At 34.9% G+C, this 72089-nt stretch overlaps 4 protein-coding genes, 1 long non-coding RNA gene and 1 pseudogene across 5 annotated transcripts; 1 reads left to right on the forward strand and 5 right to left on the reverse strand.

The window, feature by feature from the left end:
- The first annotated feature begins 11656 nt into the window (after positions 1–11656).
- LOC132303611 (uncharacterized) lies at positions 11657–14081 on the forward strand. Its single transcript, XR_009481299.1, has 3 exons — positions 11657–12246; positions 13811–13864; positions 13983–14081. It is a non-coding gene; the product is annotated as an uncharacterized LOC132303611 (long non-coding RNA).
- A 9880-nt stretch (positions 14082–23961) lies between these two features.
- Positions 23962–25206, reverse strand: LOC132305156 (disease resistance protein RPM1-like). Its single transcript, XM_059802835.1, has one exon. It carries the CDS (start codon positions 25204–25206, stop codon positions 23962–23964), a length of 1245 nt encoding a protein of 414 aa, XP_059658818.1.
- A 120-nt stretch (positions 25207–25326) lies between these two features.
- LOC132305157 (disease resistance protein RPM1-like) lies at positions 25327–26091 on the reverse strand. Its single transcript, XM_059802836.1, has one exon. It carries the CDS (start codon positions 26089–26091, stop codon positions 25327–25329), a length of 765 nt encoding a protein of 254 aa, XP_059658819.1.
- A 544-nt stretch (positions 26092–26635) lies between these two features.
- LOC132305158 (disease resistance protein RPM1-like) lies at positions 26636–32273 on the reverse strand (annotated as a pseudogene).
- Positions 32274–48010: 15737 nt separating this feature from the next.
- On the reverse strand, positions 48011–54550 carry LOC132305159 (uncharacterized). The gene is made up of 2 exons (XM_059802838.1): positions 53118–54550; positions 48011–48358 (listed from the first exon to the last, which is right to left on the reverse strand). The coding sequence occupies exon 1, from the start codon at positions 54548–54550 to the stop codon at positions 53249–53251; it is 1302 nt and encodes a 433-aa protein (XP_059658821.1). The 3' UTR covers positions 48011–48358; positions 53118–53248.
- An 8553-nt stretch (positions 54551–63103) lies between these two features.
- LOC132305160 (disease resistance protein RPM1-like) lies at positions 63104–68747 on the reverse strand. Its single transcript, XM_059802839.1, has 3 exons — positions 67734–68747; positions 66939–67595; positions 63104–63469 (listed from the first exon to the last, which is right to left on the reverse strand). Exons 1-3 carry the CDS (start codon positions 68745–68747, stop codon positions 63104–63106), a joined length of 2037 nt encoding a protein of 678 aa, XP_059658822.1.
- Positions 68748–72089: the final 3342 nt, after the last annotated feature.

Here is a 72089-nt window from a genome sequence, read left to right on the forward strand (position 1 = left end):
ACCACGTTTGTGCTTTGTATTGAATTGGTTTTCAAATGGAACCTTATCATTGTGTGCTAACTCACAAGGACCTTAAAAGAATGGGGTATCAAAGACCACCACTTGAGTATGCTTTGTAGATTCAAAGTCTATTTCACTCAACAACAATTGGATACGCAATTATGAATGGCTAAAACACATGAAGAGAAATTAAGTCATGAATTCCTTTCAACATCAAAAGGATGAAGGGTGCACTACATTAAGAAACCATGCCAAAGTGAATAGGATTATTTATTTCGGTAAATATCCCCTTCTTTATCGCAAATGTGCTTTTAGTTGATAAGCTTAAATGTGACTTAATTGTGCAATGTGATAAGGACTATATTATCATTTCTATATCTAGTCATGGCATAATTAATGTGGTTGGTGATCTTGACATGAATACTCCTTGTTGCAAAAATATCTATGATAAAGTAGCTTGTCTTGGATTAGATGACTTAGATATGCTAGCATGAACTTCTTGTCAATCGTTTCATAGATTTTAGTTAAGGGACTTCTAAGACTAAATTTGTGAAAGATTTTTGGAATTGCATGTCATTAAAGAAAGTCACTCAAAGATGTTAAAAACTACCTCATTTGAATTTATTTTAAGTAGCTATATCTAGAAAGTCATTTATGTGCCTTTGTGATTTTCAATGCTTCATTTACATTCTCTTGGCATCCCTAGCATATAAAATGAAATCATTTAAACTTGAAGATAATTGGATCAAACCTGGAGAGTCAAAGTTCTATCTCAATTAGGAAAATTTACTGGTTTTGCATTCCTGCATAAATTAGTCGACCGACATTTGATTCGGACGACCGAAATAGCTATTTCAGCAAACCAAAACTCCAATCCTGCCAACCGAAATAAGCAAATCAAAATTGCTTCAGGGATGTAAACCGGCCGATCGATGAAGTCATTCCGGTCCACCGATGTGTGTACAACACTAGTACTTATAAGGCTTTCAAATCTATATCATGATATGCATTGTGGATCATTATTGGTAATTAAGTTAGAATATATTCCCAAGAGAAAAATGCCTTCAACATATGTTATTGAGCACATATGACTTTGAATTAAAGTAATAAGAATGCTACATGCTCTTGCATGAAATGATTTTTATCCAATGCATGATTTATTGACTTCATACAAAAAAAAAAAAAAAAAAAAAAATTATTTAGGAAAAATCACCCGGATTTATAATGTATAAAATTTTGAACTATACGTTTAAAATTATCTATGGCCTTATGTAATTAAAATAAGCTCATAGAGCTCTCTTTGAAAGGCTTTAGTGATTTTATTATGAATGATGGTTTTTGACATAATTGATATATATGTGTTTTCAAAACCATTAATGGAAATATGTTGATTGCACTTGTACACAATTCTTGAATCAACATTTATAATTTGTGCAAAGAAGTTTACCACTAGTATACAAAATGAATTAAGATTAACATGATGAATAAACTTGAATTCTTCTAAGGAGTGAAACTCCTCAAGTGTCATGAAAATTAAATTTCATATATCTATTTGACACTTTAGTCTTGGAATTATATTATTCAAAGAACACTTTGTTCTAGCCTAGATGACTAATAAGATATCACAAGTGTTAATTTATTTGATATATCCATTTTTAGCATTCTAGAATTTCATATGATATTTCTTGATCAATTCTTAAAGAATGTGTCTAAAAGAGATAATTTACTTATCCACATGAAGAGTCATGTAGCCAATCTCTCACCACATCTCTTAAAGAAAATATTTTGGTATCAAGACCTTAATCTATACATTATTGCTTTTTGCAATCTAGAATTTCATGAGATACCTTGACATCACATCCTGAGAAAAATGTATAAGAGAAATATTGAGCTTATCCACATGTACAATCATGTAGTCAATTATTTCTAATCATACATGACCAAGAAAATATGTTTTTGCACTATTGGAAATTCATTGCATATAACCAAAATAGTAACACTACTTGCATATGTCTTATGCTTTACATGCCACATGTGATTTTTATCATTCAACAATATGCTCGTAAAAGAGGACATTTTGGTATAAAAGACTTAATTTATATATCATTGCTTTTATTGAGGTGTATCCATTAAATGATATATGATGCAAATAAAAGCATACTCATAGGGGGAGATTATCGGTAATCTCTTGAAGGATTATTGCATGACTTGTTATGCTTAATTGAATTATTTTGGAAATTATTAAGCATGCTACAAAATGACTTGTTGGTCATCGTATTCATACTAATGAGCTTTCATGATTTTGATAAATTTTTCCTTCCTTCTTGAAAATATCAAATGGGAAAAATATATTAGGATTGAAGCACACTTAAATTCCTAGATTTGCCTTACAAGGTTTTTGCCTTTTAGTTTATTCTAATTCATGCTTCATTTTTTTTTTTTTTTTTGGTTACACTTTACTATGTATACTTTTATATACTTTTGCCTATTTGAGTTTATGTTTTATCTTTGGTTTATGTCTTATGTATACTTTTGTATATCCCATGAACCTTAATGATCTATTGAACTCATGCTATCAATGAAGTTGGTATCTTATGATATAATTGCTTATATGTTGCACTCTAAAGCATATTATAGTCATTACCAATATATTATCATTTCATGATAACCATTGCTTTACAATGCTAAATGATAAATGCTTAATGAAGTTGTTAAGGCCTCTCACCTTTTTGAGATGACAAAGGGGGAGAAATGTGTGATGTGTGAAATGCTATGTTATTTCATATCAAGGGGGAAGATGCCTCAAGTTGTTGGATCAAATGTTTTATGTTATATACCATTATGTTATCAAACCTATTAATAGAAGCACGTTGACAGGGGGAGATTTATAGAAATCTCTTAGAGCTTCGAATGATCTTGTATGCATTTAAATGTCTAAAATTCATGAAGAATGTACAAGCATACTATTTTATAACATTATGTTCATTGAATGCACTTTGATAGGGGGAGCATTTTTCAAATGCTACTCCATTTGCTTATGAACACATCAATGTTTTGTCATCACAAAAAAAGGGAGAGATTGTTGACCTTAAGGACTTCATCCAAGGACAATCTAGAGGTTTTGATGATAACAAACCATTAATGGTGTTTAAGGACTAATGTTTACATTGAGTGTTATATAGATTATTTAGAAGAACCTCAATGAAGCTATAGAGATCATTCCAAGTATTCCATTATTCAAGATCACATCAAGGAAAGCAATGGATACAAAGAAGACATGAAGTTAATAAGAAGCAAATGCAAAGTCCATCCAAAGATAGCTTAGACTACAATGAGCAAGAAAGTAACTCAAAGGAAGGGAGAAAGCAAGACTACCTTAAAGTCTAAAGATTATGGACAAGCTTAAATAAAGGGGTAGATAGGATGGTGAGTGTTTAAGATTTAATGTCAAAGTATTTATGAATTCATTTGAAGCTCATCTCTATAGGATCATGCTCATCTCTATATCATTATTCATATATTCCTATATATTCATTAGCAGTAGACTATGCACTTCATTCATATACAACTGACATATGGAGTCTTTGCTAAAGAGTGAGTTAGTTCAAGCTTGCATAAGCTTTGAAAGAACTCTTCACTTGTGCTAGAAATGCGAAGACCATGCACATCAATCATATAATTCATATTGGTCATCAATTAAGGCATGAGAAACCTTCATTACCATGAATTGGTAACGGACATTAGGACCCCAGAATGCGCGTCATGAAAAACTGTATTTTTGGCTAAGTGTGAAAAATGGATTTTTGAAATAATGATTATTTCAAAATAATTTTTCCTGGTAATAACTCTTTATACATAAACTAGCCTAAACTGATTTTATCAGAATTTTTGACCAAGTCTATATTAGTCTACATAAGGATTCATTTTTACCAAAACTGTCGGAAATCCAAATTTGTACTAAAACTAAATTTCTACATTTTGATTTAGTTGGATTTCAATTTTCTAATATTTTTTATTGAATCCAAATGGAGGGTACTTCTTTATTTACATTGTAAACTTAAAGTAAATTGACATATAAATGCTGTAAAGACATCCTAAAGAAGCAGTTTCATTTCGGCAGACCGAAATGTATAGGCAAATCATTTCGAACGACCGAAATAAATAAGCAAATGAATCGGACGAACCGATTCTAACAGAATGTTTTGGAACAAAGGAGGAAGGTGTTTTGGATGACCGAAACAAAAGAAAGATTACTTCGGCCTACCGAAACAAAGAATGATGGCCAACCTTAAACTATTTCGGACGACCGAAACACAATGATGCTTCATTTCAGTTGATCAAACTAGCACAGATTCAAATCTGAAAGGCTATTTTGCCTTAAACCCTGTGCACAAGAGTTATATTTTTGAATTAGCTCATCAAAACTCTATAAATAGAGCTCGGGATTTCGGGATTAAGGGTTGCTACCATATAGAAACATCATATAGCATCCAAAGAGCTTTTGTTCTTATATTCAAACATCCCATATTATTCATAGAGTATTGAGCTTCAATATATTCATTTATACACTAGTTGTGAGTTAATATTTGCATAACAATCTTTGAGAAATATATTTGTATACAACAAATCTGATCTTTAATTTGTAAGGGCTGGTGTGGCCCAAGAAAGAAGAAGCAAGCTAGCTTCAATTTGTAAGGGTTGGTGTGACTCAAAAGAAAACTAAGAGATGTTGTCTCTTAGTAAGGAGAAGTAAGGAGTTATTTCTAATCAAGGTTTGATCTCCACCCGTAAAAAGGTGCCATAGTGGATTGGGAAGTCTCAAGAGGGGTCTTGAGCCGAGGAGTAGGAGTTTCCAAACCTCACTAAAATTGCCGTGTGAATGTTTGCAATCTCTCTTCCCTTATCTCATTTACTTTATGCTATTAATTGCTTTTGTCAATATCTTGATCATTGCATAATTGTTAGAAGGTGTTGAGTAGAATTTGTAAATCTGAAAATTGGCCATTGTTTGCCATAGACTCTATTCACCCCCCTTCTAGAGTCAAAACTTGGGCAACAGTCGGCTCCCTTCAATGATGATAAGCTTATTGCTCCTATAAATAGAGGAATCTTGAATACCATTTGGATTATCAAACGGAGAAAACAAGTGTCTTTGTTAGTTTGAGTGAGCAATAAAAGTGAAGAGAAAATATTATATAATTTTCTCTTTGTGAGCATTTTGTAACCCTTTTGGGTTTTGATATTAGTACATTAATCTTGAGCTCCCGTGGAAGTAGGCATATTTTCTCCTATTTGTAATTTTGTGAGTGCATTCTTTTTAGTGTGTGATCATAACCACCATTAGTTATTTGTTGGTCACGCTTCCACGCAACATAGATAAGGAGGAGACTTCTTGCCGAACCACGTAAATCCTCATCTTCCTTTTGTGTGTGTGTGTGTGTGTGTGTTTTCTCCTACGTATTATTTTGTGAGTGCATTTTTCTTTAGTGTGTGATCACAATCACCATTAATTATTTGTTGGACCCACGCTTTTGCACAACAGTGCCTTCAGATTATTGTTGTCCATGGTTCCCAATCTTTGAGGTGCCAGTTTCTTGACTTCATTAAAGAGTTGTTGAATTAAGCCTTTGAGAAGCTCTCTGAGATCAAAGGATTGTGAAACAGTGATCCAAGCATGGCTTTGAAAATGATTCTTCACCTCGATATTATCATAGACTTTCTTTATTTTTCCTATTCCCCTGTTACCACCACAGAAAACACTTTGAGTCTCGAAGTGTCGCCCAAAAGCCACACAATTAGCTGCTTTTTGGGCCCTTAATGCCCACAAGCTCTGCCTCTTCCGGTAGCAATGAATCACTGTGACTATTATACCATGTGTTATTAACAGTATTGGAGCTTGAGCTTTGCTCTAAGACGTTAAATTTGTATTGTATAACTGTTCCATTGATCAACTGTATTGTATAACAGTTCCAACACATGCAGATTTAGTTTTAACTTTGAATTAGCAACACAAATGTTTAACGTTGGTATGTTTAATTGATTTAGTTATTTTAATTTTTTATTTTTTTGGAGAACTAAAAATTAAAATTTGGTTGAAAGTTTTTCGATGCTCCCCCCGCCCCCCCCATATATCGATATGACATTCATTATTCATTAGTTAAGCTCAGGATATCTTGTCAATACAATAACTTGCGCAAAAATTTTGACAACTACAACTACAACTACCTTACATCGCTTGGGCCACAACTTTACATTGTTGATTCGTAACTGATATATGTATATATATTGTTTGTGTAACCAATGTATTATTTTGTGTAAGCATAAGATCCCAACATAATAGGTGATCCTGATTCATTTTTATAGAATTATCTTTTATAATTCTCTCAAAACTATTTTCCATTTTTTTAGGTCTTGAATTTTATTTATTTATTTTTATTTTTTAAGTACAACACAATTAAGTCTAGTCCTTTAGTGCATCATCAACTTTTGGGCCTTACACTGTCCTGATATATATTAAATACCAAAACAATTAAATCTAGTTCTTTTTATTTATTTATTTATTTTTAGAGCAATTTCAAGGCCAAAATGACAATTAGTAAGAAATTTGGTGGTTAGCCAGGGTAGAAAGTTGGATAGGATAAGTTATTTTGAGCAGTTTCAAGTTACATAATATATAGTAACTGCAATATAGAGATATATATATATATATATATACACACACACACACGTATACAAATTTGAGTTTTCAAGTCTACTTAATTTGTGGTCAGACTGACAGAGCCATTTAGTTGGGGATCACAATCCTTCCTCAGGGAACCTAATGAATCATACGAGCCAACATAATATAGAGTTTATAAAGCTTGAATAGTTGAAAATAATGTTGCACTCGGTAACCCCCTTGTTTTGTGACAAAGATGGTTGAAAATAATGTTGCATTTGGAAGCAATAATTCTTTTGTAATTGAAATTATAGAAAATTTAATTTAAATTTTGAATAAAACTTCTCTGATTTCAATTTTGAAACGCTTTACGCTTATGTAGTGCTCCCTAACATAGCTTAATTAAATTTTTTACCCTATCGTGACACAACTGGATTGGTACAAAATTATGCATGATGGTTTAACCATTGTTTGGCCAATCTGGATATACATTTCATCATTTTGTGTTAATTCATCTTGATAGACATTAAATACTTATGGAATATTTCTTTCTGGACAATACTTGTCCACTTTTTCTTTTTCTTTTTTCTTTTTTTTTTCTTTTTTTTATTTATAGATAATACTTATCTACTCACCCACATTTTGACAACTGATATTTTTTGGAAGAGTACTAAATCACTACGAAGGGAGTAAGGTGTTTGCGAAGCAATTGTTTTTTAGGTTAGCGACTCGTTTGCAAGATGGTGGGAGTGAGTGTAAGGTCTGGAGCAACTCGGCTTGGTTGTGTTTGAGTTTAGCAATGTGGTTTCAGCATAAGTCTATGTTAAGTTTGCTTCAATCCAGTAGACTGCTTTAATTTTGTCGTTTTTTCTCATTGAGATTTCATACATATAAATCTGGTATGTTTTGGAGCAATGCTACACGGCTCAAAAATTCGTGGTATGTATCTCGAATTTGAAAGACGGATATGTCTTTAATTTTAATAGATATTACACTATTTCTTTCTTGTTGAAATATTAACGTATTTAAGTTATAGTTAAATTAAGGAAGCAGATAAGTTTAAAGATGAATAATGTATTTACGCATTTGTATGAATTATTCGTTGAAGGAGAATTGTGAACGAACATTAAATTAAGTTTCTCTTTAATTTTCTTTTCTCTACTTTTATCACACACACATATATATGCACACCTTATGCACTCTCGACTTTATAATTATAATAAATATGAAGATTATTGATCAATTTATCAATTTATTCACACATGTAGATTGTTGAGGAAATTAGGATTCTTATTCAATAGAAAGAGGACTCAAAATATAGTTTTAAAAAACTTTAAGTGGATTATGTATTTATTTAAGTACTCACACATAAAAATTGATTGAGAAATTTAGGTTTTTATTGAAGAAAAAGAGTCAACTCCTAAAACGTTTATCAAAAGTGTTCTGTTAGGTTTATTATAAATAATTTTTTCCTATTTTTTCTCTCAAACCTACCATGTATTTGCTTGACAAAATCGCATTCAAAATACACAAAGTTAAGTTATCATATCATTCGCCAAAAAGGTGAACAAAATTGCATTCAAAATACAAAAAGTTAAGTTATCATATCATCCGCCAAAAAGTTGGCATATCCTCAGTCATGAGATTGAAACGACTTAATTTCGAGTTTGAAATCAACTATAATCTCGTAATTGAGGTTGGCAAAAAACTTGTCTCAAGCTTTTCATGGTATCTCATGGGTTGTGTGAACTCCAACCAAATTGAAAGTTATGATTGTTTGAATTTTGAATTAATTTTCAGTAAATTTTGAACTTGACTATTCAATCTCTCCATGTACTCCAACGTTACTTGTTCAGTATCAAAGTGCCAACTCCTTGAAGGGCTCCTCCAAACACTACCTTGCCTTAAATAGTAAACAACAAAGACAAAAACTGCAACCTTCTATAATTTATCGAGATTACACAAATGGACAACCTTATTTTTTTGTAAAGTGTTGTTGGAGTCCAAGTTCTTGAATTTGACCTTTTTTTTATACATGGTCTCTGTTAGAGCTGCAACTTGGGCGGGCAAACTCAACCCAACCCAACCCAAACCCAATCTAAAAATTTTCAAATTTGAACTTTAAATTCACAAATCGAGTTAAATTGGATTGGGTTTTGTCAAAACCCAGACATGTTCAGGTTTGGCTCGGACTCAACCCGAACCGAACCTAACCCAAAACCCAAAACCCAAAATAAAAAATAAATAAAAGAAACTTATGAAATTTTTTATTTTTTATTTTTTTCTCTCTCCTCTCTCTCCTCTCTCTTCTTTCTCTTTCTCTCTCTTCTTTCTCAATATTATGGTGGTCTTAATTCTTGATGGTAAGTTCATTTTTATGGTGGCAATTATTATTTTTAAATTCTCGTGATGGTGGACATGTTGTGTGTTCGTTAGATCTGAACAATAACAAGCTAACATATAGCGATGCCAAATAACATCATCTAGCTTCAGCCCCATCCAGGCATCCATCATCAGTTTCATCTCTCCTTTATGCTTTTCCAAGAAGTACGCATCACCTGCATGACTCTAGGCTGAATCATTATTTTTATTTTTGGCTTATAATTAGGGTTTAATTTTACATTTTGCACATTTTCCGGTCACTACGGGTATTTTAAACATTTTGCCAATGACACTCTAAACCTCTTAATCATGAAATTAGCGATATTGCCGATAGCTCAGGGCATTGCTGAAGACCCTGAAGCAGTGGAAGCGTGGTTCGAAAAGCTAGGCCCGATGCCCGATTTCAGATTGAGGTTGGAATAAGACTGGGTTAGGTTGAGCCAGCCCAACTTGCAGACCTAATCTCTATAAAAGGAAATGCATTACATAAAAATTATCAATGAATAAATATAAATTGAGGACAGTAAGTGAGTTTGGGCTTGTGAACAATGTAACACAATATACAATAACTTGATCACTTGAAAAGGGAAAAAGAACAACACCATCAGTTACCCATAAGAATAAAATAAAAACAAAACATTAGGACTCTTCTCCATTTCTCTCTCTGATATAATTTCCTTCCCAACTACCTTCCAGGAATAATCCGAATGTTCAATATTTCTGTATCCAGATTCCAGCGTACATTTGAAAAAAAAAAAAACAAGAAGCTTAAAACTAAATTCTTCTCGATTTCAATAAATAAAAAATAAAAAATAAAACACAAGAAGCTTAAAACTAAATTTTCCTCAATTTGAAAAAAAAAAAAAAAAAAACACAAGAAAGCTTAAAACAATGTAACACAATATACAACAACTTAATCACTTGAAAAAGGGAAAAGAACAAGGGATCATTACATATAAATGAGGTTAGGGCACTATATTTACTTAGAGGCTGAGTCAAAGTCTCAAAGTTTCTCTAAAATGTGTTTGACCCAAAGGCTGAGGTGGCACATGAAAAAATACTGTTTCATATTTCTGTTGCCTAAAGTACCCTTCTTCCTATTTTATGTATTGCCTAAAATACCCTTTTGTACACTTACTAATTCCTCTTTTCACATTCCATTCGTGCCGACCTCTCTCTCCCCCCTTCTCTGTAAACAGCAGCGATCAACAATCCTCTAACCATTTCCGTGCCTTTCGTGACAAATTGGATTACTGATATAATCCAATTATAGTGTTATATGTGTTTCTACATATGTAAATCTATATATATATATATATATGTGGGTGTGGGTGTGTGTGTTTGATTGTTTGCGTGTATACAGAGTCATAGACACACTACAAGACTGATGGTGGTTGATTTATCGTGCCATTTGAGTGTTGGAGTTTCTCATCACATCCGCTCATGTAAGCATATTTGATTTTAATTTCTTTGGCTGAAATTTCATTTGTAAATTCTGAAACAAAATCAGAAAAGCTTGAACCCTAACAGATATGTGTGAGTATATGTTGGAGTTCCTTTCGTGAATCATAAATTGATTTTCTTTTTCTCAAAATCATAAATTCCTTTGATTGTTTGAATTCAAAAGCCACTTTATATTGTTGTCATTTAGGTTTTCTTCTACTTTTTCCCCCCTTGAAGAAGCCTACTGATTTAAAGTGATTTTTGTATTGCATGTGTTTGTACAAATGATACAATGAAAAAATGCCATGACAATGATCTTGTGAGGTGGCCATATCTAAAAGCAAGGTTATAAAGTCACAAAATTAAGTTTCCTCGCTGATTAAAGTTTGCATGATTAAATTAGTTGGTGAACTTAGATATTTGGTAGATGGTATAAGCGTTTTGGGCTTCTTGGACCAGAAAGAGTTGGAGATTTTTTGCATGCTAGTTGTTTTATCTTCTGTTTTACTCTTGGTCTTGGTCAAAGAGGTACCTGGGCCCTCGCTTGCCTTTTTTTTTTGGTATCTCGGATGCTTGATTCTTTAAGTGATTTGATGGCAAATTCAGCTGCTGCAACTTCTGTTGGAACTGGTCATCATCGCGAAAATCATCACTCTGATTCATTAGCGCACGAGGATCTAATTCCTGGTTTTTGCAAATTCTATTACGTGACCTAGGAATGTTCCAGTTTTTCTGTAGGAATTCTTTGTTGGTGAATTTTTTTCAAGCCTTACCCCTAGTTTCTAGTTTTGCTTTCCTATCTTTGTGGTTTTTCATACTGGAAGAGTTTTGATCATAGTTTTACTCCCCCTAGTCTCTAGTTTTACAATTGCGTTGCTGTGCATTTTTTTCCCTCTATAATCAATGCTTTTCTAAGTGGGCAAGAAATAGTGAAAAGTGTCTCTATTTAGAACTTAACCTACAATTTTTTTCTTTAAAGCATTGCTGATATCAAAATAGACCATATATGCCAATGATTCTTGAATATCTTCTGAATATAAGCAAAGATCATTTATTTTTCTTTTTTTGAACCTTTTGATCTGATTTCTCCGTACAACTCATGTTTCTATATTTGTAGATCTATTAATATAATCAATCTAGGTTTTTTTTTTTTTGTTCTTCCGGTTTGTTTATGTGAGTATGTTATATGACTTTGTTCTTTTGAGATCTCTGCTCGTCCATTATTTTTTGTTGCTTTTTTTTTTTTTGTCCCCCCATCTTGGTTCCTCTGTTTTTTTATTTTTCTTTTTTATTTGATAAGTCATGTTGATGGTGTTGGATAAACATTAGATGGATATAAAATGAGTGGTGGAATGGAGATTTAAATCTTTTGTCAATATGAATATATGATTGATTCTATTCTAGGTTGTATAACAATGGAAAAGAGTAATCATGTCATTTTTTTGTTTCATTTTTGCTTCTTCAGTTTCCATGACATCTTTTCTGGCAACCTCTCCTAATATTATTGAGAAATTAATGGTTATGTGAAGGCTTGGGATGAAAAGAAGGTCGAGTTGGGAACTCCGTCACAAAAATGTTTCCTTCCCTTTCTCATCGGCATGCCAAACTGGTAAATTTTGATTCGACTTATTCCCCATTAAATATTTAATCTTATTTATATTGTATCTTTTTTGGAGGCTCGAGAAGGGATTCATCAGCTCCAAATATTCAAATTTGGGCCAGCGGTTAGCAAATTGTTTATAGCCTTCTCACCATGGCTTTAGGTAAGTCTAAGATAATTAATTTCTAATTTGTTTATGGTTTACTGTAGTCAATACGGTTTTACTTTACTGTAGTCAGTCTAATATGTTTAATTCAAAACTTGTTAAACAAGGGGTGAAAAAGACTTCTACCACTGCACTACAAGAAAAATGACTTGAAATCTTCTACAACATTGCAAGATTATAATTCAAACAATGGAAAAAAATTGTCCAGTAAATAGGAGAAGACCAACAGCCAAAAACTAAGAGCAGCAACTTTAAAGACTAGTGCTGTTATTTTAACCAAAATCTGGAGTAAATAGGAGAAGAGTAGAAGCAAAGAAAATAATAATAATATAAAGGGCAGCAACTTCTTATTCCTCTGCAAAAGCTAGCCCGGTCCAATTTTTAGTTTTCTCTCTCCCGGTTCAAGCTCTGTTTTTCTTCCTATCTCCCTGCTCAATCTCTTGAATTGGGCACGTCGTCAAAATCAGAAAATCTGGTTGTTGAAACAGAGTCTGTTGAAAATTTGTAGGGATGAATCCTATTTAAACTCCACTAATTCAACCATAAAATCCCAACCAGAACATCAAAAAGAAAGTAAAAAAAAATTAATAGCTCAGTTAAAATCTGGTGAAACATGACCAAGAAATCTGGAGCTTAAAAGCTTAACAAGAAATCTGAAACTTAAAAGCTCTTGGGTTGATCAAAGCTGGCCCAAGTTTTAAAAAATTCAGTTTTCAAATTTGGTCCAAATGTGAACGACTAATTTAAGCCAAAAGATAAAATTGGCTTTTGAATTCCAAAATAAAACCCTTTGTGACAGTGGTAATCTACATAATGTTATTCATCACTGCAACAAAAAAGTAAATTGCCTTTCTGCGAATTGTAATTAAACAATCAACTATATAACGAAATTTTCAAAATAAAAATCCAATTCTGCCAACCACAAAAATGAACTTGACAATCAATATATCAATTGCTTTTCCTTTCTTTCAATTTCTCAGTAATCAAACAGTGGGGGCATGAGCAATACAACTTTTCAGCTCAATCACCTTCTCTGTTTTTACTTTCCCAATCTCAATGTAAAGCAAGCACACAAAGTAGAAGAATTAAAAATAAAAATAAAAAATAAAAAATCAGTTTTTCATAGATTTCTCAACCCTAAGCCAGTATACCAGTTTTACCGTTGCTTATAAACACCTCATCTTTAGATAACCAAAACCAAAATGTTGATTCTAGTACATAATTGGTGTAAGACTCTGGTGGATCACTATTTTGGAACCCCATGTTTCCTGGTTGTTGTTGTCAAACTTTTCATATATGCATGTTATTGGCATTGTCTCATGCTGGTAATGACTGCACACTGATCAGCCACCAAAGGATTATGCCGTTTGCTATATTCAATAAAAAAAAGTTATTTCTATTGCAAAGTTTGTGAAACATGAACATTAACCCATAGTCTAGAGTGGCCAGAGGCCAATTTCTTGTCTATACTCAAAACTGAACTTTTATTTTTTTACAGTTCTACTACTGGTTCAAGTAAAACCTCACTTTCTTATGCCTTTTTTCTCGTTTTTCATTGCAGTTTGGTGAGGTGGATATTGAGGGTTCATTGGTTGCTAGTATTATTTTAAACAAGGTATATTAGATTTCTTCTCAATAATCAGGAACTATAGCTGACTTATTATGACTTCCTTTGGAATTCAATGAATTCTTTTTCTACTATCTTTATGCTCTTCATTGTATAATGTTGGCAGATAGATTTGGTGACTGAGGCTGAATTGGAGGTGTTGACAAAGCGAATTCAGTTAGGCTTTCACCTTGTACATAGATAGATTTTACTTGTATCTTTGAAATGTGGTTACTCATTGAATTGGGAGGGTTATAGGTGTTTTTAGACTGTTCCAAGAGAAACTGAACTTGTATGAATGTGGAAAGTGGTAAAACGGTTGTTGGCATTTTTATATCTATTTGATTCCGGCATAATGATTGATTCTTTGAAGTTTAGGCAGTTCTTCGGTTAGTTCAGCTGTGGGTTTTGCTGTTGCCTTTTGACAAGCCAAATTTAACTTTAGTCTGGTTTTGATATATATTTTTCTATATTAATGTTATGGTCAACTCGTCTACTGAAAATTGCATTATGTGAAATTTCTTATTTTAAAATTTCTGAACACAAAAAGTAATTACAATATTTTACACAATAGGTATCTGTTTGTGCAGTCAATGGGGTATAAAATTAAAAAAATAGAAATGAAAATTTAAGAATGCATTTGAAGCTTACATGTCTATAACAAACTAGGGTTAATACTGAAAGTGCTCAATAGGTTCAATTATTCAACTTATTCATGTAATAGTTTATGGTATAGCCTTGTGCTAGTATGTTGCTTAATTTGTCATATATGTTCTACTGGTATAGCTTTATGTTAAATGAACAGTGAATTCTCTTTCATCTTTCCTTGGCATGCTATTGATTCTGCAGCTTTTGGATTTTTGGTGCACTTTTGTCAGCATACCAATGGGATGACACAGTAAAAGCTGGCTAAATATGGCGTTGTCGACATGGACTTTGTTTTGGGAGTGGGCGGTTATGATCTAGATAGGTGATTCAGAGTTTTTTGCTTTTTTCATAGTATTTTTTTCCCTATTTGTGGTTAGGAAATACAAATGGCGCTGCATATCCATATCATAAGTGGTATTGGGTAATATCATATTCCATGACGTTTGAACATGCCATTCGTTTTGCAGAATTGATTCAGAGGTTCAGTCGGATAGTTCTCATTGTGAATCCCATCAGTGTTGTTAAAGGCGCGCCTAGGCTCAAGGCTCAGGTTTAGCGCTTGTTGCCATCCCAGGCTCATTGATGTTGGAAATGAGAAAGACCGGATCGAGGTGAAGATGAGAAACGGTGTACAGAAGATGGTCATTTCCAAATGGAAAGGCATCACCACCATCAAAATCAACAACTGAGCTTCCATCGCTGTCCTTCCGAGCTCATCTATGTTCATCATGTTTGCTTAATTCTTTTTTAGGGTTTGTTCATTGATCGATTGATCTCTTTTGATTTCACTATGTTCTGGTTTTTGAAGCTTTGAAAAATGTTGATGCTCTATGTAGTTGATGGATCTTTTGTTTGAGGGTTCCCAAATCCCAACTGAAAAATGTTGATGCTTTGCGTGTGCACCACAAATTTCTGTGTAGAAACATGCCAAACGGGAGAATACAAAATTCTCTTTCTAATTTCTGAACTTATACGACATCATAGCTTTGAATCTTTTGCTAATGGAAATTGTCTAACATGTCAGCTTGAGGAAGAAAATTTCATTTGGAAAGAGAATGCTACTATTATCTCATAGTCGAGTCGGGTCACTAATACCATGAACACCCAAACTGAAAAACAGCAAATTACAATTTCCAATGCATTTAAAAGAAATTAGTCTTGCTTGTGTTCGTGTTTCCAGATAAGATTTCCAAATCAATTAAGTGAAATTTCTGGAGGGACACAAAGCAAAACCAGACCAAGAGCATGAGCATTGGAACCTTGAGAAGTAGTGGCAGGCAAAATGCTAAAATATAGACCATGAAAATTTTAAAAACAGCTGATTTACATTGAAGGAACAATAAACAGGTTAACCCACAAAGACTACCTTACAACTTTAGAGAAACAGGTTCCAGTCTGGAAGACTACAGGATCTCAAAATAATTACTGCACCAGAATTTGCTTTATTAATTGGAGTTCCCGAGCAGGGGTCACAAAGAAAGAGAAAGTAGGGCATATTTCGCTAAAATTACTGCACTAGAATTTGCTTCATTAATTGTTCAATTTCATAAGTAGAGCATATTTCGCTAAAATTTGTTTAGAATTTGTGTAGGCTAAAATACCCTTCTTATCATTTTTAACTTATTTATTTATATTTGGCAACCTTGTTTTCTAAACACTCGCTTAGCTAGTTTGGAGAATATTTTGTGTTATTTATGGTCCTAATGGAGCTGTTTATAGATGTAATGAGCAACCTAATTAGCGGTGTGGGGTTTAATACCATTTTCAATTGCAAAAAAAAGTCCCTTTTCCGAAGGTTCCACTTTTTTTCCAAAGGTACCATGTTTTTGAACTAAATGTACCACTTTTTGGCATCCAGGTACCATGTTTTCTAAACACCCGCTTAGTTAGCTTAGAGAATATTTTGTGTTATTCATAGCCCTAATGGAGCTGTTTATTGATGTAATGTGCAACCTAATTAGCGGTGTAGGGTTTAATACCATTTTCACTTGCAAAATTAAGTGCTTTTTTTTGGCGTCCAGGTACCATGTTTTTTAAACATTCGCTTAGCTAACTTGGAGAATATTTTGTGTTATTCATGGCCCTAATGGAGCTGTTTATAGATGTAATAAGCAACCTAATTAGCGGTGTGTGGTTTAATATCATTTTCAATTGCAAAAATAAGTCCTTTTTTTTTGCGTCCAGGTACAATGCTTTTTAAACACTCGCTTAGCTAGCTTGGAGAATATTTTGTGTTATTCATAGTCCTAATGTGTAACCTAATTAGCGGTGTGGGGTGTAATACCATTTTCAATTGCAAAAATAAATCCATTTTGTGAAGGTACCACTTTTTTTCTAAATGTACCACGTTTTTGAACTAAAGGTACACATTTTTGGCGTCTAGGTACCATGTTTTCTAAACACTCGCTTAGCTAGCTTGGAGAATATTTTGTGTTATTCATGGCTGTAATGGAGCTATTTATAGATGTAATGTGCAACCTAATTAGTGGTGTGGGGTTTAATACTATTTTCAATTACAAAAATAAGTCCCTTTTACGAAGGTAGCACTTTTTTTCCAAAGGTACCATTTTTTTGAACTAAAGATACCATTTTTTGGCGTCCAGGTACCATGTTTTCTAAACACTCGCTTATCTAACTTGGAGAATATTTTGTGTTATTCATAGCCTTAATGGAGCTGTTTATTGATGTAATATGCAACCTAATTAGCGGTGTGGGATTTAATACCATTTTCAATTGCAAAATTAAGTTCCTTTTTTTGGCGTCCAGGTACCATGTTTTTAAAACAATCGCTTAGCTAGCTTGGAGAATATTTTGTGTTATTCATGGCCCTAATGGAGCTGTTTATAGATGTAATGAGAAATCTAATTAGCGGTGTGTGGTTTAATATCATTTTCAATTGCAAAAATAAGTCCATTTTTTTGGCGTTCAGGTACCATGTTTTTTAAACACTCGCTTAGCTAACTTGGAGAATATTTTGTGTTATTCATGGCCCTAATGGAGCTGTTTATAGATGTAATGAGCACCCTAATTAGCGGTGTGTGGTTTAATATCATTTTCAATTGCAAAAATAAGTCCCTTTTTTTGACGTCCAGGTACCATATTTTTTAAACACTCGCTTAGCTAGCTTGGAGAATATTTTGTGTTATTCATGGCCCTAATGTGTAACCTAATTAGCGGTGTGTGGTGTAATACTATTTTCAATTGCAAAAATAAGTCCTTTTGCGAAGGTACCATTTTTTTTTCCAAAGGTACCACGTTTTTGAACTAAAGGTACCACTTTTTGGCGTCCAGATACCATATTTTTTAAATACTCCCTTAGCTAGCTTGGAGAATATTTTGTGTTATTTATGGCCGTAATGGAGATGTTTATAGATGTAATGTGCAACCTAATTAGCGGTGTGGGGTTTAATACTATTTTCAATTGCAAAAATAAGCCCCTTTTGCGAAGGTACCACTTTTTTTTCCGAAGGTACCATGTTTTTGAACTAAAGGTACCACTTTTTGGCGTCCAGGTACCATGTTTTCTAAACACTCGCTTAATTAGCTTGGAGAATATTTTGTGTTATTCATAGCCCTAATGGAGCTGTTTATTGATGTAATGTGCAACCTAATTAGTGGTGTGGGGTTTAATACCATTTTCAATTGCAAAATTAAGTCCCTTTTTTTGGCGTCCAGATACCATGTTTTTTAAACATTCGCTTAGCTAGCTTAGAGAATATTTTGTGTTATTTATGGCCCTAATGGAGCTGTTTATAGAAGTAATGTGTAACCTAATTAGCGGTGTGGGGTGTAATACCATTTTCAATTGCAAAAATAAGTCTCTTTTACGAAGGTACTACTTTTTTTCCAAATGTACCATGTTTTTGAACTAAAGGTACTACTTTTTGGCGTCCAGGTACTATGTTTTCTAAACACTCGCTTAGCTAGCTTGGAGAATATTTTGTGTTATTCATGGCCCAAATGGAGTTGTTTATAGATGTAATGTGCAACCTAATTAGCGGTGTAGGGTTTAATACTATTTTCAATTGTAAAAATAAGTTCCTTTTTTTGGCGTCCAGGTACCATGTTTTTTAAACACTCGCTTAGCTAGCTTGGAGAATATATTGTGTTAGTCATGGCCCTAATGGAGCTGTTTATTTATCTAATGTGCAACCTAATTAGTGGTGTGGGGTGTAATACCATTTTCAATTGGAAAAATAAGTCCCTTTGTGAATGTACCACTTTGTTTCCAAAGGTACCATATTTTTTGAACTAAAGGTACTATTTTTTGGCATCTAGATACTATGTTTTTTAAACACTCGCTTAGCTAGCTTGGAGAATATTTTGTGTTATTCATGGCCCTAATGGAGCTGTTTATAGATGTAATGTGTAACCTAATTAGCGGTGTGGGGTTTAATACAATTTTCAATTGCAAAAATAAGTCCCTTTTTTTTGGCGTCCAGGTACCATGTTTTTTAAACACTTGCTTAACTGGCTTGGAGAATATATTATGTTATTCATGGCCCTAATGGAGCTGTTTATTAATCTAATGTGTAACCTAATTAGCGGTGTGTGGTGTAATACCATTTTCAATTGCAAAAATAAGTCCCTTTTGCGAAGGTACCACATTTTTAAACTGAAGGTACTACTTTTTGGCTTCCAGGTACCATGTTTTCTAAACACTCACTTAGCTAGCTTGAAGAATATTTTGGGTTATTTTGTGTTTTTCTTATAGTACATTCATGTAATAGTCGAAGAAAATTTAGTTAGATCCTAGTATAATAAGTTATGCAATACTAATTCATGAAAACCCAAAAGAGTAACTTCATTTGATTCGATCGAAGGTAGATGCCAGTATAATAAGCCATACAATATATGATTGCAAAAACATACCAACCTGATCCACAATCAAAAGTTGCAAAAACTACTCTTCTTTAAAACTTAGAAAATAGCTAACAGCAACAGATTGCAAAATACCAGCAAAAAAAATGACACTGTTTAACATTACAAATGTCCCATATCCCACATCATTTCACGTACTTTTTGGATTCTGAGATCTTCCTATCCCACTTCCTCTAGCTCCCAATTGGACCAATACAAGTATGTATTTCCTTGTTCTGTGGTAAACCAATTTGTGGCTCTTTTCCTTTGTGTGGTCCTAGTGAAAGTCCTCTTGTTTGTGTATTTGATGGACATGCATTCTTTCTGTCTCTGTGTGTAGTTGGAACAAAAGAACCACTTTGTCTCTGTGACTGTCACATACAATAAAAATTAAGGTATTAAGGCATTGTATAATAATAATAAGGAACAAAAGCAATATAAAAACAGACAATTCGAAACTTTGAATAATAATAATTTTAAAAATAATCATGACACAGATATTCAAATTTAAATGTCAAGTCTTCATTTAAGCTAAGTCTTATGCAGTAGTTCTGCTGCAAAATAGGAACTACATGCTTTAGATTTTATATTACTATAATTATCAATTAAGGAAGGCTATTCTAATGTAAAGAAATAAGAAAGTGTGCATCAGAAACAAAGAATTAAAGAAAGAAAATGGAGTTAGCATGCTTAGGAGTTCAAGGCTCTCTTCAAACTGGCAAATGTATGCTAAACTGAAAACTACTTCAACCCTTGTTTTCTTTGGATATACTCTTATTGAAACTCAGAATTTGTAATTTGGTGGTTTGACAAATCTCACACATACATGTTACTTTCACAAAATAAGTGTACATGAGTCCAGTTAACTGATGGGAGATATTCTGATGACGTTTTCTTGAGTCTTCGTTCAAGTTTCAAGCTTGAATAATTTATCTTATCATGAATTTATAAATAAGGTCACATCAAATCCAACTTCTAAATATTAATTTTTTTATCTTTCTTAAAGGGCGATAAGAAAATTGAAGACCCAATCAGGGTCATCTCTCCTTTTTGTATTTCGATCAGCAAAAGGAGAAAAGGTTCTGGAAGTGGAAGGGACAATTACCAGCCAACTGGTTCTTCAACATGTGGGAATTTCTACGTGGCCTAGTATATTTTTGTGATAGTTCAACTCTTTAGTATTCAAAATGCTACTTTATATATATATATATATATATATATATATATATATATATATATATATATATAATTTGATGAAAAAAATGGGTCAGGTGACATGGTGAAAGCTTAGACTGCCCACTGTAAGGAGACTTTTTTAAGTATGAGATCAGCCATTTTGTAGGCTGTAAACAAGCTAAAAGATAGGTGAAACGCATGAAAAACTTAAATTAACAGGATAATCTGCCAAGGAATGCTCTATGATGTCTCTAATTACAACAATACCAGAGTCAGGAGCCAATTACAACAATACCTGAAAAAGTAAGAGCTATCCTGAAAAATTTAAGAAGAATCAAGAGAATTTTTGTAATTTTACCGAGATAGTAATAAAATGTTAAAGTGAGAAAAAGTTGCCAAAAGATTTGGATGGAGTTGCTAGAATTTTAGAGAAACAAATATTTTAAAGAGAACGAAGTATCACAATAAATTTCAGTAGAAGGTACTGACTTTTAAAGAGAGAATAAGAGGATAGATGTACTTTGACATAATTGCTGATATTTTAGAGAGAGAATAAAAGAGTCTATAGAACATCTCAATAGGAAGAGAGTAACAATTTTAGAGAACTTAGAAAAGGAAAATGGAAATTTTGGAGAAAGGGGGGAAAAAAGAAATTTTAGAGAGAGGTGGTAATGGAGGTGGGAGGGTTATGGAAGTGAATTTGATTGTCATGGTGTGAATATGGGATAGACAATGACAGTTATGCAATTAGGTTTCAGTAAGGTTGATTGTGATGAACTGATGGTTATCTACAAATGTCAGAGTGGTGAGTTTTAATGGAGTTGTTAGCAAACAATTAGGATGGTGGATGGTGGATGGTGGCCATGGTGATGGGGTTTCAACCAGAAATGGAGAAGTGATATTCTGGTGGTGTAGGTAGTTGTCAAAAATATTGTAAGTGATTAGGGAGTGAGTGATGTGCTAATCAGATGTGGCTTTATGCTAAGAAGGTCAACAATGGAAATGGTTTAGCTAGTGGAAAGACTAATAGAAAGCTTTAGCTAGAATAAGAAAGATCTTTCTATGATTTTTAAAGATTTCTTGGAAGTTGGTGATAGGGTCTTAAGAAATGTAACATGACGTATCTTAGAAAAGGGAAAAAGTAATAAATAGCACATATTAACATATAAAAGACACATATAATGGAATTGTGACTATAATGAGAAAATATGGGGGGAAAACAAGTGACTTTCTAATTACTATAACTTTACATCATGGATCAGTATGGAGACGTTATCTTTTGTCTTAGTTATGTATGAACTGAAAATATACATTAAGCTGAAATTACTTAGAACATACCATTTACTGGTGCTATTATTTTGATTGATGGAACTAATGTAAGGACAGTCTAATTATAGGTATTGAAAGAAATTCTAGAAAATAGAACTAAATTTTTGTAATGTAAATTTACTTAAACTAGGAATACAGATGAAGATAAAGCAAAATTTGAAAATTATTAGATACTAAAATGCGAATAATTTCATTACCTAGGCTTTATTGTTCATATAGAAGGACAAATTGAAGATGACATTCCTTACAGAATTTAAAACAAGATACATTAAGTGGGGGAGTGCTTTTTTATGTGTAGTTGACGTATACCTTTAAAACTAAAAAAATTATTATATAAGCCATACATAATTTATAGGATGGAATGAGGGGTGATTAACAAACATGTTCATAGATGGAGTGTGGAGAAATGCAAATATTGAGAAAATGCTTGCTAACACAAGAACGAATAAAATTAGGAATAAATACAATTTTCAGATGGTTTTTCTTTCCTGGCAATGCATTCATGAGAGTTGAGACAAATGAAGCAACACACATTGGGAATAAGATAAAATAAAATAAAAAAATGATTAAGTTGGTTACCAATAACTACATATGCAACTAGAAAAAAAAAAAACTACATACGCGACAAAAGTGACATGGTCCACATTGAAGACAATGCAAAGGGAAGGACAAGATAAAACTTAACATGGATTGAGATAGTAACAAAGGAAAGCAAAGTCACAACACATATTCTGCTACAGATATGCAGGCTTTAGAGTGTGATGACACACACACAAACAAAGAAGACAACAAGAACTAATATTATTTAATATTATTTTTTTTCAGTTTTTCACCATGTTAATTCCATTCTATCACTAAGTTACTTTTAGGAAAATTATAAATAACACAACAAAGGAAAGCAAATGTATCAGTAAGCATGAGTGAAGACTTCTCAGGTGATGAGTCCACACAGGGTGAGTAATAAGATACCAGAGAAGTCTGCAATATAGCCTATTCAAGAATTTATACCAGACATAAAGGCTTAAAGGAGATAGGATGCACACGGAACAAATCTCATGGAAAGTGGGTTAAAAAAATAGAAATAAGGCGCACTTGAATTTCCCCAAAACGTAAGAGTGAAAGCAAACAATTAAGGCATAAATATAATAATTTAACCTACCTCACCAGTACTGAAAGCACCAAGCATGGGTGAAGACTTATAAGGTGATGAGTCGACACAGAGCGAGTAGTAAGATAGCAGAGAATTCTGCAATATAATCCATTCAGGACATAAAGGCCATTTGGTTAAAAAATTAGAAATAAGGCACTTGAATTTCCCAAAAACCTAATTAGGAGAATAATTTAAATTACCTCACGAGTACTGTTGTCTACATGATCGTGATCAACCTCTTTGACAATCCCATTACGGTGGGCTTCTTTAAGATTCAAGAGTCAAAAAAACAAAAAAAAAAAAAAACAAAAAATTATTAACTGAAGAGACAAATTACTCATAAATCAAAATTGGAAAAAATTATAACTCACCGATAGTTCGTCATTTTGCAGTGTTTGGCAGTGATGGCGCTCTCTTGAATGGGTTGGAATTAGCACAAACAACTTGTGATTAGGGAATTTTTCTTAAAAATCGATACATTCCCTCTAAAAATGTGCTCTCCCTCACCCTCAAACTCTATGAAAAGGGGATAAGAATGAATTGGGGATTCTTTGAAAACCCTCTCTAAAAAAGTCTGCTTGAACGAATGGAATGTTAGGGTTAGGGGTTTGTTGATCGTTTTACAGAGAAGGGGGAAGACTGAGGGCTGCCTGCACGAATGGAATATGAAAGAGGCGCTTTAGGGCTTCAATTAGGTCATTATAGAAAAGGGCATTTTAGGCAACACATAAAATAGGAAGAAGGGCATTTTAGATAACACACATTATAAATCGTATTTTTTCATGTGCCACCTCAGCTTTTGGGTCAAACACATTTTAGAGAAATACTTGACTTTGACTCAGCCTCTTAGTAAATATGGAGCCCTAACCTCATTTATATGTAATAATCCCAAAGAACAATACCATCAGTTATCCATAAAAATAAAATAAAAACAAAACATTAGCTAAAGGACCCATCGAGGTCTATGGTTGGTTAGATGTTGAAAGCCAGTGGGTACCTCTCCCAACAACTCACAGTTCCAAATAATCAGCTTTTCAAGATGAGGCAATGATCCCTTCTCCATTCTCAACCACCTCAATCTTTCTAAACGTTGAAGCTCTAATGTCTTAAGCTTCTGAAACCCTGTCGCTTTGGTACACAGTTCCTCCCCTTGGTAAGCATCAACAAGTCCAATTTCTATCAGATTGGGCAAATCTTGAAGGGATTGCAATGGATCATCCCTTAACTTGCTATACCGAAGCCACAATTTCACCAGGTTATGAAAAGAAGTTATCCAATGCGGAAAATTTTCTAAACCTCCCCACAAATAGAGCCGTTGAAGAGATCGAGGAGGAGAAGACAAGTGTTGAATATCAACAATCCCATTCCTCCATTCTACAGAAGCTACGTTCAATGATTGAAGGTCACTCAGCTTTTCAAGAGAGAAGCACAAAGCCTTCCCATCCTCCCTTCTCAAGTCCCTAATCCCCAATCTCCTCAGCTGGGTCAGTCTCCCTAGCTCTCCCATTACAATTCCACCATTCTCATGGTTCACTTGAATATAACAAAGTTTTTGTAAGGAAGACAATCCTCCTATTCCCACCATCGCTTTAAAGCCATTGTCAATATGGTGGACGGGGTTGTACACCAAGAGATGACGAAGACGCTGGAGCTTTAAGATCTGAACAGGCAACTCAATTACATGGGTGCGTTTGAGATCCAAAGTTTCAAGGTTTTCAAGCTTACCTATGGATTTCGGAAGCGTTTCAACCTCTGTACTCCTCAAGCTTAAATACCTGAGATGAAATAGTTTGCCAACTTCATTTGGAAGTATCTTCAAAGAAGCACCCCTCAGGTCCAAAACCTTTAACAACCTAACCCCACCATTGAATAATATAGGCATCAACTTGGATATAGGTTCTTCCACCGAAAACATGAGCAAGGAACGGAGTTGAGGAAAACGATTTGTATGCTGCAAGTTCCCCAAGCTATACTTAATTAATAGGCGGCGAACTTTTTCCCGACATGTTGTGCTTCCTTTGCTTACTTTGGCAGCAATGTTTTGTTCTCTCAACTTTGAAGTAATTACTTCACGGAAAAGGTCATGGATTCGAAAATCTCTAAGCCTTCCAATACTATCTATCTCTGCCACTTGGATCAAACTTCTATTAATAAGCTCATTGAGATAGACTTCAGCAACTTCTTCCATTGTCTATCCCACTCTCACTTCCGCAAATCCTTCTGCGATCCATAGTCGAATCACTCTCATGCGCTGAATCTCGTAATCCTCGGGAAATAAACCCAAATACAAGAAACATAATTTTAGATATTAAGGCAAATCATAGTAACTAAGAGAGAGTATATTTTTCATACTCTCAAGTTTGTCGTGGCCTTCTGACTGAGCACCAAGGCTATGATGAAACAATTCCCAATCACGCACTCTACTTTTGTCTTTCGTAGCCAAAACACCACTAACTGCCACAACTGCAAGTGGCAAGCCCTCACACTTTTCTAAGATACTTCGTGAGAGTTCCTCTAAATGTTGAGGGCAGTGGTTGCCTTGGAATGTCTTCCTACAGAACAGAGTCCAAGACTCTTCTGGAGACAATGGTTTCATTGTATAGATGTGATCAGGAGATTCTACACAAGACGTAGAAGCTACACCAACAATACGGGTCGTGAGCAGTATTCGGCTGCCACTATTGTTGTCAGGGAATGCATATTTAAAAGCATCCCATGCTTGTATTTGCCATACGTCATCTAAAACAAGCACGTACCTTCTCTGTTGAAGGAAATCTTTGATTTCCGCTTTCAAGTTGTTCTCGTCCATGGTTTCCAATCTTTGAGGGGCCTGTTGCTTGGCTTCATCGAAGAGTTTCCGAATTACATCTTGGAGAAGTTCTCTGAGATTAAATGATTGAGAAACAGTGATCCAAGTATGGCATTGGAAATGATTCTTCACCTCCTTATCATCATAGACTTTCTTTACTAGGGTGGTTTTCCCCAAACCCCCCATCCCCACCACAGAAACAACTTTGAGTTTGGGAGTGTCCTCCACAAGCCACCCAATCAGCAGCTTCCTGCGCCCATCCATGCCCACAAGCTCAGCTTCTTCCAGTAGGAGTGCATCACCTCCACTATCATACCATGTGTTGTTGACAGTGGTGGAGGTCGAGCCTTGCTCTGAGACCGTGCTGTAGTTTTTGATGACCCTCGGCAATTTGATTCACTCTACACTTGATTCTGTGTATCCGAGAAGCAATTCGACAGCGTGCTTTCAAGTTCTTAATGGAGCAAGAAATCTTACGAAGAAAACCATAGAATCCATCCCCGTGATAACGTGAGAAGCGGAGCATGAATTCGTCAAGCACATCTTCGGTGTCATGGGCAACATCACGAACTTGGTCAACCCACGCTTGGAGCCGTGGGTGAATATCTTGTTTTTCATCAGCTACTCTGAGGAAAGCCCTCATGCGCACCAATTCATCTCTGATGGACTCAGCTTCTTCCCTTATTCCTCCCAAGAGGCTTGACTCTTGTTGAAGGAAGATGTCCAAGTGATTGAGCAGAAAAGCTACTACTGCACTCTCAGCCATTCTCTTTGATCTTCTTTATTTCTCCCAATCTTAGTATGAATTTCAGTAAGTAAAAGCCAGAAGGAATTTCAGATAATTTCCTAGCAAACTATGATAAAAGACAATTTTGTTAAACAAAAAGCAAGAGGTATACTAAATGCCAATGAATTTAGCAATAACTTTTCAACGAAGGCAAAATAATATTTGAATTTTAGTTATCATACCCTCTATTGTTTAATGAAATTGGTAGGTAAACTTAGTTGTCCTCATTATTTAAACACTCTTGTTAGGTTGCCGGCAGAATAAGTTATTCGAATATGAAAGCAATCGTTGAATTTTGGTGTTTTTGTGGTGTTCTTGAAGGTTTCATATTTGGCAATGTTATAATTATGAAATTATTTTCTAATCAACCAATTAATTTGAAAAGAAAGTTATATATATAATTATCGGTAAAGTAAAAATGGAATAGAGATTTATATTCAAACAATATTTCTTGTCATGTCATGAAAACCTTTTCTTTCTTTTCTATGACCTATAACTACAGTATTATTTTCAGTAAATATTTCATCATCAGTGGCATTGGTACCATGGAATAAAAATAAAAGATACCTGGAGAGAGGAATGGTAAAACAGTGAGAGTTTTAATAAATGGAACGAAATATTAAGGGTAAATTAGACCGCCTTTGAGATTTGAATAAATTGCATATGAGAAATTCTTTCTTTTTCTTTTTAATATGAAAATTTTTTTGGTTGATTTTCTCATAGATCTCTCTTTCTCTACCTTTTGTGCAATTCATAGTTCTCTCTTTCTCTCCTCTTCGCGCAATTCATTCAGCCTTGATGAAAATCAATTAGCCCGTTGCCTTGTTAAAAAAAAAGAATTAAAGGAATCTTACTAAATATGCATAAACTAAATCTTAATGAAACAATATTAAATGAATAAATAAGAATGTCTAGAGAAAAATTAAACGGGAAATTCCTCAATTTTAAAGTCACTAATAGGTGAATCCAAAACTTTAATTATTGTAACCGCATTAAATGTGAAATACATTATTTAGGCACCATGTTTTACTGCAATATATTGCATGAAAAATAAAAAATAAAAAATAAAAATCGATTAATACAAATGCTTATTGTTACATTTTATTTATTTTCTTTTTTAACAGCACAACTTAACACCGCATATTTAATTTTTTTCTTAATTTGAAAATATAATTGAGAAAAAGGAAAATGTGAAATACCAATAGAGACCCAAACGATACTAGGTAGTGGTCTATGGCCCAAATTTGGTTTATTTGTTAGAACCACAAGCTGAATATAATAACTATAGAGAATGTGGGAGGAAGGAGTCGTAAGAATGAGGTGGTCATTGACACCGCGGGATTACAATATATATATACATTTTGTCTTGTTTGGCTGGCAGAATATGTTATACAGGTAAAGATAATATTTATAAAATTATGTATCAAAGGAGCGTGACACATGGAAAATTTATTCTGACAGCTTATTTCATGAATTTAACAATTACTTTGCAACGAAAGCAAAAGAATATTTGAACACGGTGAATTTTAGTTAGTTTTCATAACCTTCTATTGTTTAATGAAATTGGTAGGTTTACTTTGTATTACTTGTAACCTACCATTATTTTTTAAACACCACTCCTTGTTAGATTATATATGATTTCATATATATATATATATATATATATATATATTTGTTTAATGTGGCCGGCAGAATATGTAATTCATAATAGGAGTTGATCTGATCAAACACAGATGAAATCATTGACTTTTGGTGGTTTTGTGGGGCTTATGGAAGGTGGCGGCATCCTTTGATATTGAACAATATTTTATAAAATTATGTTCAATTAAAGTAATCCGAGAAGAAAATTATATAGACGGAAAATTCTAAATGTTGGGACTGTAGAACAAATATTTTATAAAATTATGATGAAGATAATCAATATTGAAGCTGCATTGGGTCACTCTTTAAATTTGCCTCACAAATCCGTAACTAGGCACTAATAAGAAGCAATAAGAAACAACATTGCCTCAAATATTCATATTCGGAGTAACTCTCGATCTCTACACCCTCACTCTCCCTCCGTGCCAAATTCATCCAATTAACACACGCGATGACCCTCTCTGCAATAAAATCAATCATTTCATAACACTCCAAGTGAACTATGATACATGACTATGATTTTCATAATGATCATGTATGTATGTAGCTGCAGACTACTATCATAGTGTTAAACAAGCTTCAATTGTTCTCATTATTTGGCAAAACAAAAAAGAACAGACAAACTACAAAGGAAAAGGAAAAGGAAAAGGAAAAGAAGCATCAGTACCAAACAGAGTATCTCTCGGCCAACTTCTTGCAAAGGCAATGTGAAGGAAGTTTTGGGACTTGATTTAGAATAAAGTGTAAGTTACACGGCGCGGAAACTGTTGGTTGATTTTTTTGTGATTAACTTTCCAAATGACCTAGATCAGATTAATAGGTCAACTTGTCTAAGTTTTGTGATTAATTAATTTACCTAAGCAATATAATCAATTTAATATCCATAATTACAAAAAATAAATATTAAAAAGTAAAGCAAATAGAGTTTGAGAGATGATACCAGGATTTTTAGTGAGGAAACCCCAATTGGCAAAATAGACCAATTGTTGTGGAAAAAACCTTGTGGACTGTGCAATCTAGAGCAAAACGATCCACTATGTTGAAAACAAAGTACACTGAACTTTGACTCAGGCTCACATCCTATCGTTGTACCAAAAACCAATTGCTGACAATCCTCTGGCCTTACGACGTCCCGTCTAATATCACTTGACCTCAGACTTATTCTTTATCTCTGTAGAAGGATTGCTGATAGATCAAACAACACTTCTCAGCATTCGATCATTTCAAAGTGTGATCACTTCACCCATTTTCTTCAAAATCTAAATTTGATGTACAAGAAATAGAAATGCTTTTTCGGAATCTTTGAATCTTCAATTCAGATGAGAAAGAGAACAATACAACTAAATCACTCGTGTATATATGTATGTGCTCTCAAAAATAAAAATAAAAAAGATCAGAATGACTTTCTGAACAATATCTCTCAAAAAAGCTTTCTCAAAATAATGAATTTTCGTTTCTTAAAGTCATACCTCAATGTTGAATGAGAGAGGCATTATATAAAAGTTTGGAAGACGTAATAATACTAGGAAGAAGGAGTCCTAGGTCTTAACAAGTAGGCCGCTAAGCATCCATAACTGAATGGTTAAAGTGCCCAACTCATAATTGGCGAATTCGTAGGTTCAATTCCTACTGGATGAGCACCAATGGGACCCTCCAATAAGTCTATTGGAATTTCAACCCCTATTGCGTATTGGTACCTTCTATTGTTTAATGAAATTGGTAAGTAAACTTAGTTGTTCTTGTTAGGTTGCCGATAGAATAAGTTATTTGAATACGAAAACAATCATTGAATTTTGGTGTTTTTGTGGTGTTCTTGAAGGTTTCATATTTGGCAATGTTATAATTATGAAATTATATTCTAATCAACCAATTAATTTGAAAAGAAAGTCATATATATAATTATCGGTAATGTAAAAATGGAATAGAGATTTAGATTAAAACAATATTTCTTGTCATGTCATGAAAACCTTTTCTTTCTTTAATTCCATGACCTATAACTATATATTATTTTCAGTAAATATTTCATCATCAGTGGTATTGGTACTATGGAATATAAGATACGTAGAGAGAGGAATGGTAAAACAGTGAGAATTTTAATAAATGGAACGAAATATTAAGGGTAAATTAGACCTCTTTCGAGATTTGGATAAATTGCATATGAGAAAAAAAATTTCTTTTCTTTTTCTTTTTAATATGAATTTTTTTTTTGGTTGATTTTCTCATAGATCTCTCTTTCTCTACCTTTTGTGCAATTCATAGCTCTCTCTTTCTCTTCCCTTCGCGCAATTCATTCAGCCTTGTTGAAAATCAATTAGCCCGTTGCCTTGTTAAAAAAAAGAATTAAAAGAATCTTACTAAATATGCATAAACTAAATCTTAATGAAACAATGTTAAATGAATAAATAAGAATATCTAGAAGAAATAGATATGCTCTTTCGGAATCTTTGAATATTCAATTAAGCTCCAATTCAGATGAGATAGAGAACAACACAACTAAATTACTTGTATATATATGTGTGTGCTCTCAAAAATAAAATCAGAAAAATCAGATTGATTTTTTGAACAATATCTCTCAAAAAAGCTTTCTCAAAATAATGAATTTTCGTTTCGTAAAGTCATACCTTAATGTTGAATGAAGAAGGCATTATATAGAAGTTTGGAATACCTAAGAATACTTGTAAAATAAGTGAAATTCATCCATAGGATTTTAGAAGGAAGTCTGGACCAAAAAGGAATCAAAACAGATTAGGAAACTAAAGTTATCTAAGCTGATAAGAAGCCTTGAACAGGTATTGGATTTGGCTATCGGTTCAGGATCGACAGAGAAGAATCCGACATGATTCTTGAATCGGTAGAGGGATAGGCTACCAGTTCCCAATGTAGGTACCGGTTCCCAATGGATAGAAGTGAAACCTTCAATTTGGCTACCAGTTCGAAATAGGCAAAATGTAAACTTCCTAAAAACTTTAAAATTCCAAAACTTCTTAAGTGTTCTTACACACTCACATACCTTTCTAAAGCATTGTTCTCATCATCCCGGAATGTATTAAGAATCACTACAATGCTTTGTTCTCTCAACTTTGAAGTAATAATGTCACGGAAAAGGTCATGGACATGGCACCTTCTAACCCTTCCATCTGTATGTAACTCTACCACTTGGACCAAGCTTCTATTAACAAGCTCATTAAGGTAGCCTTTGGCAACTTCTTCTACTGTCATTCCTTCTCTCGCTTCCACAAATTCTTCTACGGTCCAAAGCCAAATCAGTATCATTCTCTTAATCTGATAATCTTACAGAAATATACTCAACTACAAGAAACACATTTTTAGATAATAAGGTAAATTATTATAACTCAAGAGAGAATTTTTTTCATACTCTCAAGTTGTTCATTTCCTTCTAATTGAGTGCCAAGGCTGCGTTGGACCAATTCCCATTCATGTACTCCACTTTTTTCTTTCGTGGCCAAAACACTGCTAATTGCCACAACTGCAAGTGGCAATCCCTCACACCTTTTTAATAGACTTCGTGAGAGTTCCTCTAAATGTGGAGGGCAGCTGCTGTCTTGGAATGTTTTCGTACAGAACAGAGTCCAAGACTCCTCTGGAGATAGTGGTTCCATAGTGTAGATGTTACTGTGGTAATCTACGATTCTACGGAAGAGGTAGAAGCTACTTTACTAATGCGCGTTGTGAGTAGTATTCGACTGCCACAATTATTGTCAAGCAATGCGTATTTTAAAGCATCCCATGCATTTATACTCCACACATCATCAAGAACAAACATGTACCTTCTCCGTTGCAGGAAATCCTTGAATTATGCTTTCAGATTATTGTTGTCCATGGATTCCAATCTTTAAGGAGCCAGTTTCTTGACTTCATCAAAGAGTTGTTGAATCAAGTCTTTGAGAAGCTCTTTAAGATCAAAGGATTGTGAAACAGTGATCCAAGCATGGCTTTGAAAATGATTCTTCACCCAGATATTATTGTAGACTTTCTTTACTAGGGTAGTTTTTCCCATCCCCCATTCCCAGCACAGAAACAACTTTGAGTCTCGATGTGTCGCCCAAAAGCCACTCAATCAGCTACTTTTTAGGCCCATCAATGCCCACAACCTCTGCTTCTTCCAGTAGCAGTGCATCACCGTGACGATCACACCATGTGTTATTGACAGTATTGGAGCTTGAGCTTTGCTCTGAGACGTTAAATTTGTAACGGTATTTGTGATGTCCCTCAGCAATTATATTCACTCTAGACCTTACTCTTTGTATCTCAAAAGCAATTTGATGGCGAGCTTTCAAGTTTTTAATAGAGTGAGAAAGCTTATGAAGGGCACCATAGAATCCGTCCCCATGATGATGAGCAAGGCAGAACATGAATTCGTCCAGTTCATCTTTAGTGTCGTAGGTAACTTCACGCACTTGCTTAACCCATACTTGGAGTTCAAGGTCACTCTCTTCCATTGCATCAGCTACTCTCAAGAACGCCTTCGTGCGTTCCAATTCATCTCTGACGCACTCAGCTTCTTCCTTTATTCTTCCCAAGAGTTTTGACTCTTCTCGAAGGAAGATTGTCAGGTGGTCGAGCTGAAAAGTTAGTGCAATCTCAGCCATTTTCTCTTATCTTCTTAATTTCTCCCAGAGAAGAATAGATAGAAAATAGATTTCAATTGCCAGACTTTCCAGATGGAATTTCAGATTTTGGTACAACCGGATTGGGATGTGGTGGTAATTATTTAGGTTGATTCCAGCTCAAAGCCATAAAATGGGCATTGCTCCAAAAAATCTTGATATTTTTTTTTTTTTTTTTTCTTCTTGTATTTATCGATTTTACAATGACATTCATTATTCATTAGTTAAACTCTAGATATCTTGTCAATACAATAACTTACCCAACAATTTTACATCACTTATGTAACAACTAACTTATATTGCTTAGGTAACAACATTATATTGTTTGCGTAACCAATGTATTGTTTTGTGTAAGTATAAGATCCAAACATAAGAGGTTATCCTTATTCTTTTTTTATATAATTATCTTTTATAATTCTCTCAAAACTATTTTCTATTTTTTGAGTTCTTGAATTTTCTTTATTTATTTTTATTTTTTTAGTACAACACAATTAAGTCTATTCCTCTAGTGCATCATCAACTTTTGGGCCTTTTAGTGTCCTAATTTATTTTAAATACCAACACAATTAAATCTAGTTCTTTTTTTAAGAGCAATTTCAAGGTCAAAATGACAATTAGTAAGAAATTTGGCGGTTAGCTGGGTAGAAAGTTGTACCGGATAAGTTATTATGAGCAGCTTCAAGTTACATAATATATAGTAAGTTAGTAACTACAATATAGATATATATACACACACACATATACAAAATTGAGTTTTTAAGTCTATTTATTGGATTTTAATTTGGGGTCAGATTGACAGAGCCATTAGTTGGGGGATCACAATCCTTCCTCAGGGAACCTAATGAATCATATGAGCTAACATAATCTAGAGTTTATAAAGCTTGAATGGTTGAAAATAATGTTGCATTTGGTAACCCCCATGTTTTTGTGACAAAGATGGTTGAAAATAATGTTGCATTTTGAAGCACTAATTCTTTTTGTAATTGAAATTAAAGAAAATTTAATTTAAATCTTGAATAAAATTTCTCTGATTTCAATTTTGAAACGCTTTACGCTTATCCAGTGCTCCCTAACATAGCTTAATTAAATATTTTACCCTAATGTGACAAAAGCTGGATTGGTACAAAATTATGCATGATGGTATAACCATTGCTTGGACAATCTTGATATACATTTCATTATTTTGTGTCAATTCATCTTGATAGACATTAAATACTTATGAAATATTTCTTTTTGGACAGTACTTGTCTAATTTTTTTTTTTTTTGACAGATAATACTCATCTACTCACCTGCATTTTGACCACTGAATTTTTTTGAAAGAGTACAAATGCACTACGAAGGGAGTAATTTGTTCGCGAAGCAATTGTTTTTTAGGTTAGCGACTAGTTTGCAAGATGGTGGGAGTGAGTTTGAGGTCTGGAGCAACTCGACTTGGTTGTGTTTGAGTTTAGCAATGTGGTTTCAGCGTAAGTCTGTCAGGTTTGCTTCAATCCAGTAGACTACTTTAATATGGATTATTAATTTTGTGGTTTTTTCTCATTGAGATTTCATACATATAAATCTGGTATGTTTTGGAGCATTGTTACACGTCTCGAAAATTCATGGTATGTATCTCGAATTTGAAAGATGGATAATGTAACGACCCAGCTCCTCATGGATTCGGATCATTAAACGAGTCCTAACCCGACCCAAAAACATCCAAGGGTGAAACGGTAATTTCACGTTAAATTAAAATGTTGAGTTCCAAAAAGGGCAAGATGGTAATTTATCATATTTCAATAAAGTAAGACCCAAAGGACATCATAGTCATTTACGTGCATCACACAATAATTAAAATGAGGTTCGGGGTAAAATAGTCCTTTTAGGGCAAAAATATAATTATGGCATTTAATTAGGTCATAAAAATAATTAATTTCAACTTCAAATGATGCCAAAGTGTAATTTTAAGAACTTAAATTGGTAATTACATGAAAAGGTAGAACCGGTCGACATATACTCCTTATACGTCGACTGGTTTGGGATATAAACAGTGGGAAAACCCACTGCCAAGATACCGGTCGACTGGTTTGGGATACCAGTCAACTGGTTCTGAACATAAGTTACAATGGATACCGGTCAACTGGATTGGGATACCGGTCGATTGGTTTGGGACGTATGCTATAATGACCATTCTGCCAAGATACCGGTCGACATTTGGGATGCCACATGTCGACCGATTCTGGGAAAATTGCACTCCCACTTCCCACTGTCCAGTGATAACTCACTTACACCAACACTTGGTAATTAACCACCCCGCCACTACATTCACGTACAAAATAAGATATGCTTCAACATCAAATTGTAATAACAACCACCATGTTGGTAACGTAATTTATAACACGTTACTTAGAATACACAAAACTGATTTTGAGTGAGTAATACTTAATTACATTTTCTCAAAGATCATTCACAAACTTAATTACATTCCCAAAACTATAATTACACATGAAATAGCTAAATACAAGATAGCAAAATCATCTTCTAACAACTTTCAATTTTGAGGTGGATTAGCATCCGCCGGTTCTTTTCCAAGACCTGAAAAAAAAATATAATATATAGTAGGGTGCGCTATATGCTCAGTAGGTGACATTTAAGACATGCGTCTTATGTCCCCATGAATCCAATCAAAGTATAGGCCAATGGGAAATAGGGAGCATGCAACATAGGGAATTAATACATAATTCCAACCAAATTAGAATACAAAGATCATTATGCTGTGGAATGCGAATGCATGCTAATGCCACTCCCCATTTTCATTCTCAAAACCATCACTTTCCAAATGTTAAAACAACCCGCCCTTTGGTAACCTCGCCGCGACACGAGAGGAGGATTGGCTAGTGTCCCTGACCCTTGGTAACCCCGCGGTGTCATTATGGGGCCCAGCTAGCTCAACCACGCTAGGGCGACTCCCTAATCCCCCCTAGGCTATATTAACCTTTGGCCCATTGGTAACCTCGTAGCGACCGGGTTTGCATAAAACCATTTCCAAAACATTCATATCCCAAGAATCCTCTTTTCATTTCAAAACCAATTCCTCCCACTTCATGCAACCCAATGATGCATTTGTATATATATATGCTTCATGGTTCCAAGATTAAGACATTTAAAGAACAACAACAATCACTCAAGCATATATCATGTTCAACATTTCAAAATGGATTATCATCAAATTAAACACAACAAGGTAGCATCTAGACATGCTTTTCACATAATACAAGTCACATTCAATATCATGAAATTTTCTAGACATCACTAATATAATCATAGATACAATTAACTCCTAAATTAAACACATTATCACACAGGGAAGGTATAATTCACAAAAGAGCAAGAAAACATGAATTAAGATGCCCCTACCTCAAGTTTGTATCAAAACCCAACAATGGGTCCCTAGATTCGAACTCCAAAGAGGGCACTAAAACTGAAATTGCTTGTATGGATGCGTAGAGCTCGTCGTGCTCGTCGTTTTGGCTCAAACAGCACCCAATTCCGACAAGTAATGAAGATGAAATCAAGGATCAAAGTTTGTCTCAATAAGAAAAGAAAAATGGAAGAGAAATTGAGAGAAAAGAGGGATGTACGGGGAGAGAGAAAGTGTGAAGCAAAATAGTGGTCTCTAGACCACTTTTGAAATAGTGGTGGGCCCCAAAATTTCTTTTTATTTACTCTTTTTCTTTAATCTTCCATTTTTTACACCACACAACTCATATAGTGCACCACTACAGAAAAATACTACTTAACCCACATAAATTAAAATGCACAATGCAAATGGACCCAACCACAATCCCGAACACAATATGCGAAAAGACAGAAATACCCTTGTCTCTACGAATTATTGAAAAAATGAAAATGCTGAAAAATCAGAAACATCACAGATATGTCTTTAATTTTAATAGATATTACACTTTTTCTTTCTTATTGAAATATTAACGTATTTAAGAGTTAAATTAAGGAAGCAGATAAGTTCAAAGATGAGTAATGTATATACGCATTTGTATGAATTATTAGTTGAAGGACAATTGTGATACCCCTCGGATCCGAGACACTGGTTGATTAGGCCCAGACCCAAACCCGAGGGATATCAGACAATTAATATGTTAACGAACACAGAATACAAATTTGAATTAAAGAAATAAAAATTAAAAGTTGAAAGAATACTAGACAATAAAATCCTCAAATCTTAATAACAAGAAACCAACTCTCCAACACTCCAAGAGTACAACTAGGGAATCCATCCAGTGGACCCCTTATTAAAATCTCAAACTGAAACTGAAACAACTGAAATAAGTCTAATGCTAAACATAGCAAGTAGTCCTACGTAATCGGAGGAATGAGTATCTGTATCTGCTCTGCACATCCAAGCTCTAATCCTGGAACTGATGAACACCTAAAAAATAAAGAGTGGGTCAGGCCCACATGCAAGTCCTGTCCAACTACGATCCAAACAGTAATCCGATACGCAGATACATCTTAGATAGCTCAACAATATCTAGAGTAGTCCATATATGTATATATAGTACACACTATAGGACGTTCGCTAGTCCAATAGGTCTGTCTCAGCCTAAATAGAAGGCAACATGGGAAAACGCACCCAAATGTGAGCATGCGTACCTAAACCTACCAGGAAACAACACATATTTCCAGTTATCCATCCTAGGCAATATACGCGCCCTAACCATGGTTCTGAGACTCATGCTCATACCATGGTACCATATAATAAATATATAAATTCCGTACTCCTAATACAAAATATTATCCATCTGTTTTGTGGTCTGATATATGTATAACAAATCTATTCTGAAACCAAGGTAGGTCATTCAATTCTCAATTGATATGACTCAAATATGAGATGTACTTAACCTTTATGGTTAGTCCATAACTCAATCCAAGTTAGGTAGAACATAGTGTTTGAACTAGTCCATACCTAATATGTCACCGTCCCATATCGGTGCATACAATCATTCATATAGCATAGTTAATAAAACGACACTATATATCCAACAACCATCCTTCAAAACATGCATCAATATAAATTAACACATGTATATCAATACTAGGCAGTCATTATAGAGCCTAAAAATCCAATTCCAATAATGTAAATAGCTAAAACAAGTATAAGCGTTCACATCCTCCAAAATATCCATAAACTGATGCAGTTGAATAACAAAGTGAAAATTAATATCCAACACAAGCATGGTTAAATTCAAGTAATCCATGTTACTTATAATCCTATCTAAATATGATTAATTAAAATTAAATCATATATAAATAATCCTCCAAGTTCCAAATTGTAAGCTGATTAACATTCAAAGTTCAACATGTAGGATCTTCTCCTAATTGTACACTGTCCATACCTTAATCCATTTATGAATCATTGTTTACCTATATTCTTACAGGTCTAAAACAATCATATACATCATTTAAAACAATTTAAATGAAGTGCTAACACTCTGCATAGTCCAAACAGTGCATAAAAAACCAAACTGGGCGTTTAAAACCAAAAATCCCAACTGAGCAAGCTAAGTTACAACTGAGCAGGCTAAGTTAGGAACTTAGTCGGCTGAGTTGCTAACTCAGTCGGCTGAGTTGATAACTCAATCGGTTCAGTTTCCAACTGAGTCGGCTGGGGTCTTCTTCTTCGTCCGTTCAGCCTCTGTAAATCCTAAAACTTCATTGTTAAGGCCCCTAAGCTTTAACCTAAGTCCCATACGTCCATACTAAATTATTTTAAGTGTTTTAATAGGTAAAGATTCAATTTAAACAACAGTTCATGCATAAAGATCACAGAAATAAAGAAATTTTGAAGAAGCATATAAAATCATGGAACTCTCTATTTTAATCCAATTAAGCATGCATGACTATTTAGTTTTATCATTAGTTAAACCCCTGGAGTCTAGCTAGGCATGCACAGAACATAGATTAAAGGGAAAGAGTAGAACAGAGACTTGCTTTAGATTTCAGTCCAGAAATCTTAAACCTCCGTCTCTAAGTTTTCCGTCATAATCCTAGGCTGCCGTTCAACACCTCCGGTGCTCTTGGTTCAACCCAGAAGCACTCCACTCCTTCCTCCTTAAACCTCTCGATCTGTAAACCTCTCAAGGTTCACTCTCTGTTTCTCCCAAATTCTCTCTCTGTTGTTCACTGTGTTTCCTCTCTATCTCTTAGGTACGTGAGAAGAGTTTTGTGTATATTCCCAAAACCCTAAACCCAACGTGAGATTTATATTTATAGGCTTAACACTACAACCTTAATCCTTGTATAATTAGAGCCAGAGCCCCTAATACCAATCTTAGTCGGCCCATGAACAACCTAAGTTATAACCTACATCGGCTACACATACGTGACTTCTAAAAAATATAATAAAAGAAAAATCTAATCATATACATAAAGCATTTAACTTAACCCAATTAAAAATAATTCAACTAAAAACAATAATAATAAAAGAAAACAATTAATTACAATAAAAACACAATTAAATACATAAATCAACAATTAATTCAAATAAAAAGACAAACAAGCATATAATCAATAAAATCCAGTAATACAAGCAATTAAACAATTAATTTATTAAAAATGCACATAAATAAGTAAATTAAATTCCAGAACTATCCTTTTAAAATTAGGAGTATTACAACAAGTGAGAACGAACATTAAATTAAGTTTCTCTCTTTAATTTTCTTTTCTCTACTCTTATGCGCACACACACATATATATACACACTCTTATGCATACACACACACATATATATACACACTCTTATACACTCTCGACATTATAATTATAATAAACATGAAGATTATTGATCAATTTATCAAATTATTCACACATGTAGATTGTTGAGGAAATTAGGATTCTTATTCAAAAGAAAGAGGACTCAAAATATAGTTTTAAAAAACTTTAAGTGGATTATGTATTTATTTAATTACTCACACAGAAAAATTGATTGAGAAATTTAGGTTTTTATTGAAGAAAATGAGTTAACCCCTTAAAACATTTATCAAAGTGTTATGTTAGGGTTCAAATTTTATCATAAATTATTTTTTCTCTCAAACCTACCATGTATTCACTTGACAAAATCGATTCAAAATACACAAAGTTAAGTTGTCATATCATTCGTTAAAAAGTTGTCATATCATCAATCATGGGTTTAAATGACTTAATTTCGAGTTTAAAAACAGTTGTAATCTCATAAATTGGCAAAAATTGTAGAATTTGTCTCAAACTTTTCATAATATCTTAAGGGTCTTGTGAACTCCACCCGAATTGGATTGTTTGAATTTTGAATTAATTTTCAGTAGTTTTTAAACTTGACTATTCAATCGCTCCATGTACTCCAATGTTCGAACCTGTTTTTTTTTTTCTTCGTTTTACTCCAACGTTGCTTGTTCGGTAACAAAGTGCCTCCTTGAAGGGCTCCTCGAAACACTACCTTACCTTAAATAGCAAACATCAAAGACAAAAACTGCAACCTTCTATTAAATTGTTCAACATTTTATTTATCCAGATTACACAATTGGACAACCTTATTAGTATTGTTGGAGTCCAAGTTCTTGAATTTGACTTTTTTTATACATTGTCTCTATAAAATGAAATGCATTACATAAAAATTAACAATGAATAAATATAAACTCAGAACAGTAGGTGATGATCTCAACAACAACTTTGCATTTTCCAAAAACACAATAAATGAAATGCTGTTGCTTGTACTACTCTCCTCCAAACATAATAAATTGTATAATGTAACACAATATACAACAACTTAATCATAAAAATAAAATAAAAACATTAGATAGTGATGATCTCAACAAGAAGTTTGCAAGGACTCTTCTCCATTTCTCTCTCTATATAATTTCCTTCCCAACTGCCTTCCAGGAATACTCCGAATCAGTTATCCTATAAAAATAAAATAACATAATATATTAAAAAAAGAAAAAAGAAAAACAAAGAAAAAACAAATCAGTTATCCTATAAAAATAAAATAAAAGCAAATATTAGGTGACCTGATCAATACTAATGATCTCAACTTTGCAAGGACTCTTCTCCATCTCTCTCTCTACAGAATCTCCTTCCCAACGACTATCCAGGAAAGTTCAAGATATATGAATGTTGAGGATGTGTGCTATTTTCCAATAATCCCCACCCTGTTTGTCTCGATCCAGTGTCATTTTCAATTTATCTGATAAATATTTGTTGAATGCCAGTGGGTGTGGGTACCTCTTCCACCAACTTACAGTTCCTAATAATCAGCTTTTCAAGATGAGGCAATGATCCCTTCTCCATTCTCACCCTCCTCAATCCTTCTAAGTGGTAAAGCTTTAATATCTTAAGCTTCTGAAACCCTGTCGCTTCGATAAACAATTCCTCCCCTTGGTAAGCCTCAAAAAGTAAAATTTCTATCAGAAATAGAGAAGTTGCTATACGCAATTTCTTGAAGGGATTGCAATGGATCATCCCTTAACTTGCTGTACGCAAGCCGCAATCTCACCAGGTTATGAAGAGAAGTTATCCAATGCGGCAAATTTTCTAAACGTCCCCACAAATAGAGCCGTTGAAGAGACCCAGGAGGAGAGGACAAGTGTTAAAAAATCAACAATCTGCTCCTCTTTTACAGAAAAAACGTTCAATGATTGAAGGTTACTCAGCTTTTCAAAAGAGGAGCACAAATCCTTCCCATCCTCCCTTCTCAACTCCCTAATCCCCAATCTCCTCAGCTGGGTCAGTCTCCCTAGCTCTCCCATTACAATTCTACCATTCTCACGGTTGGCTTCAATATAACACAGTTTTTGTAAGGAAGACAAACCTTCTATTCCCACTATTGCTTTAAAGTCACGGTACACCAAGAGATGACGAAGACGCTGGAGCTTTAAGGTCTGAACAGGCAACTCAGTTACATAGATGTTTTTGAGATCCAAAGTTTCAAGGTTTTCAAGTTTACCTATGGATTTCGGAAGTGTTATAACCCTTGTTTTCCTCAAGCTTAAATACCTGAGATGAAATAGTTTGCCAACTTCATCTAGAAGTATCTCCAAAGAAGCACCCCTCAGATCCAAAACCTTTAACAACGTAACCCCACCAATGAATACTATAGGATTCAACGACTTGGATATAGGTTTTTCCACCCAAACATGAGTAATGAACGGAGTTGAGGAAAACGATTTGTATGCTGCAAGTTCCCCAAGGTATATTGATTGGACCAAGCTTCTATTAATAAGCTCGTTGAGATAGCCTTCAGCAACTTCTTCCATTGTCATTCCCGAAATATCTTTCACAAATCCTGTTGATGCCAAAAATCTACACGTTCCGGAGTCTGTGACAATTCCTGCAAGACAAGAGAAGTGATGACCGGCGTGGTGCCGGCCGGGTGCACTCCGACGGTCAAGTTAGTACTCGACGATTAAATATCCGATAAGGATTCAATATGAAATTTATGGCGTACCTTTTTAGGTTGACTGATCCTTTCTTTTATAGAAGCATTAATGGTAGTAGTTTTTCAAGCGAGATTCTCCCTGATCCAAGATGATATCGTTCCCTTCTTACAGGAATGGTAACTCTGGTTACATGTGGTATTATTATTGCATGGAGATTTTGGGTAAGATAAATCCCTTACCCTTATCTTATTTCTCTTTTGACTTTGAGCTGCCTATTATTTTTATCCTTATCAGTTGCCCCCCATTCTCGTGCTTGCTTGTCAAGTATCGAGAATGTCAAAAGTGTTTTTTTGAGTGATGTCTCTTTGGCATAAATCAATCTCTTTTTAAGTTAACCCTTGTTAGGCGACCTTTTTTGGTTGATCTCTTAAGATTTGTCTGAACTTCATGAGTTGAGGGAGTAGGCTTTCTTTAAGCTGAATGAGCTTACCTTTTAAAAAAAAGATGTATATTTACTAGCTTTACTCAGCTCATCCTTTAAAAAGGAAAATATATTTTACGAGTTTCACTCAGCTCGCCCTTTAAAAAGGGAAGTATATTTGACAAGTTGATTTCAACCCCTTTTAATACGGAGGACAACAATTACGAGCTTTATTCAGCTCGGGCCCTTATAGTACGGGGCACTTTTATATCAATCCCTTATAATACGGGGATGGTAATTACGAGTTTCATTCAACTCGCCCTTTAAAAAGGAAAATATATTTTACGAGCTTCACTCAGCTCGCCCTTTAAAAAGGGAAGTATATTTTACAAGTTGATTTCGACCCCTTTTAATACGGAGAACAACAATTACGAGCTTCATTCAATTCAAGCCCTTATAGTACGGGGCGCTTTTATATGAATCCCTTATAATACGGGGAATGGCAATTACGAGCTTCATGAACTTATCCTTTTAATATGGGAGGTTCATCCTTGTGAGTAACTGATTTTCCAGAGTTTCATGAACTCATATCTTTAATAAGAGAGGTTAACTTTCTGCCCCCATTCCCAAGCTTGCCTCTCGCGTACAAGGAACACTAATGTTCTCTTTCTATTTGCAAAGTTAGCAAAGCAAAAATAAAAGAACAGATGTCCAGTTTGAACGGATAATATATATACATATTTATATATATCAGAATAGGTACAATTAAGACAAAAACTTATCATTGAGCATCATAGGACCAAAATCATCAATGGAGCTAATGATTGTTCTCTAGAATAAGAAATTTTTTTTTTTTTTAAACCCTGCGAACAGTACCCGCAGGTACTATTAATGTGAATAGTACTTACAAAATAATTTTTTTCCTACACCCTGTGAACAGTACCCGCGGGTACTATTCATGTGAATAGTACTCACAAAATAATTTTTTTTTCTACACCCTGTGAACAGTACCCACACTTTTTTTTTTTTTTTTTTGTGAACAATACCTCAAAGCGTAGTATTTTATCGGAGGGTCCCCAGGTGAACTACATCATTATGTAGATGAACAATATTTTGCAGACAATTGGAAACACATAAAAAATTGTTTCTCTTTAAATCATGTGAGGAAGTGTACACATATATTTTGATATACGCGTAATGCATGAAACTTACCCGGTTAACAGCGATGATGAAACAACTGTTAGCGGTCGGGTGGGACTTTCTAGCAATTTTACCGGATTGAGCAATTGTACCCTTAGTTTTGGCCATGCAATCCATGAACTGTTCTCTTTCTTTTAGAGAAAGCCAGATTGTAAAGGGACTGAATTGCTTTTAAGTTTTGTCGTAGATTTCCCTTATACGAACCATAATTTGTTGGGACTAATATACGTTCACACAGACGGCGCCAACTGTTGATGCCAAAAATCTACACGTTCCGGAGTCTGTGACAATTCCTGCAAGACAAGAGAAGTGATGACCGGCGTGGTGCCGGCCGGGTGCACTCCGACGGTCAAGTTAGTACTCGACGATTAAATATCCGATAAGGATTCAGTATGAAATTTATGGCGTACCTTTTTAGGTTGACTGATCCTTTCTTTTATAGAAGCATTAATGGTAGTAGTTTTTCAAGCGAGATTCTCCCTGATCCAAGATGATATCGTTCCCTTCTTACAGGAATGGTAACTCTGGTTACATGTGGTATTATTATTGCATGGAGATTTTGGGTAAGATAAATCCCTTACCCTTATCTTATTTCTCTTTTGACTTTGAGCTGCCTATTATTTTTATCCTTATCAAATCCTTTTGTGATCCACAGTCGAATCAGTCTCATACGCTCAATCACGTAATCCTCAGGGAATAAACCCAAGTACAAGAAGCATATTTTTAGATAGTAAGGCAAATCATAATAACTGAGAGAGAGTATCTTTTTCACTCTCAAGTTTGCCGTGGCCTTCTAACTGAGCGCCGAGGCTACGGTGAAACAATTCCCATTCATGGGATGTATTTCTGTCTTTCGTAGCCCAAACACCACTAATTGCCACAATTGCAAGTGGCAAGCCCTCACACTTTTCTAAGATACTTTGTGAGAGTTTCTCTAAATATTGAGGGCAGTGGTTGCCTCGGAATGTCTTCCTACAGAACAGAGTCAAAGACTCTTCTGAGGACAATGGTTCCATAGTATAGATGTGATCAGTAGAAGCTACATCAACAATGCGGGTCGTAAGCAGTATTCGGCTGCCACTATCGTTGTCAGGGAATGCATATTTAAAAGCATTCCATGTATCTATTTGCCATACATTATCTAAAATAAGCACGTACCTTCTCTATCGAAGGAAATCTTTGATTTCCGCTTTCAAGTTATTGATGCCCATGGTTTCCAATCTTTGAGGGGCAGGTTGCTTGGCTTCATCGAAGAGTCTTCGCATTACATCTTTGAGAAGCTCTCTGAGATCAAATGATTGAGAAACAGTGATCCAAGCATGACATTGGAAACGATTCTTCACCTCCACATCATCATAGACTTTCTTTACTAGGTTGGTTTTTCCCATACCCCCCATCCCTACCACCGAAACAACTTTGAGTCTTGGACTGTCCTCCAGAAGCCACCCAATCAGCTGTTTCTTGGGCCCATCCATGCCAACAAGCTCAGCCTCTTCCACTAGAAGTGCATCACCTCGACGATCATACCTTGGGTTGTTGTCAACGGTGGAGCTTGATCCATGCTCAGAGATGCTGAGTCTTTGTCGGTAGCTTTGATGTATATTGTTGACTCTGGATTTTATTTTGCCTATCTCAGATGCAATTTGATGGCGAGCTATCAATTTCTTAATCAAAGAGCAAATATTACAAAGAAAACCATAGAATCCATCCCCATGATAGTGTGCGATGTGGAGCATGAATTCATCAAGAACATCTTCCATGTCATGGGCAACATCACGTACTTGTTTAACCCATACTTGGAGCTCTGAGTTATTGAATTCATTTGCATCAGCTTCTTTGAGGAAATCCTTCATGTGCTCCAATTCATATCTGAGGGACTCAGCTTCTTCCCTTATTCCTCCCAAGAGGCTTGACTCTTGTTGAATGAAGTTGGTCAAGTGATTGAGTAGAAATTCTACTGCAATCTCAGCCATTCTCTTTGATCTTCTTGATTTCTATCAAGAGAACAAAAGATCGATTGAGAAGGAATTTCAGATAATTTCCCAATTGTGTGGGAAAACTATGTTTGGAATAAGAAGTGGAAAGGGCACCGACTCTGAAAGACAGCTATGACAAAAGACAGCTTTGTGAAATAAAAAGCAAGAGGATGAACAATAGTAGATCGATTACAAGAGTCCCCAATCTTAGTATGAATTTTAGTAAGTAAAATTTCAGAAAATTTGTCAATTGTGTGGAAAAACTTTGTTTGGAATAAAAAGCGGAAAGGGCACCGAGTGTGAAAGACAGTGGGGAGCCAAACAATGATAAAAGACAGCTTTGTGAAAGAAAAAGCGAGGATGTGTTTGAACTAAGAGAGATAGTATAGAGATGCAATATAAAGATCCTATATATAGGAAAAGGTCGCCGCCGCCGAGGTGACATGTATTTAATTAAATGATGAAGTGTAGTAGTGGTAATTACAAAATGAGCCCTTCTATAACTCAATTAACATAAATTTTGGACAATCTTGACAAGACATTGTTTGGACAATTGTTTTAGAGTAGTGGGACTAATTTCATGGTTTTAATTTCTTGATAAGCATTAAATTTGTCTAAATAGGTGGCTGTGAGAAAATATTCCTCTACCTCCTAAAATGATTGACTAGAGTTCGAGTTCTCCAAAGAGAATAATAATGATGTAAATATTGTTTGTTTTTTTTCAATAAAAAAATTATACAAGCAGATTGAAGTAGCACGTGAACCACAAAAAACAAACAGTGGGCCACTATAGCTTAACATTGCTTAGGACTAAGAGATTGGAATTGCTGAGTACTCGGCGAGTGTCGGCAGAACACCCATAGAACAACTGTTTTTCATCTTGAGTTCCAACGTAAAATATTTATTTTTCTTTTATATATATATTTTTATATTTTGCGTCAAAGTTTAATTTTAATATTTTTTTAATTAAATTTTAATATTTTTTTATTCGTAAATATTTTACGACAACCAAATACCATCCAAACAAAACATAACACCCTACTGAATTACCAAACATGCACAACACTATCAAGGCGACATGATGATAGGTTTGAAATCAAACCTCTAATCAAATGGTAAGGCCAATCACATAATTAATGGGTCAGTGACTTAGCGGTATCAGCCTCTTATCTCCAGAGACAAGTATGTGCCATTATCAAAAAAAAAAAAAAAAAAAAAAAAAAAAAAAAAAAATTCAGTGTTTTGAATTATATCATCAACTTGTGCCAGTGGAAATAAATGGATGGGGACCAACTTGTGTAGGTGGAAATAAATGGATGGGACGAACTTGTGTAGGTGGAAATAAGCGGATTGGGACCACCTTGTGTAGGTGGATATATATATATATATATATATATATATATATATTGTGATTTTTAAAAACATATTTGAAATTTCTTTGAATTTTTAATTTCACCTCATTGATAAATAAAAGTCCTAAATGTTTTAATAATAAAATTACTAAGAACATGAATTTTGTGAAAGAACAAAAAAAGAAAAAAGAAAAAAAAAAAAATTGGTATTCATATACAATTAAGAATTTTGCTGAAAAGCTATTGCACTCTCAGCCATTCTCTCTTATCTTCTTAATTTCTCCCAATAGAGAGACAATAGAATTCAACAGCCAAACTCTCCAATCTGAGTATGAAAGTTAATAAAAAGAGGAGAAAAATCAGCTTAAAGCAAGAGTATGAATCTGTCATATATTTATATGAAATTGAAGAGAAAAATCGAATACTACACAATTTAAGTCTAGTCCCATTAGTGCCTTTTATTTGCTCGTATTTATTTATTTATTTATTTCAAGTTGAAGATGAGAATTAGTAAGAATTTTGCCAGTTAGTTAGATAGAAAGTTGAAGATGACAATTAGCAGCCTCCCCTCTGACACTGACTTTTCTTTCCTCTTTTTTTTTTTAATTATTTTTTTATCATGAATTTTCTTCCCCCTTGACAACTAGTGTATTCAATTGTTTTTGTAACGACTCGAATAAATACCAAAATAATAATAAAAATCTATAAAAATTTCGGCATGACTTCCGTATAAAATGTTCCTCAACAACATGTAGAAATACAAAAATAAATGCAATGGCCTCACTGGGCCTTAAATCTAACTTATCATGTCCCAACGCACAATTCAAATATTATACTACATTCCCAAAATGGTTACATACATATAAAAGTCCCGTTCCTCCATCTCATCCAAACATGGAACCCACTTAAGTTATATCAAATTACAGTCCATAAAATGTAGCTAGAATTAAAAGTCCATAACTTACAACATTATACTAATTAAACTAAAGTGTCACAAGGTAGTTAATATTACATTTACAAAATATTAGAGTCTAATACAAAATATAACAAAATAGAATGGGTCTTCAAGCTCTTCTAAACCTGTGGTGGACCGTCGTCCGCCACCTCTTTTACATATCCTGAAAAAAATATTAAAAATAAGGGGGTGAGCATAAGCTCAGTAGGAAGTGTCTAAGACACACTTCTTAAGTTCCCGTGAATCCATGCAATGAATAGATAAAAAGTGAACAGGATCATGTTATCGGGAAACGCACATTCTCAACCACAATAATAAGTATATAACAAATATCAACCAATCACAAATTTACCACGATGTCATGAAGTGCAATGTTATGCAAATGTCACTCCCCATTTCCGAAACAATTCCGTTTCAACAACCAAACCGTTAGTGTAGTCCGACCCAAGGCACCTCCATGGCGCCACGAAAGGAAGGTTGGTTAACTATATACGACCACAAGGCACCTCCAAGGCGTCGCATCCAGCCTAGTTAACTCAACTACATTCCCTTCTAGACTACACCAACATCACGGACCACTAGGCGCCTCCTAGGTGTCCGGTTTTCGCAACACTTTTAGAAAATATTTTCCCCAAAACAATTTTATTTGTTCTAACAATTATTTTTCCCCCTTTATCTTTCCCAATGGATGCATGAATGCTTCATGCTTCAAATCATTAATTTAACTATATGTTTTCACACATTTCCATTTACATCATCATCACAATTTAATGAAAATTTATAAACATTCCTTTCCTTCATTTATTTATTTATTTATAACCACAGCATCCATTTTTCTTCAAGACAATAAATAAATAAATAATCATGGAACATATAACACATCAAATGGAACATACAACACATCAAATGGAACATACAACACATCAAACACTAAGTATGCTCATTTACCGTAATGAAAATAGACATGTATATGAACTCAAATAACACAAAGAGCACAATTATCATTGTAATTACAAAGAACTACAACAACAAGAAGCTAAGTAATTAAAATTTAGCATGCTTAGAATCAAATTTAAAGGGAAAAATTCACCAAAGGCCAAGAAATTGTAGATTAGAACACCCCTACCTCAAATTGATGAAAACCCCCAATTTGAGCCCAAGAACCCTAGAATTTTGAACTCCCTATAGTGTACCAAATGATGATTGGCTCCTATCAAATTAACGGCCTCAAAGAGCTCAACAACTTTGCTTCACAATGTTCTACCAAATTCCCAAAGGAAAAAGCAAGATCAAGGTTTGAAGTTGCAAAAAGAAAAAAAAAATGGAAACTGCCGAGAGCAGTCTGGTTACAGCAAGAGAGAGAGAGAAAAGTCGACTCGTGTAATGGCCTTATGGCCTTTTGTGTGTTTATAACATGGGTGGGGCCCACTTGCCTTATTTCTTTTAACATTAAGTATATATATATATATATACATATATATCACAGCATTACATTTTCCCCAACTTTAAAAGATTTCGTCCCCGAAATCAGGCCATACCTGAGGGAGAAAACAACTCTGGATACTTGGAGTGAATCTCCTGTTCGAGCTCCCAAGTAGCCTCCTCAACTCCATGATGCTTCCAAAGAACCTTTACCAACGATATCGTCTTTTTCCTCAACACCTTCTGTTGTGTGTCAAGAATCTGAACTGGTCCCTCCTCGTAGGAAACATCTTCATTAATGTCCACATCAACCCAACTCAAAATGTAAGATGGATCCGGCTCATACTTTCGTAACATCGATACATGAAAAACATTGTGGACCCTGTCCATCTGCGGTGGCAATGCTAATCAGTAGGCAACCTCTCCTACACGGTCCAAGATCTCAAAAGGTCCAATGAATCATGGCGACAACTTGCCACTCTTCCCGAACCTCATCAACCCCTTCTTTGGCGAAACCCGAAGAAAAACGTGGTCTCCCACCTCAAAGGATAGCGGTCGTCTCCGCCTATCTGCATAACTCTTCTGTCGGCTTTGAGCTGTAAACAATCTCTGTCTGATTAGCTTAATCTTCTCGGTAGTCTCGAGTACAATGTCGGGTCCTAAGGTGGCTGTCTCACCCACCTCAGTCCAACAGACAGGAGACCTACAAGGTCTACCATACAACGCCTCAAATGGAACCATCTGAATACTCGCCTGATAACTGTTGTTGTAGGCAAACTCAATAAGTGGAAGGTGATCCTCCCAACTACTACCCAAGTCAAGTACACAGGCTCGAAGCATATCCTCCAAGATCTGGATGGTACGCTCCGACTGGCCGTCCGTCTGTGGATGAAATGCAGTACTAAGGTGCAACGCTGAGCCAAACGCTACTTGAAGTCCTTCCCAGAACTTCGAGGTGAACTTAGCATCCCTATCCGACACAATAGCCACTGGAACTCCATGCAATCTCACAATCTCTTTCACATAAAGTACACCGGGTGTCTCTACGTCATCTGTTGCCTTAATAGGCAAGAAGTGAACCGTCTTGGTTAATCTATCAATAATGACCCATACAGCTTCATTTCCCCTCCGTGACCTAGGAAGACCTATCACAAAATCCATTGCAATCTCCTCCCATTTCCACTGCGCTACCGGCAACGGCTGCAATAAACCAGCTGGTCTCTGGTGCTCGGCCTTCACCTGCTGACAGGTAAGGCACTTAGCTACAAACTGTGCAACATCATTCTTCATTCCATTCCACCAATACTGACGTCTCAAACTGTGATACATTTTGGTACCACCCGGATGAATTGTAAAGCGGGAAGTATGAAACTCCCGTAAGACGTCATCACGACAAACTGTAGGAACAACCAACAAACCCTTAAACCGTAGACCTCCATCTACATGTAAGGTCCAATCCTTCACGATCTCGCCACTGGAGATCAAAGTGTAAATGGCATCAAAATCTGAATCCTGTCTCTGTGACTCAATCACCTGTCTAACAAGAGTAGGTTGAGCCACGAGACTAAACAAGAATGCTGACTCACTGCCATCATCATCATCATCAAAACAATACAATCCCATTTTAACCAAATTTTCCAGCTTCTTCCATTTCCGAATGGCTAAACTAGCCAAAGTCCCATGAGATTTCCGGCTTAAAGCATCAGCTACCACATGTGCCTTGCCAGGATGATACTGCAAATCAAAGTTATACTCTTCTAAGAATTCAACCCATCGCCTCTATCTGTTGTTCAAGTCCTTTTGGGAGAACAGGTACTTGAGACTCTTGTGGTCTGAGAACACCTCAAATCTCTCACCATACAAATAGTGTCTCCAACACTTCAAAGCAAATACAACTGCCGCTAACTCTAAGTCATGAGTAGGGTAGTTAAACTCGTGAGTCTTCAACTGTCGAGACCCATAAGCCACTACTCTATTATCTTGCATCAGTACACAACCCAAACCATCATGTGAGGCGTCACAATAGATCACATAACCTAAGCCACGCTCAGGTATCACCAACACCGGAGCCGTAGTCAACCTTGTTTTCAACTCTTGAAAGGATGACTTACAGGCCTCATTCCATGCAAACTTGATCCCTTTCCTGGTCAATCTGGTCATAGGAGTTGCCAAACGGGAAAAATCCTTCACAAATCTCCGATAATAACCTGCTAGGCCAAGGAAACTCCGGATCTCAAAGACATTCTTGGGTTGCTCCCAACTCAAAACTGCCTCTATTTTTGAAGGATCAACTGAAACCCCACCTTCCAAGACAACATGTCCCAAAAATTTCACCTCTTGTAGCCAAAACTCACACTTTTCATACTTGGCGTACAAACGGTGCTCCCGTAGAATCTACAACACTATACCCAAATGGACCTCGTGCTCCTCTAGAGTCTGTGAATACACAAGAGTATCATCCACGAAAACTACCACAAACTGATCCAATTAATCGTGGAAGACACGGTTCATTAAATCCATGAATGCTGCCGGCGCATTGGTTAAACCAAAAGGCATAACAAGAAACTCGTAATGTCCATACCGCGTACGAAACGCGGTCTTTGGAATATCCTCCTCTCTAACCCGTAACTGATAATAGCCTGACCTCAAGTCAATCTTTGAAAAACAACTGGCTCCCCTCAACTGATCAAATAAATCATCTATCCTTGGTAAAGGATACTTGTTCTTGATGGTAGCATGATTCAACTTTCGGTAATCAATGCACAACCTCAAAGAACCATCTTTCTTCTTAGCGAACAAGACTGATGCACCCAACGGTGACACACTCGGTAGGATAAAGCCTTTCATCCTCAAATCATCATATTGCTTCTTCAATTCTTCTAATTCAATCGGTGCCATACGATACGGTGCCATAGAGATTGGCGCGGTACCAGGCATCAAATCAATAGCAAATTTCACCTCTCGGTGTGGAGGCAACTCAGTCAAGTCCTCCGGAAACACATCCAGAAAATCACGCACAACCGCTGGATAATCAACCCCACAAAACTCAATGTCATCATCGGCGAAAAGACTAGCCAAGAAAAATGTCTGCCGATCTCGACCCCTAACACCATAAAATGAATGAGTGAGAGGATCACACCGATCTCCCACAAAACAGAAACAATCCCCATTTGGGGTACACACTAAAACTCTGCCCCTGAAACAATCAATGACAGCTCTGAAGGATGACAACCAGTCCATCCCAAGAATGACGTCAAATCCCGTCATCTCGAGAAGGATGAGATCGAACTCAAGAACACGTCCGGCAATTGTGATGCAACAACTCCTACAAACTCTACTAAGAGCAACTGAACCCCTGATAGGCGTGTCAACACAAAGTGGTCTGTCTAACTGACTGACCTCTAAACCCAATGCCCGTGCAAATGATGAAGCAATGAATGAATAAGAAGCACTGGAATCAAATAATACACGAGCCCAAGAATGGGACACAAGAAACATACCCCTGACAACTGAAGGACTGGATGGTGACTCGGCTGGAGTGAGTGCAAACACGCGACCCTGGGTCCTCTGCCCCTGAGAACTACCTGCCTGATAACCAGACTGCTGAGTAGGTGCACTCGAAGAAGCTCCCCTACCAGGTCGAGAACTCTGGGCTGACATAGTTGGTTGAGACGGCTGAGGTGGTGGTGGTGGTCGAAACCCTGACTGAACTGTGGCAGACTGCATCTACCTCTGCTATGAACCTCCACTTTTGCCCAAACCACCGCTGTGGACAATCTTTCACCCTATGGCCCTGCTGGCCACACCCGAAACATCCACCAGACTCCACCTGAATCTGAGTACACTGGGACTTGTGATGCCCTAGCTGCCCACACTTGAAACAAATCATCTGAGCTACATGTGTCTGAGTGCATTGGGACTTGTAATGTCCCAACTGCCCGTATCTGAAACAAGTAACATTCGGTCTAGAAGACCCCATGGACACTGAAGCTATGGGTGCAGATCTGACTGGCTGCTGTCCCCTGAACCTTGACTTCTCATGCTTCTGCTTCTTACTTGATTGACCTTCGGAGAAAGTACTCATACCCCTGTTGTGCTTGTAGGACTCCCTGATAGCTTTGTTGTCCTTGCTCTCAGCCTCAACCACTAAAGCCTTTCGCACTGCTTTTGCATACTCTGTCGGTTTTGAAGCAGCTATAATTGGCCTAATGGTAAGATCAAGGCCATCAACAAATTTCTCTATCTTTCTTTCTTCATCATTAGCAATTCCCGGTGCAAACCTCAAAAGTGATGTAAACTTGTTTTCATACTCTGTAACTGTCATACTTCCTTGCTTTAACCCATCAAACTCCTTCTTTAGTTCCCTCCGCTTAGGCGCTGGAAAGTACTTCTCATAATACAACTTCTTAAATGTAGCATATGTCATAGTATCCAGATTATGGGTGTGAGAAACGGTTTTCCACCAAATCTTAGCATTGCCCACAAAATTGTAAGTAGCCAATGTAATCTTCAACTTGTTCGTTGCCAAATTCATGGCATTAATATGCTTCTCCACCCTATCCATGAAACTATCCGCAACAAGCGGATCTGGACCGCCCTCAAACAAAGTTGGCATCAATTTCACAAACTTTGCAATGCGGTAAAGAGTATCATCTAACTCATTTTTCTTTGGAGGTGGTGGTGGTGGTGTCGGTGGTGGCACAAACTGTGACGATGACGCACCTGTCGGTCGATATGCATAAAAAATAGCCTCCTGAACGGCTAACCTCAACTGCTCCCTATTTATCTGAAAAGGTGGGTCAACGGTCCCCCTCGCTTGTCCCTCTCTTGGTGGGACCAAATCACGCAATAAGATATCTTCCTCAACTTGCTCTTGATCCCTTTCCACGGGATTGGAGCTAGAACTTTCCCCGGGATCCCTTCGTGTTGCCATGAAGCTATAAGAAAAGGAAACGGATCAATTACGATGACACTAAAATACGCACGAGAATGGAGTCCTCACACGATTGACTTGACAAGAATAGAAACACATAAACACCTTCCATACTTCCAAAATACCCAACTAAGGATAAACATAATCATAATAATATACAACAACATTAACCATTTAACACATAATGATATAAGCATTTAAACAATTAAGCATGCCTTTCAAATAATTAAACACCTTAACACTAATCACGTAAGCAATTAAACAAGTAAGCAAATCACTCAACTCCCCATGCAATCCTAGGTAGGCCTCTACCCATCGTCCTAATGGTATTCGAACCATCGCTCTAATACCAAATTTGTAACGACTCGAATAAATACCAAAATAATAAAAAAAATCTATAAAAATTTCGGCATGACTTCCGCAGAAAATGTCCCTCAACAATCTGTAGAAATACAAAAATAAATGTAATGGCCTCACTGGGCCTTAAATTTAACTTATCATGTCCCAACGCACAATTCAAATATTATACTACATTTCCCAAAATGGTTACATACATATAAAAGTCCCGTTCCTCCATCTCATCCAAACATGGAACCCACTTAAGTTACATCAAATTACAGTCCATAAAATGTAGCTAGAATTAAAAGTCCATAACTTAGAACATTATACTAATTAAACTAAAGTGTCACAAGGTAGTTAATATTACATTTACAAAATATTAGAGTCTAATACAAAAGATAACAAAATAGAATGGGTCTTCAAGCTCTTCTAAACCTGTGGTGGACCGTCGTCCGCCACCTCTTTTACATATTCTGAAAAAATGTTAAAAATAAGGGGGTGAGCATAAGCTCAGTAGGAAGTGTCTAAGACACACTTCTAATATCCCCGTGAATCCATGCAATGAATAGATAAAAAGTGAACGGGATCATGCTATTGGGAAACGCACATTCTCAACCACAATAACAAATATATAACAAATATCAACCAATCACAAATTTACCACGATGTCATGAAGTGCAATGTTATGCAAATGTCACTCCCCATTTTCGAAACAATTCCGTTTCAACAACCAAACCGTTAGTGTAGTCCGACCCAAGGCACCTCCATGGCGTCACGAAAGGAAGGTTGGTTAACTATATACGACCACAAGGCACCTCCAAGGCGTCGCATCCGGCCTAGTTAACTCAACTACATTCCCTTCTAGACTACACCAACATCACGGACCATTAGGCGCCTCCTAGGTGTCCGATTTTCGCAACACTTTTAGAAAATATTTTCCCCAAAATAATTTTATTTGTTCTAGCAATTATTTTTCCCCCTTTTTCTTTCCCAATGGATGCATGAATGTTTCATACTTCAAATCATTAATTTAACTATATGTTTTCACACATTTCCATTTACATCATCATCACAATTTAATGAAAATTTATAAACATTCCTTTCCTTTATTTATTTATTTATTTATAACCATAGCATCCATTTTTCTTCAAGACAATAAATAAATAAATAATCATGGAACATACAACACATCAAACACTAAGCATGCTCATTTACAGTAATGAAAATAGACATGTATATGAACTCAAATAATACAAGGAGCACAATTATTATTGTAATTACAAAGAACTACAACAACAAGAAGCTAAGTAATTAAAATTTAGCATGCTTAGAATCAAATTTAAGGGGAAAAATTCACCAAAGGCCAAGAAATTGTAGATTAGAACACCCTTACCTCAAATTGATGAAAACCCCCAATTTGAGCCCAAGAACCCTAGAATTTTGAACTCCCTAGAGTGCACCAAATGATGATTGGCTCCTATCAAATTAACGGCCTCGAAGAGCTCAACAACTTTGCTTCACAATGTTCTACCAAATTCCCAAAAGAAAAAGCAAGATCAAGGTTTGAAGTTGCAAAAAGAAAAAAAAAATGGAAATTGCCGAGAGCAGTCTGGTTACAGCAAGAGAGAGAGAGAAAGGTTGACTCGTGTAATGGCCTTATGGCCTTTTGTGTGTTTATAACATGGGTGGGGCCCACTTGCCTTATTTCTTTTAACATTAATTATATATATATACATATATATATCACAACATTACAGTTTTTCATCTCTTAAATTTTTACTATCATTTAACATGAACAAGATGACAGCTTCAAATCGATGGTTCAATTTTTTTAATTATTTTTCTCAAATTTTATTAATTTTAATTTCATGTAACGGAACACACCTAATCCTTCCAAACACGTTTGAAAAACTTGATTCTTCTTGAGAATCTAAAACTGAAACGGTAGTAAAAATTGTATCTTCAACTTAAAATTTTGTATTTGTTGTGTTAGCTTTCGCTCACCTAAAAAATGGAGTAAATGATTTATCAATGGAGTCTCACCCTGGGCAGTTTATTCTACAATGTAGTTGGGGGTTGAAATTTCATAATGCAACATTCAGGGGTATGTATACTCATTGCCAATAAATTTGAAAATTAGTACTTTTCAACGAAAGAAAAATAATCTTTGAATCTGGTGGATTTTAGCTCTCGTACCCCTATTGTTTGATTGAATTGGTAGGAAAACTTAGTTGTCATTAATTAAACACTCTTGCTTGGTTGCAGACAAAATTAATTATTTTGAATACGAAACGAGGAACTTTTGAATTTTGGCGGTTTTGTTTTGTTTCTTGGAGGTGGCATACTTTGATATTAACAATGTTATAATTATGAAACTATTTTCAAATCAAGTAATTAATTTGAAAATATAGTTATATACAAGCATATGTAAAGTAAAAAAGGAAAAGGATGTGTGAACTTTTTCTATTAGTCTAAATAGTCGAACTATCTTATTTTCAGTAAATATTTGGTCATGGGTGGGATTCTTTCCGTGGAATAAAAGATTTGGTGAGAGGGAAATAATAAAAATTGGGAAGCAAACAAATTTTAAGAACGAACAACTGGTGATTATTATTATTATTTTTATTTTTTACTTTAGATGAGTTGATGATCTTGCAGTTATTATCTTGAGATATTAAGTTCTAGTTCTGTTTAAGCTGCACATGTGATTTGCTGGTGATTATAAATATTGTAGCCTTGAATCCAAACCAATGCTGTTTTAAAATTGTTGTTTGCACTAATAATAAAAAAATGAGTATCATTTACAGTTTTTTTGTCAGATTACAAAATGATATATTTTGAAGGCAGTGGCAGAAAAATATATTTATAGATGCTTGTAAGAGATTTAGGAAGCAAAGAAATACAAATTGGAAAAAAAATGAAGAATAAACTTTTTCCGAGTTTTTTGAAGTCATAGAAAGTGTTTGATTAATGAAATCATGAATAATTTCACAAACCTTAATCAAGGGAACTTTGAAGCTATTAGATCATTTTATTGTATAAAGATTGAATATTTGTTAAACTTATTCGAGTTCCTTTGATAAAGATATTTTCATTCAAAGATTCAATATTTAGACATTAAAATACTCTAATAACCAAACCACAATTACACAAGAGTTACAAGAAAAACTCTCTCAGTAGGAAAAAACTTTGGTTTTTAGCCTCAGTCAATATAAGCTCCACTAATTTGTGACTTTAAAAGGAATTCGATTTAGTTTAACTCAAATCTCTCATTTTCTTTCAAAGATTCAATTTTTATATATTAAAAATATCTAGTCAAGAAATATTACACTATGAGAAAAACCAACCAAATGAGAATAGAAATCATGGCCGCCTCTCGTTCCACTCGGCCAAGGTCTCCCCTTGTACAAATTGAAACATTAACTTTCACAGCTCTACACACAAACTAGCTCAACACAGTGCTCATAAGCACTCCCCCTGTTCTAAGCACCCTTGTTTGGACCCTGCAAACTCTCACAGCTTCATCACAGAAGAGATAACTTCATTGACAAATGATCAGTAAGAAGGATTTTTAAAGATCAAATCACATAAGCTGAAACCCTGATGTGTTTAAAACATGAATGCATACATAATCTTAAATTTCAATATCCTTTTCACCATCTTTAAATTCTGCTTTTGTCCTTTTGCAAAGGCAATTCACCTAATTATCTTTTATTGTATTTTTTTGACTTATTTTTTATTTTTTGTTCTAAGACGGGAATTTACTATTGGTCCACTAAATATTTTTTTACTGGATCACCCCCATGCGGTTATCTTTTTATTGTAATGTTACACAAAACTAATGTTAATAGTTTTATGGGTGTGCATTAATTATGCAGGTAGATTGAATCAGTGACTCTCAAAAGCAAAAATTGGATCCTCTATGAGTTAACAATGCTTTGGACAATCTTGAACTAGCTGCATTAATCTGCCTTGAATTGTTTGGACAAATTAATTTAGACTGGACTAATTTCATTTCAATAACTTGTCTTGGTGAAAATAAATGGATTTGGACCAACTTGTGTGAGTGGAAATAGATGCCTTTGGAACTGCTGAGTACTTATAACTAGCGATCGTCGGCAGTACACCCATGTTGACGCAGCCTCACTTTCTCGAGTTCGTATCCTCTATCGTGGTAGTCCTTTACTGTCACGTACTGTGATGTCTTTTTATATTATGTATATATAATCATATTTCAACATATTTGTTTTATATTTTAACACAATTTCAATATATAGAGAAAATGTGTTAAAATATGATTTAAGTGTATTAAAACTAGAAATAATTAATTATTTTGAATACGAAAGGTGGAACTACTGAATTTTGGTGGTCTTGTTTGTGGGGTTCTTGAAGGTGGCAGACTTTGATATTTAACAAAAGGGACAATTAAATTTCAATTACCTTTTCACCCATCCCCTGATGCTTTAAATTCTGCTTTTGTCCTTTTGCAAAGGCAACTCACCTAACCAACCAACTTTGGGCATCACAATGCTAAAGAGATCAAGATTATTGAAATTAAATATCTTTTATTGTATTTATTTATTTATTTTGTTCTAAGACGTGATTCGTCCACTAAATATTTTTTTACTCGATCACCTTCATGCTGTTATCTTTTTACTGTAATGTTACACAAAACTAATGTTAATATTTTTATAGGTGGTCTGAAATTAAGCAGGTGGATGGATTGAATCAGTGAATCTCAAAAGCAAAAAGTGGGTCCTCTATACGTTAACAATCATCAGTGAATCTTGAATGAGCTGCATTAATCTGCCTTGAATTTTTTGGACAAATTGCTTTAGACTGGAGTAATTTCATTTCATCAACTTGTGTTAAGTGGAAATAAATGGATCTGCACCAACTTGTGTGAGTGATAACTGATGCATTTGGAACTAACTACTCGTCACTGTCGGTAGCACATCCATGTTGACGAAGGCTCATTTTTTGAAGTTCGGATCCTTTGCTGTCACGTATTGTGATGTCTCTTTATATATCTAAATTATGTTTTAACATATTTGTTTTATATTTTAATACAATTTCAATATATAGACTAAATGTGTTATAAAATAGAATTCAAGTGTGTTGAAACGAAAAATAATGATGTTAAAAAAGAGATTTTAAGGAAGTTAAAACGTACTTCAATATTATTTCAATACATCTATTGAATTTTAGAATAAAATTGTTGAAATATAAAACAGATGTGTTAAAAATAAATTGAAGCACGTTAAAAAAATTTCCGCACCGTGCAAAAAGGATTGGTTACAATAGAGGATCTAAATATTGGTTAGTAGCTGGATATCATTTTTTTGATGCTGGCTTTTCTTTTCTCTTAAGAATAATACACAATGAAAAAGACAACTGTTCTATTGAATGGATTTTTCATCTTAACTTACAATTACAATAACACCCAATAAAATTACTAAATTACCGATCAGCACACACAAGATAATAGCTTTGATTGCACAAGATGAATAGATGATACCGATCAACAGTGCACACTGGTGTTGTTGGTACCTAAAATGGGCAATCAGATTCACCACAAGTGTTGGCAAATAAAAAAATAAAAAATTCACCACAAGTGTTGGCAAAATAAAAAATAAAAAATTACATGCTTATCTGCCTTTTCTTGGTTAGAATTAATATTGACTGAGCGTGCAAAAAGCAGTTGGCTTATAAGTAACAATTAGACATAAAGAATAAAATTGTAATTTGCTTTTTTTTTTTTTTGTCCCCATATCTCACCGAGAATCACAAAATTACGAAAAAGAAATAAGGAAATTACAGTAATACCCCTTGCAAATACCAAATTAAATTATCAGTATGCACAAGATAGTTCTGAATAAGGTGTTCAATACCAACCAGATTGTGTAATTGCTGTTGGTAATATTGTTAAAGGTAAGATAGGGAGTCTTTTGAATCTTCATCCCAATTCCGAGACACGTTTTAATTGACCCTCACAGTTCATTTTATTCTGTTACACTCACAAAAGATATATTGTAGAACTCCTGAGGCTCGGATGAGATGGGAAGGTCTTGGCATTGGCTATTATTGGCTGGGGTTCAAGCCTTCCCATCTTCTTTGCATCCGCGATTGAAATTGTTGCTGAGGTGTGAGGTCGCTGAAATGCATCTCCGGTTTGTAGCCTCGGGTGAGTGCTGAAGGAGGCCTATCCAGAGACTTCCCGTGCCAACCAAAAATATATATATATTAGAAAAAAAATTAATCAGTTGACCAAACCACTAACTCAATAAATTAATAAAAAAAAAAAAAATGGAACCCCACCGGGCCACCACGCACAAGCTGAAGGATAATCCACATCTGCACCTTATTTACCGTTGCCCCCTTGCACTTGCATTAGACGCACTTTTAAGAGCGTATGAATACAAATAAATAATAATAATAAAATAAACAAATAAGTAAATAAAATTAAAAATAAAGTGCTTGACTCAATATATTTCGCTGTATATTTATAAGTGTGCATACCCACATTTACAGTTGCCCCCTTGCGTGCGTGTGAAACACTTATTAGAACACGTAGACACACCTTTAATTTTAAGAAATCCTCTTTACAAATTATAAAGTTATTGTAATTCAATAAAGCTTCTTAAAATATTCTAAGTCTAACTTTAAGAAACAATTTAATCCTAATAAAGGAACTATAAGTATCTTGAAAAACTAAATATATTTACTTGATTATAATTTCTTGAAAGAGAGGTTTAAAACCATTAAGCTTGCAAGATTCATAGTGATAAGCTAAGTAAGCTAGAAATGGATACAAAGTGAATTGCCGAGTATGTTTAAAATACAATACAAAGCGAATGGCTAAGTCTGGTAGTGATGGATACAAAGCCAATGGTAAGTATGCTAAAATCAAATACATTACTAAGTATTTTTAGGAGTAATATATTCTTTATCCATTTAACATTTAATAGTCTTGTCTGGAATCCTGTCATTTGATCCACCAACTTGTAGTGCTTCCATGACTATAAATGGACCTTTCCATTGTTTCTGAATTTTTTTTTTTTTTTTTTTTGATAAATAAATATATATTAGAGCTAAAAGAGCGTTCAAAAGAGAAACGAATCCCTCACACAAGAACAAAACAAAACCTAAGGACCCAATGAGTCCGTGAAATCTACAAGATCAACATTAGCGGAACAAGAGCTGCCCTTCACCCACCTAAATTTTTAGAGGCTTTTGACCCCGCATTAGTGGTGTTGCAGATTTTAAGACCAAATCACCCTCGTGGAAGACTCGCGGCTATACCCTCTTCTTGTAATGCCTTGACTGAGTGACAAGGTAATTACTATGCCGAACCATTGCTCGAGTCCTTCTTCCTTCAAGGCTTTCTACTTGTGCCAGCCTATCACATTCCCTATTTTGTTCAACTAGTCGGCTAGCATAAATTAGTTTTTAATGCTACGATAGTCTGGTCTTTCAAAAATTCCTTGACCTGCGCATCAATTGGTAATTCGTTAAAGAAACAAATAACATTCGGATACATATACATAAATATCTTCCAATGGTCCGATGGACGGATCCCACCCTTGCTATTATTTCAAGCATGCGACTGAATGTTCCTACAATGACATGCGGATGAGACTCACTCACGTACCTTCACGGGTTAGAGTCATCCGCACTTCCTCGTCATAATTCATCATCCGCACCCTTTTGATTGTTACTCTTTTTGTATACTGAATATATATATTTTATTGTACTAAATGTACTAACTTCAAAAAGTCAAATCAGTTTTGTTTATTCCCACATTTAACTGCTAGAGGTCATATATTGGCATCAATCAACTTTACATGTGTCCATCCTTTTCCCACTTGCCAATCCCAAAAGTTAATCTCATATATATTATATAATATATTTGCTGAATCATATCATAACTGTACATAATATATATATATGTCTACAGTATTTTATACTTAATACTGTATAAAAAAAAATAATGGAAGCTGAAGGATGATCCACACCCGCATCTTATTTACAGATACTTAGAGTTCCTCTAAATGTGGAGGGCAGCTGTTGTCTTGGAATGTTTTCCTACAAAACAGAGTCCATGACTCCTCTGGAGATAGTGGCTCCATAGTGTAGATGTTACCATGGGATTCTATGGAAGAGATAGAAGCTACTTCACTGATGCGCGTTGTGAGTAGTATTCGACTGCCACAATTATTGTTGGGTAATGTATTTTAAAGCATCCCATGCATTTATACTCCACACATCATCAAGACTTCTCGGTTGGAGGAAATCCTTGAGTTGTGCCTTCAGATTATTGTTGTCCATGGATTCCAATCTTTGAGGTGCCTTCAGCTTCTTGACGTCATTAAAGAGTTGTTGAATTAAGTCTTTGAGAAGCTCTTTGAGATCAAAGGATTGTGAAACAGTGATCCAAGCATGGCTTTTAAAATGATTCTTCACCTCCATATTATCGTAGACTTTCATCAATGCCCACAAGCTCTGCTTCTTCCAGTAGCAGTGAATCACCGCGACGATCATACCATGTGTTATTGACAGTATTGGAGCTTGAGCTTTGCTCTGAGACGTTAAATTTGTAACGGTATTTCTGATGTCACTCAGCAATTATATTCACTCTAGACCTTATTATTTGTATCTTAGAAGCAATTCGATGGTGAGCATTCAAGTATTATGGGAGACTTTCATCAATGCCCACAAGCTCTGCTTCTTCCAGTAGCAGTGCATCACCGCGATGATCATACCATATGTTATTGACAGTATTGGAGCTTAAGCTTTGCTCTGAGACGTTAAATTTGTAACGGTATTTGTGATGTCCCTCAGAAATTATATTCACTCAGTACATCTTTAGTGTCATGGGTAACTTCACGCACTTGCTTAACCCATACTTGGAGTTCAAGGTCACTCTCTTCCATTGCATCAGCTACTCTCAAGAACACCCTCATGCATTCCAATTCATCTTTGACGCACTCAGCTTCTTTCCTTTATTCCTCCCAAGAGTTCTGACTCTTCTCGAAGGAAGATTGTCAGGTGGTCGAGCAGAAAAATTAGTGAAATCTCAGCCATTTTCTCTTTTCTTCTTAATTTCTCCCAGAGAAGAATAGATAGAAAATAGATTTCAATTGCCAGACTTTCCAGATGGAATTTTAGATTTTGGTAGAACCGGATTGGTATGTGGTAATTATTTAGGTTGATTCCAGCTCAAAGCCATAAAATGGGCATTGCTCCAGAAAATCTTGACAAGACATTTAAATGAAATCTGCTTTGAATTTCAAATTTTGGTTGACCCTTTTTGATACTGTTTTTTTTTTTTTTTTCTTCGCATTTATCGATTTTACAATGACATTCATTATTCATCAGTTAAACTCGGGGTATTTTGTCAATACAAACTTGCTGTAACAACTAACTTACATTGCTTGAGTAACAACTTTACATTGCTGATTCGTAACTGATATATTGTTTGCGTAACCAATGTATTGTTTTGTGTAAGCATAAGATCCAAACATAAGAGGTGATCCTTATTCATTTTTATAGAATTGTCTTTTATAATTCTCTCAAAATTGTTTTATATTTTTTGAGTTCTTAAATTTTATTTTTCAAGTACAACACAATTAAGTCTAGTCCTTTAGTGCATCATTAACTATGGGCCTTACACTGTCCTGATATATATTAAATACCAACACAATTAAATCTAGTTCTTTTTTTTTTTTTTTTTTAGAGCAATTTCAAGGCGAAAATGACAATTAGTAAGAAATTTGGCATTTATCTGGGTAGAAAGTTGGTTATTATGAGCAGCTTCAAGTTACATAATATATAGGAACTGCAATATATATATATATATATATATATATATATATATATATATATATATAAGTTGTTAGATCTTGATGGTTGAAAATAATGTTGCATTTTGAAGCACTAATTCCTTTGTAATTGAAATTAAAGAAAATTTAAATTAAATTTTCAATAAAATTTCTCTGATTTCAATTTTGAAACGCTTTATGCTTATGCAGTGCTCCCTAACATAGCTTAATTAAATTTTTTACCCTAATGTGACACAGCTGGATTGGTACAAAATTATGCATGATGGTATAACCATTGTTTGGACAATCTTGATATACATTTCATCATTTTGTGTCAATTCATCTTGATAGACATTAAATACTTGTGGAATATTTCTTTTTGGACAATACTTGTCTACCTTTTTTATTTTATTTTGACAGATACTACTTATCTACTCACCCGCATTTTGACTGCTAATATTTTTTGGAAGAGTACTAAATCACTATGAAGGGAGTAAGTTGTTCGCGAAGCAATTGTTTGTTAGGTTAGCGACTCGTTTGCAAGATGGTGGGAGTGAGTTTGAGGTCTGGAGCAACTCGGCTTGGTTGTGTTTGAGTTTAGCAATGTGGTTTCTTTTCTTCAATCCAGTAGAATGCTTTAATATGGATTATTAATTTTGTGGTTTTTTCTCATTGAGATTTCATACATATAAATCTGGTATGTTTTGGAGCAATGCTACACAGCTCAAAAATTCGTGGTATGTATCTCGAATTTGAAAGACGTATATGTCTTTAATTTTAATAGATATTACACTTTTTCTTTCTTGTTGAAATATTAATGTATTTAATTTATACTTAAATTAAGAAAGTAGATAAGTTCAAAGATGAATAATGTATATACCCATTTGTATGAATTATTCATTGAAGGAGAATTGAGAACGAAAATTAAATTAAGTTTCTCTCTTTAATTTTCTTTTCTCTACTTTTATCACACACACACATATATATATATACACGCTCTTATGCACTCTCGACTTTATAATTATAATAAATATGAAGATTATTGATCAATTTATCAAATAATTCACACATGTAGATCGTTGAGGAAATTAGGATTCTTATTCAAATGAAAGAGGACTCAAAATATAGTTTTAAAAAACTTTAAGTGGATTATGTATTTATTTAATTACTCACAAATAAAAATTGATTGAGAAATTTAGGTTTTTATTGAAAAAAAAGAGTTAACCCCTAAAACGTTTATCAAAAGTGTTATGTTAGGGTTCAAATTTTATCATAAATTTTTTTTTTTTTTTTCCTATTTTCTCTCTCAAACCTACCATGTATTTGCTTGGTAAAATAGCATTCAAAATACACAAAGTTAAGTTGTCATATAATCCGTCACAAAGTTGTCCTATCGCCAAATTTTGAGTTTGAAAACAACTATAATCTCGTAAATGAGGTTGGCAAAAATTGTAAAACTTGTCTCAAGGTTTTCATGGTATCTTATGGGTCCGTTTGAACTCTACCCGAATTGAAAGTTATGATTGGTTGAATTTTGAATTAATTTTAAGTAGTTTTTAAACTTGACTATTCAATCGCTCCATGTACTCAACGTTGCTGGTTCGGTATCAAAGTGCCTACTCCTTGAAGGGCTCCTCCAAACACTACCTTACCTTAAATAGTAAACAACAAAGACACAATTGGACAACCTTATAAATATTGTTGGAGTCCAAGTTCTTGAATTTGACCTTTTTTTTTATACATTGTCTCTATAAAATGAAATGCATTACATAAAAATTAACAATGAATAAATATAAACTCAGAACCGTAGGTGAGTTTAATTATCGAAAAAAACAAAAAAAAAAAAACTGTAGGTGAGCTTGGGCTTGTGAACAATGTAACACAATATACAACAACTTAATTACTTGAAAAGGAGAAAATAATAACAACATCAGTTATCCATAAAAATAAAATAAAAACAAAACATTAGATAGTGAAGATCTCAACAACTATCCAAGGACTCTAGCTTTCTCCATTTCTCTCTCTACATAATTTCCTTCCCAACTGAATACCCCGAATCAGTTATTCTATAAAAATAAAATAACATAATATATTAAAAAGTGAAAAAGAAAAACAAAAGAAAAAACAAATCAGTTATCCTATAAAAATAAAATAAAAGCAAATATTAGGTGACCTGATCAGTACTAATCATCTCACCGACTTAGTAGATGTCGAATGCCAGTGGGTACCTCTTCCAACAACTCACAGTTCCAAATAGTCAGCTTTTCAAGATGAGGCAACGATCCCTTCTCCATTCTCACCCACCTCAATCCTTCTAAGCTGTAAAGCTCTAATATCTTAAGCTTCTGAAACCCTGTCGATTTGATACACATTTCCTCCCCTCGGTAAGCCTTAAAAAGTACAATTTCTAACAGATTGGGCAAATCTTGAAGGGATTGCAATGGATCATCCCTTAACTTGCTATACCGAAGCCGCAATCTCACCAGGTTATGAAGAGAAGTTATCCAATGGGGCAAATTTTCTAAAGGTCCCCACAAATAGAGCCGTTGAAGAGACCCACGAGGAGAAGACAAGTGTTGAATATCAACAATCTCTTTATTTTCTACAGAAGCTACGGACAATGATTGAAGGTTACTCAGCTTTTCAAGAGAGGAGCACAAAGCCTTCCCATCCTCCCTTCTCAACTCCCTAATTCCCAATCTCCTCAACTGGGTCAGTCTCCCTAGCTCTCCCATTACAATTCTACCATTCTCATGGTTCGCTTCAATAAAACAGAGTATTTGTAAGGAAGACAAACCTTCTATTCCCACTATTGCTTTAAAGCCACATGTATCCAAGTTGTAGTTGTACACCAAGAGATGACGAAGACGTTGGAGCTTTAGAATCTGAACAGGCAACTCAGTTACATTGGTGTATTTGAGATCCAAAGTTTCAAGATTTTCAAGCTTACCTATGGATTTCGGAAGCGTTTCAACCTCTGTTCCCCTCAAGCTTAACTACCTGAGATGAAATAGTTTGCCGACTTCATCTGGAAGCATCTCCAAAGAAGCACCCCTCAGATCCAAAACCTTTAACAACCTAACCCCACCACTGAATAATATAGGATTCAACGACTTGGATATAGGTTCTTCCACCGAGAACATGAGCAAGGAACGGAGTTGAGGAAAACGATTTGTCTGCTGCAAGTTCCCCAAGGTGTACTGAATTGACAGGCGCCGAACTTTTTCCGGCCACGTTGTGCTTTCTTTGCTTACCATGGCAGCAATGTTTTGTTGTCTTGACTTTGAAGTAATTACTTCACGGAAAAGGTCATGGATGCGACACTCTCTTAGCCTTCCAATACCATCTATCCTTGCCACTTGGACCAAGCTTCTATTAATAAGCTCTTTGAGATAGCCTTCGGCAACTTCTTCCATTGTCCTTCCCACTCTCACTTCCACAAATCCTTCTGCGATCCACAGTCGAATCACTCTCATGCGCTCAATCTTGTAATCTTCGGGGAATAAACCCAAGTACAAGAAACATATTTTTAGATAGTAAGGCAAATTATAGTAACTGAGAGAAAGTATCTTTTTCATGCTCTCAAGTTTGTCGTGGCCTTCTGACTGAGCGCCAAGGCTACGATGAAACAATTCCCAATCATGGGATGTACTTCTATCTTTCGTAGCTAAAACCCCACTAACTGCCACAACTGCAAGTGGCAAGCCCTTACACTTTTCTAAGATACTTCGTGAGACTTTCTCTAAATCTGGAGGGCAGCAGTTGTCTTGGAATGTCTTCCTACAGAAAAGAGTCCAAGACTCTTCTTGGGACAATGGTTCCATAGTATAGATGTGATCAGGAGATTCTACACAAGATGTAGAAGCTACATCAACAATACGGGTCGTGAGCAGTATTCGGCTGCCACTATTGTTGTCAGGGAATGCATATTTCAAAGCATCCCATGCATGTATTTGCCAGACATCATCAAAAACAAGCACGTACCTTCTCTGTTGAAGGAAATCTTTGATTTCCGCTTTCAAGTCATTGCTGTCCATGGTATCCAATCTTTGAGGGGCCTGTTGCTTGGCTTCATCGAAGAGTTTCCGAATTACATCTTGGAGAAGCTCTCTGAGATTAAATGATTGAGAAACAGTGATCCAAGCATGGCATTGGAAATGATTCTTCACCTCCATATCCCATACCCCCCATCCCCACCACCGAAACGACTTTGAGTCTTGGACTGTCCTCCACAAGCCACCCAATCAGCTGCTTCTTGCGCCCATCCATGCCCACAAGCTCAGCCTCTTCCAGTAGAAGTGCATCACCTCGACGATCATACCATGTGTTGTTGACAGTGGCGGAGGTCGAGCCTTGCTCTGAGACAGTGCTGTAGTTTTGATGTCCCTCGGCAATTTGACTCACTCTACACTTGATTCTGTGTATCCGAGAAGCAATTCGACGGCGTGCTTTCAAGTTCTTAATAGAGCAACAAATCTTACGAAGAAAACCATAGAATCCATCCCCATGATAACGTGAGAAGCGGAGCATGAATTCGTCAAGCACATCTTCGGTGTCATGGGCAACATCACGAACTTGGTCAACCCATGCTTGGAGCTGTGGGTCAATATCTTGTTTGTCATCAGCTACTCTGAGGAAAGCCCTCATGCGCACCAATTCATCTCTGATGGACTCAGCTTCTTCCCTTATTCCTCCCAAGAGGCTCGACTCTTGTTGAAGGAAGATGTCCAAGTGATTGAGCAAAAAAGCTACTACACTCTCAGCCATTCTCTCAGATCTTCTTAATTTATCCCAAGACAACAATAGAGAGACAATAATAGATCGATTACAAGAGTCCTCAATCTTGGTATGAATTTTAGTAAGTAGAAGGCAGAAGGAATTTCAGATCATTTCTCAATTGTGTGGAAAAACTTTGTTTGGAATAAAAAGAGGAAAGAGAGTGGGGAGCCAAATGATAAAAGAAAAAGGAACAGATGAACCGAATACAACACAATTAAGTCTAGTGCATTGTCTTCTTTTGCTCCCTACACTGTGTCCCGCAATGATAGAACTACTGAAATTAAGTGTAGCAATTTGAAGGTGAAGATAATGGCAATTAGTAAGAAATTTACGAGTCGATTGGGATAGAAAGTTGGACTGGGTAAGTTGGTATCATATTTATTTAATTGATTTTTATACCTTCTCTTCGATTTGACACGCCAGCTATTGTTGCTTTTGAGCTGGAATCCATTTTCAGTGATGGACTCACTTTTTGACACTGATCAACTATGTAGCAGAACTATTCTAACACATGCACAGGATGATCATTTTGAATTAGTAACACATTGCAGTTTAAGGTCTGTTTGATTCGGTTTTTTTTTTTTTGAGTGGTTTTGTTTTTTAAGACTTAAGAATTAAGAATATATATATATCTGTTCCTCGTATTTCTTTTCATTTTCTTTATAAAAAAAAATTACTTCTCTTTCTTCTATCAAAAAACTTTTTTTAAAAAAAGTCTTTCTAAAGCTAGCTAGATGCTTTAAGTCTCATATATATATAAATTTTTTTATTCTTTTTCTTAAAAATTTTCTTTTTGTTTCATTTCTATATTATTTATACACAATAACCTCTTTCTCTGTTCTTATTCATTTTTCATTCACTTATTTTTTTTTAAATATAATATAAAAATTCCTAGCTCCCTTTGCCTAGCTCACCCATTATCACAATCACAATATATTCAAATATGAAAACTATACATAAAATCCTAGGCAAAGGGGCGTTGTAGGTGTCTCCAAAATTAATCATGCTACTTGATGAAACCCAATCAATTGTGTTTTCAAATTCCAGCTGTGCTTGATCGTCCAAGCTAGGTGTCTCCATGTCCAGAGTGTCTCCCACGTACATAAATAGAGAGAATGTAGACACTTAAATTTTGTGCTGACATCATAACCGTCCAATTGATTAAGAAGTCAAATATTGTTAATCAATTAAATTTTGTAAATACGGGTTCCATCAATGGACACGTATTAAAATTCTATATATTCAGGCCTTTAAAAAAAATGACAGTTTAATTTAAATTTGAATTGATTTTCATATAAAAGGAAACATATTTCTTATTTATGAAAAAATCCCACAATCATCGGGGAGTTTCGAAATTAAACATAAGGCCATCTTAGTACCTTGCACATTCAGATGGAGAAAGAAGAAAAGAACATCAAAGTGTGAATTGTACCCAACGAAATATTTTAAAAAATTTGTATTTTGAAGAACTGATATGTGTCTAACTTGACTTATTTTAACAATTAAATATTATATACCTGTAACTCAATTAACATTAACTTTGGACAATCTTGATAAGACATTGTTTGGACGATTGCTTTAGAGTAGTGGGACTAATTTTGTGGTTTTGTGTCGGTAGAAATGGATCCGATCGTGGGGGCCAGCAATTGGTTTTGAAATGTTAATCACGTGGACTCTGCACAACTGTCAACTGTCCTAACAGGCACAGGATGATGACCTATCAATTCAATTGTACAAAAATATTGAAACCTTGATCACACACGGTAACAAATTTAAAAAAATTATTGTTTTACCTTCATTGAATTTGTTAAGGATAATTTATACAAACTTCCTCTATGATTTAACATAATTACAGAAATCTCTTTTTAAATTTGAAAATTTAAAAAGACCTTCCCTAAGAATAAAAATATTTTACACGGACCTTTCTTATATGTGACAGACTGTTAAATACAAAATTACTGAAATACACTCTCTTTGGCATATGAAATTACTAAACTACCCTTCTGAAACTCTGGGCTACCTACAACGAGGTGTTTCTCTCTCTACAAGATTTCAACATATTTAGAAAATTTGCAAGGTTGCAAATTCTCTCTCTTTCTGCAATGATTTAGTTCATTCTTTTTCTCTCTCTACAATTAGTCTCTCCTCTACCTTTCTCTTTACATATTTGTCTGTCTTATCTGTGTTTGGGTTTTTGCCACCGATTGAGGACTAAATGTGCATATATACAGAGATAAATTTAGCAAAATAAAAATAAATATACAGAAAGAAATTTACCAAAATAATAAATATATATTAAGAAAGAAAGAGGACTAAATGAAGATCATACATGAGGCTTGTGCATATATTAGCGTGTGTGCATATATACAAAGAAGAAAGAGTAATAACCTAGAATTGTGTCAATATTAAGTCTTTCGGATTTTGTGATTTTTGGGGACGCATTTTGTGATTTTTGAGAATTTTCTAGATCAAGAGGAAGAACCTGACTGACATGTATTTAATTAAATGATGAAGTGTAATTACATTAATTACAAAATGAGCGCTTCTATAACTCAATTAACATAAATTTTGGACACTCTTGATAAGACATTGTTTGGATA

This window comes from Cornus florida, unplaced genomic scaffold (genome assembly GCF_030987335.1).
Source record: "Cornus florida cultivar Cherokee Brave unplaced genomic scaffold, ASM3098733v1 CherokeeBrave_3.0.0_Hap2_Chr04, whole genome shotgun sequence".
Classification (NCBI taxonomy): Eukaryota; Viridiplantae; Streptophyta; class Magnoliopsida; order Cornales; family Cornaceae; genus Cornus; species Cornus florida.

What these genes read in the sequence shown, in the direction of transcription:
- LOC132305156 (XM_059802835.1), bottom strand. Translation starts at nt 25,206, where the DNA reads ATGGAAGAAGTTGCTGAAGTCTATCTCAATGAGCTTATTAATAGAAGT.
- LOC132305157 (XM_059802836.1), bottom strand. Translation starts at nt 26,091, where the DNA reads ATGGATGGGCGCAGGAAGCTGCTGATTGGGTGGCTTGTGGAGGACACT.
- LOC132305159 (XM_059802838.1), bottom strand. Translation starts at nt 54,550, where the DNA reads ATGGCAACACGAAGGGATCCCGGGGAAAGTTCTAGCTCCAATCCCGTG.
- LOC132305160 (XM_059802839.1), bottom strand. Translation starts at nt 68,747, where the DNA reads ATGGACAGCAATGACTTGAAAGCGGAAATCAAAGATTTCCTTCAACAG. An exon ending in TGGAGATGCTTCCAGATGAA is followed by an intron (nt 67,596 to 67,733) that starts GTCGGCAAACTA and finishes TTGCCTGTTCAG; the next exon opens with ATTCTAAAGCTCCAACGTCT. An exon ending in ACTGTGAGTTGTTGGAAGAG is followed by an intron (nt 63,470 to 66,938) that starts GTACCCACTGGC and finishes TTAACGTCTCAG; the next exon opens with AGCAAAGCTCAAGCTCCAAT.